Here is a 72,089-nt window from a genome sequence, read left to right on the forward strand (position 1 = left end):
AGGTTTACGTTCCAGACTAGTTAATTTCATTAGGTTATATGAAATGCATATATAAATCAGGACACTTTAGAACATTCGTGCGCTATGTCAATATGGTGTCTCTTAAGTAATGCTCCCAGTGTGTAGTTAGTTTTACCTTTAGTATTATATACTGTTATCTTGGTCTCTCATGATCTGAAAACTGTCAAATTCTAGAAATCAGAGGCTAATTGAGAGTGATTATTGTCATAAAACATACTTGCAATGAAAACTGAGCTTCGTGATTATCAACACAAGGACGCAAAAGTTAATTAAAGAGCCAGAACAACGAAGTTTCTCCGGGCAATAGGCCTTCGGCCTGGCCTCCCACCCGGCCTTGAACGTTGGATTCAATGACCACATCATCGTTCACTCCTAGATTTTTTCCACGAGTCGAATCTCTTCGTGTACTTTTAACATCATTTCTATTATGCGTGAGGCCAAACTTTCGAATTAAAAAAAAGAACAAAGTTTAGGCAAGTCGGTGTTATCATCATCATCACCACAATCATCATCATCATCATCATCATCATCATCCTATTTTATGTCCACTGCAGGACGAAGGCCTCTCCCCGAGATCTCCAATTAGCCCTGTCCTGCGCCAACCGATTCCAACTAACACCTGAAAGTTTCCTAATTTCGTCACACCACTTAGCCTTATGTCGTCCTCTACTGCGCTTCCCTCCTCTTCGTACCCATTCTGTCACCCTAATGGTCCAACGGTTACCTAACGTGCGCATTACATGACCTGCCCACCACTATTTTTTTTCAATGTCAATTAGAATGTCGTCTATACCCGTTTGCTCTCTGATCCAAACCGCTCTTTTTCTGTCTCTTAAAGTTATACCTAGCATTCTTCGTTCCATCGCTCTTTGCGCAGTCCTCAATTTGTTCTCAAGTTTCTTTGTCAGTCTCGAAGACTCTGCCCCATATGTCATCACCGATAAAATGCACTGATTGTATACCTTCGTTTTGAATGACGCCGGTAAGCTTCCAGTCGGAAGCTCACGATGTCTGCCGTCTGCGATCCGACCCATTTTTATTCTTCTGTGAATTTCCTTCTCATGGTCAGGGTTCTCTGTGATTAGTTGACCCAGGTAAACGTACCCTTCGCAGACCCTAGAGGCTGACTGGCCATCTTGAAATCGTGTTCCTTGCCCGGTAATTCTTCATTATCTATGTCTTCTACATATTAATCTTCAGCCCCACTCTTACACTCTCTCTATTCAGGTCCTCAATCATTTGTTGTAACTCGTGTGCAGTGTTGCTGAATAGAACAATGTCATCGGCAAAGCGAAGGTTGCTGAGGTACTCGCCGTCGGTCCTTACTCCTAAACCTTCCCAGTTTAATAGCTTGAATATTTCTTCCAAGCACGCAGTGAATAGCATTGGACAGATTGTGTCTCCTTGTGTGGCTCCTTTCTTTGTAGGCATCTTCCTACTTTTCTTGTGTAGAATTAAGTTGGCTGTGAAATCTCTGAAGATATTTTCCAAGGTATTTACGTAAGCGGTTTGTACTCCTTCATTACGTAATGTCTCTATTACTGCTGGAATGTCTACTGAATCAAATGCTTTTTCATAATCTATGAAAGCCATACAGATAGGCTCATTGTACTCTGCAGATTTCTCGATAACCTGATTGATGACATGGAAGTGATCCATTGTAGATGGTGCACTCCTGAAGCTAGCCTCTCCCCTTGGTTGACTAAAGTCCAGTGTTGCCCATATTCTATTGAAGATTACTTTGGTAAATATCTTATATAGTACTGGGAGTAAGCTAATGGGCCTATAATGTTTCAGTTCTTTAACGTCTCCCTTTTTGTAGATTTGTATAATGTTTGCATTTTTCAAGTTTTCTGGGACCCTTGCAGTCGATAGACACTTCGCATAGAAAGCCGCAAGTTTTTATAGCATTATGTCTCCTCCATCTTTGATTAAATCGACTGTTATTCAATCTTCTCCTGCCGCTTTTCCCCGTTGCATGTCTTGCAAGGCCCTTCTGACCTCATCTCTAGTTATAGCGGGAGTTTCTTTATCCTGTTCATTATAGTTTCGAATGGAGTTCTCCTTAGTCCTCTGGGTACTGTACAGGTTAGTATAGAATTCTTCCGCTGCCTTTATTATACGTTCGAGATTGCTGATGATATTACCCTGCTTATCTTTCAGTGCATACATCATGGTTTGTCCTATGCCAAATTTCCTTCTCACTGATTTCAGGATACGCCCATTTTTTACGGCTTCTTTAGTCTTTCTCACGTTATAATTTTGAATATAACTTATTTTCACCTTGTTGATCAGTTTTTACAGTTCCGCGAATTCTATCTTATCTCTTGAGTTGGACACTTTCATTCTTTGTCGTTTCTTTATTAGATCCTTTGTTATTTGGGAGAGTTTGCCTACTGGTTGCCTTGGTGCCTTGCCTCCCACTGCGATTGCTGCATCTTAAGCCAGCCTCGTTACGGTTTCATTCATTACCTCTATGTCATCATCATCATCTCTCTGCTCTAAGGCGGCAAATTTGTTTGCAACTACCAGCCTAAATTTGTCTGCTTTTACCCTTGCTGCCTCTAAGTTTACCTGTTTCTTCTTGACCAATTTTACTATTTTTCTCTTCAAATCGAGGTGAATTCTAGCCCTCACTAACCTATGATCACTGCACTTTACCCTACTTAGCACTTCTACCTTCTGCACTATGCTAGGATCGACAGAAAGTATGAAATCAATTTCAGGTCCACTTTCTGTTGCTACGCTTCCTGAAAAAGGTGTTGATTATTCGAAGCTTATTTCTTTCTGCGATATATACCAGTACCTCTCCTCTAGCGTTTCTAGAATTGAAGCCGTAGTTGCCAATCGCCTGTTCACCCGCCTGATTTTTCTCCACTTTTACATTGAAGTCACCCATTACTACTGTATACCGAGTTTAAACTTTTATCATTGCTAATTCTACATCTTGATAAAACTGATCTGCTTCCTCATCGTCGTGACTGGATGTTGGAGCGTAGGCTTGCACTACCTTTAATTTAAACCTCTTATTAAGTTTGATTACGACTACTGCTAGCCTCTCATTAATGCTGTAGAATTCGTCAATGTTGCTCGCTATGTCCTTATGGATTATGAATCCTACTCCGTATTGTTTCTTATCAGGGATACCTCTATAGCAGAAGACATGGCTGTTATTCAGCAACGTATAAGCCTCACCAGTTCTTCTAATCTTCCTAGGGCCGATGATATCCTAACCGATGTCTGATAGTTCATCAAACAGCATGCTAAGCTAGCCTCACTCGACAGAATTCGGCAATTAAATGTTGACAGGGTCAGTTTCCATTGGCGGGCTGTCCGGAACCAGTGATTCTTAGCACCCTCTGTTGCGTTACAGGTCTGACCGCCGCCTTGGACATGTGCTCCGCAGCTGCTGGGGATTGAGGGCCGTGAGTTAATTGTAGATATCATTGGGGAGGTTGTGGCCAAATACTGCACCAGGGAGGTCAATTCCTGTTCTTATGAGGGAGTGTCTTCGTTCAAGCTTAGTGGGCCTACCTAATTTGGTTGTACCTGGATAAGTATAGCCCAAACCGTTCTCGGCATCTTTCGCCGGTGTCAGGCCCCACTCCAAGCCTGAAGGTTTACTTAATCCTAAACTTAAGACACCATGGATTCATGAGGTACTCACAGTACCCCGATTGCTTTTCTCGTTCGATACTCTCTTTGGTGCACCAGTTATCTAACAACTATATTTAGAAAATCTCTATCAACCGCCTCCTTCCTCCCTCATGGAAACTTGCTTCAATGCTCCCCTTACTTAATGCAGGTAACGTTCAATTGTTATCTAACTGTAGGCCCATCTTCTTAACAGCACATTCATGTAAATTACACGAACATATTATCTTTAAACATATTATGGGGTTTCTTGAAACTAACAACATTTTATGCACTTTCCAGCATGGTTTTAGTCGTGGCCTCAGCACTATAACACAACTGACAGAATTTGTTCACGACATGAGCCGCTCTTTAGACATGGGTGACCAGATTGATGCTATTATTGTAGACTTTGCACAGGCGCTCGACACTGTCTCACACCCTAAACTTATGCACAATCTGTTCACTATACTAAAAAATGCATCCTTGGTTAGCTGGATATTGGACTTTCTATCCCAGCGCTCACAATATGTACATTTCAACTCTACTAACTCTCCCTTGATGCCTGTTTCATCAGGGGTTCCCCTATGCTCAGTACTAGGCCCGCTTTTATTCCTGCTTTACATTAATGATCTCCCCCGACACACCTCATTTAAAATACTCCTTTTTACAGACTATTTCCTTTTATATCATACCTTCACGGCAGTAGTGACGGTGAAGAAGGCAGAAAAACTGGGATTGATGAAACTAGCGTTTTACTGGGCGAACTTGTGCCCTGAGAAGTAGGCTACGCTCAAAGAACAACGATAGCGGCGAACACATTCACCGATCGTCCAAAATCTGATTTGCCGCTCAAGCGCGTCGGCTTTTATGCAAGAGCAATCGAACGTTCCAGAAAAACTGCTGGTGCCCGCGTGTCCTCCAGAAAGTTCTACATCATTCACATCGCACATACATGCCATAAGATTATGTAAGGTTCGGTGACAACAGAGAGCGGATAGAACCATCCATAACATTCCAGAAACTTCCAATACATGCAGGCGATCCCCGCGCTGAGCGATAACATTTGTTAGACGGTGAAAAGTGCTCACCCGAAAAAGATAAACAAGTCCACGTCTCAAGGCCCCCTCTCAAAAAGCATCGTCCCGATGCTACAAACATAACAGGAGAGGGGAGCAAAAAAGGTTACTTATCAAAGAAACAAAAGTGCAAGGTAACACAGACCAAAAAAGAAAGTCCAAAGGTCAGCTACGCAAAGTCCCAAAGTTCATTAGCGCTGGTAGAGCGGCTGAAGTCGCACAACGTGGAGTAGTTCAAATCGTGAGCGGTGCTGTTGTGATAGCGAAATGCCGCCTGGTACGACCTCATAATCGAGTGCGCCACTGCGTTGGATTATCTTGTACAGTCCGAAATAGCGGCATAAAAGCTTCTCGCTCAGACCTCATCGGCGTATTGGGGTCAAAACCCCAACACGGTCGCCGGGCTGGTAGTCAACATAGCGTCGTCGAAGCTTGTAGTGTCGGCTGTCGGTCCTCTGCTGGTTCTTGACCCGCAGGCAAGCGAGCTGTCGGGCTTCTCCGGTGCGCTGGGGATAGGTGGCGATGTCAAGATTCTCTTCCTCGGAGATGTTCAGCAGCATGGCGTCGAGAGTCGTTGTCGGGTTCCTGCCGTAAACCAGCTTGAACGGCATGATCTGTGTTGTTTCTTGCACCGCCGTGTTGAAAGCGAACGTTACGTAAGGCAGGACGGCATCCCAGGGGCGCGATCGGAGATATTTTGTTCGATACGCGTTCTGTTCAGTTGCTGCAACGTCACAAAGTTGCAGTATGCAAAATTTGTGACAGCGGGGCGGAGAGAGCAGCCAATCAGGAAGCGGTGACCTCCCCGGAAGTTTACTTCGTCGTTTGTCGTCTGCTTGCAAACAGTATGCTACAAAGCCAAATGTTTCTCGTCTTCCAATTGAATGAAATCTTTATCTAAAAAATGTATTTTTTCTTCTCAAGCCCAAACACGTTTTGAAATAGTAGTACGTGTGACTACTGCAATTTATAACTATTAGGTTCTTTGCGTCGTCCCTAGGTGGTGTCGCGCACAGTGAGAAGGAAAAAGAAAAAAAAAACTACGGGAAGAGCGGCGCACTTTTCAAGAGGCAGCGACAACATCCCAGAGGCTCGCTGACACCGACGATGTTGTCGATTTCTCTGTACAACCAACGAATTATTTGTTTCGAGAAACAAAAACGACGCTGGAATTCACTTTCTGCCATTGCTTCAAACGCGTTTCGCACCGCCACCCGCTCTCCTCCTTCCTCTAGAAACGCCAGCGCAACAATCTGTTTCCAACGGAAGCGCCATTTTCTAGAATTAAACTATGCATTGGATTCAAACGTGCCATTCCGCAGCCGAAAAGGCCGCCTGTTGGATCCAATCCAATCCACCAGACGCGCCATGCGAAGCCGTGTGATCGCTCCAAACTTCTCAACTCCCGTCGCGTTCGGACGAAATGCTCGGTGGGCGGATGATTGACAGGAGCGTGTCGTCATTTTGACGTCACCAAAAACGGGGCGGCGCCCCGCGGCTGGCGACGTCGGCGCGGAGTAGGCCAATCGCGCGCGCCGGTAACCGAACGAACGCGCCGAACAACCATCTCCGATCGCACCCCAGGTCTTGTGTTCGACGTCGACATACATTGCTAGCATATCGGCGAGGGTCTTATTCAGGGGCTCCGTAAGGCCATTCGTCTATGGGTGGTAGGCAGTTGTCCTCCTGTGGATTGTCTGATTGTATTGCAGAATGGCGTGGGTGAGATCTGCTGTAAAGGCCATTTCTCTGTCGGTGATGATGACTTCTGGGCGCCATCTTGCAGCAGGATGTTCTCGACAAAGAATTTCGCAACTTCGGTTGCAAGTCGGTCTATTGAGCTCTTTTTCCACAGGCTGGTTGATCAGCTCAACACGGTAGTGCATGCAGACACTAGCGCCTGATTTCTCTCTTGTGTTCTGAGAGTGAAACCTTGAATAATAGCAAATTCCAATGGCAGATTCGGAGGTCTTCTGCAGCAACCTTTCCGGCTCTTTGTGGAACAAGACTGTTCTATCGGTGGATCGGGAGCACCAGTTGAGTGGTTCGATGGCAGATTGAGATCCCTCGCGGAGGCGAGATCATTTCGCGGAGCAATCAAAACTACTCTGCCTACTCTGCCTAAAGGTGGAGTGGACCGGAAGTCTACACCGAAGTGTTTCCTGTTTTTTCCAAGCATACATGTCTCTAGGCCTCTGTTCACGCCAACATAAACAGTATACAATGGCTGCCCCTATATAGCGCCGTGCTCTTTTGCTTGCACTGCTTGAGAGCAACAGCTGCTCTCAGTGTGACTGTTCAAGTTCGAACAGTATAGGAATGAATCTGACCGCGACGCTGATGCCACCGCTTAAGAGGAAGCCTTCGCAATCATGTGTTGCCTTCCTGCCAAGAGACCAAAGGTAATCAGCTACGTCGAGAACGTCGTTCGCAGCTACTCGCTGGGTAGCTGCGTTGTAAGGGTTTGTAAGGTGTTACGATGTGTTTCGGGGAGCAGGTTTAAAGTTATGTGAGTCAGAGATTCCTCTGAGGGCAGCAAGGAACGAACGGCAACAATCACCGCACAAAAAAGTATATTAAGACATCCAAACGACAAGTACACAGGCACAGGGCATGGGGCCAAGCAAGATCAGCGTCCCTACACAGCGTTCATAGCGACTACCTCCGCGCACTCACACTTCGGCGTTGCGTCTCTCGGTGAACGGTAAGACTGGAGGTGGCAGACGGGCTCTGGAAGACAGACTGGTTAGCTGGTTGACAGGAGCGAAAGACATGCCGATGAGAGGTCCTCTCGTGCGCTAACGCTCGACCGGGTCCCTCCGACAGCGTTTGGCCTCCCGAACGTTGAAGTCCGACAGAAGCCAACGCATCTTCCTGGCTTCTCTTCTCAGCTCCGTCTCCGTGCCGACGGGGTCTCCTCGCGTCTCTAGGCTGCCTGAGCCACGCGTTTCTTGTCGATTCGCTGAGCGCTATGTACTTGTACTTGGCGATTCATCAGCGTTTCCCTTCTTTATTTTTCTTCATTGCACGTGTGACACAGGCCCTTTAGCGCTTCCACGCTCGAGCGTGTGCACAACCACGCGCCAGCTTCACTCCCGCGGGTACACTGTGACACTGGGTCCAGTTTATGGTGCCGACTCGGCAGGCGCGCTATCTATTTCCTCACATAAGGATAGGGTGGTTTGAGGAGAGTGGAATGTAAGTACTAGCACGGCATGTGATGCAAGTTACCCGCCATGATGTCAGGATAGCACCACCATACGAGAACCAAACATTACTCACCACGGTTGGCGTGACTGGCCCCGCTCACCATTGGCGATATCAGAAGAGTAACTGCTGGTGTCAGTTGTGTAATATTCGTCTCTAAAAGGGTCGTAGAAACGAAGATTGTTGCGATGCAGTCTAGTAGGCCATAACTATTCCAACCATAGCCTGATTGCAACAGCTGAAGCGTAACCTTGGGGACAAGCGACCAGGAAAAATAGCTCCTACTATGGAGTATGCCGTCTCTGCGCAATTCTATATTGAAATTCCATGTCTGCACCGTGCCAGCCGTACTTTCTGCTAGAGAGAGGTTGGTTTTGCTTCGTACCGACGTTCTACTTCGACAGCGCCCTGTAGCTTTCTAGAGTCCCGGCACTCGACAGTGTGCACAACGGTACCGTTCCCATATGTGTCCCATCAGCTTCGTCTCCCGTTCACCTCTGGGCATATGCGCTTGCCCCGTCCCCTTATGCGTTTCACTGGGGTTTTAGTACGTCGTAGCTTCAATTGTCGCTCTACATGTTATCTTTGAGCGTGCCCCTTTTCTTCACAGACACCGACAGCCAAGCCGCAGTGTGCCAAGCCTCAACAGTCAGCAATTTTGTAAAATCATTATTATTATTTTCTGTATGTTTTTTGTTTGTAGGCTTGCTTGTACCCTGCCTTTTAGGAAGTAAATCTTCCATTGCTGGTTGGAGCTAGTGTTCTCGCCAGTGTCAAAGTACGTGCAGTGTCGTGCGCGCTATACACGGCATCACGGAGAAGCCGCCGCTGGCGGGCGAAGATGCAGAGGAATCGGCACGCAAGGGACGCTGGGTAGCTGTAAATCTGGTTCCGTTGTACGCGTGAGCGCCTCCTTGCTCTGGCGGTAGGGATCGTGTTCCAATTGCGCATTTGAAGGCGTCGCTCTACACAGTACTGACATTGCTCCTTCGCGGAGTCAGTCGCCCACTCCCACCCTGCCATTGGAATTCGACATTCAGACATGGGTGTATCCAGGGGAGATGTCCGGATGTCCTGACCTCCCCCCATTCCCCACCCTTAAGATTTTGTGTGCACTGTGCGAGCGTACGGCATGTGACAAACTCATGAAATTCTTCATATGCCTTTTTCGGCACCTCAACCCAGAGTATCGCCTTCTGGATGCCGCCGTAACGACACCTACGTTAAGCGCGTGGGGCAGTGCCCCTTGAAAGACCATGCCGCTGCCTTTCAGTCACCCCACACATTGCACCGCAGACTCCTCGTCGCCACCTTAACTATTTCAAAATTACTCGACCTATTGCTTGACCGGCCGTTCTAATGCCTCAAAAACATGCCGCCAACGACTCCCCCTGAATACCTCCTACCCTTTCGCATCCCCAACACGCTCCCAAGCCCCCGTATTTCTTAAAGATTTCATTTTTCTCTTTCTTTTTCTTTCACCCCCCCCCCTTTGTTGTGTCTTGGTACGGCCCTGGCTCCCCCCTCCTTTTTTCCTTTTTTCCCTTTTTTCCCTTTTTTCTGCTTCTATTTCTTTTCTTTCCTCCCCGCGTGCCCACTCTCACGCTCTTGTCCCCTCGTCTTGAGAATGAGGCTCACAGACGTCGGACGACAGCGCCTGTTCCCTCTTGTAATCTCTCTCTTTAAAACCAGCCGCCAGCGACAACACCCGCACGTGACGTCACTGCACTAACCCTTTAAAACTAACACGCCGAGGATGACGAGGTCGCCTTTGACGAAGATAGGTCCACCTATCGAAACGTTGGCCAGCCTGTCTGAGGTACTTCATCCCTGTTTAAAAAATTTTATACCACAGTCTTCCCCAGCAGTTACTGTTAGTTTGCTCTGAAGAGACAAGAAATGTTCAATATTATTGAAAAGAAACCACCAGCACGTAAAAAAAAGCATCATCATCATCATTATCATCAGCAATCACCATCTCAAAGTCAGACGCCCCTTTGACAAAAACTGGATCCGCGCCTGACTTAGAGGCACAATTGCGCTAGCAGAGCTCTGAGGGGCTATATGCTATAATGTTTGGGTCTAAAATGTTGTGACTGAAATATGAGTGACCAGCTTAATGTTGGCATGGATTTACAGATTTACTTAAGTGCTTGCACGGAGTATTAAGATCAACCTGACTTTGCAGTGTTACTTTCTGCTATTAACGGTAGGTGGTGCTGAAAACTTTCTGGGGCTAGGAATGCAAACTGTAATAGGATTCTTAGTGTTCTTTTTTTGTACCGTGTTTCCTGTCACAGCGTAGGCAGTAGACCCTGACAGAGAACATTTCTTTCTACATTAACAGGAAGCATTCCTTTTTGCTCACCGTTGATTAAGCCTCGTCGGAAACGGGACATTATTAGATCAATAGACATGGTACTTGTGTGATGTGAACATCAGCGGGGCTAAATCGCTATGGTATTCTGCTACTGAGCACGAGGTCACGCGTTTGATTTTCGGCCTCGGCGGTAGCGTTTCGACGGGCGTGGTATGCAAAAAAGTTCGTGTAATTGCGGTTAGGTGCACTTTAAAGAACCTAGCTTGCAGAATCAAAGCGGAGCCCTGCACTATACGGCTCTCTCATAGCCCGTGTAGTCTTTTGCACCACCCGCCGTGGTTGTTCAGTGGTTATGGTGTTGGGCTGCTGAGCACGAGGTCGCGGGATCGAATCCCGGCCACGGCGGCCGCATATCGATGGGGGCGAAATGCGAAAATACCCGTGTACTTATATTTAGGTACGCGTTAAAGAACCCCAGGTGGTCGAAATTTCCGGAGCCCTCCACTACGGCGTGCCTCATAATCAGAAAGTGGTTTTGGCACGTAAAACCCCATAATTTTTTCCTTTGCGCCGTCAAACCTTGTAATTGTGTCACGGTGCTTTATTGCATTTACGAAGACACCCAATCTCAAACGCAACGCGACGACTCCCCCCCCCCCCCCCCTTCCCCCGATGCAAGTGCTAGTGGAAGACCGTCCCGTCTTCATTACTAGTCGGCACACACCGCAGGGAAGGTACTTTTGTGCTTCTTGAGGACGACTTGCCACCGCGAACTTCTGTGTTTTGGCTGCGTGACGCCGTCCGCACACATGCGCGCATTCACCTCGTTTTTCTGTCCTCTCTCTCTCTAAGCTTCCTTTCCTTGTTGCCCACCCACAGCGCAGGATAGCGAACCAGACGCTTTTCTGGTTAACAACTGATGCCCTTCGCCCTTTCTTTTCTCTCTCTAGATCTCGTACAATGATTTAATTTGACAGTTGCACGACTTGCAATGTATTTTGGTGTTATATATATATATATATATATATATATATATATATATATATATATATATATATATATATATATATATATATATATATATATATATATAAGCATGGAATGCGCGTTTTGAATCATGACCGATGACACGCGTTTAGTTACATATTTGTTTCGGAGGACGAGTCAAGGAGACGGCAGATGAAGGAATGCTCTCCGTTTGTCGAAGAAGGCAAAACTTTCGCGCTGCGTATTCGCAAACCTTCCACTGTAAAGCCTAAAGCAGAAAATGGACAGGAAGAAGACACCCCCTGCGCGGTCTTCCAACATCGCTGACCTCTTACATATAAACTAAAGATCCGTATATCTGGACTCGAACTACGCGTCGCCACGCGAAGAGGTTGCATACACGGCTGCACACCAGCGAGGCGTAGTCCTGGGGCAGATGAAACGCGAGTTATCACGTTTTCTGTATCTGTCTCGCGGCAAGCGAACAGCAGTTTGCGGGATGCGCGATGTATAAGCCGCATCTGAGGGGGTTAAGGGAGGGTGATTTCCACGAGGGTAGGGAGGCTGGCACAGGAAAGCCCGCAAAGGAGGAGGAGGAGGACGTCAAGAGCGGCGGCGACGATGGTCCGCGCGTGCAAGCGTTTCGACAGCGGCGTCGCTTCTCCCCCAGCTGTGTGCTGTGGTGCGTTCCGCGGCAGCCACTAGATAGGAGGCGGCGAGGGGAGGGGGAAGGGGACGACGCCCAGGGCGGGCTGAGAGCGCTCGGTCGGCGGGCGTTCCCGGAGGAGCAGGCCCGCGCGCGCGACCGCGTGGCCAGCGGCAGTGTAGCCGTGATTAGGCAGCGGCTAGGATGCCCCGGTCCTTTCTGGTGCGCCGCTGCGGCAGCTACGCGCGCTGGCGGGCTGCCGTCCGGGCGCTTGCGTCCTCCGACGAGACGCTCAGCCAGCTGCGCCCGCCCAGCCAGCACGGTGAGTCGGCGGGTCCTGCGTCAGCACGCTTCTCCGCGACGGTGGCACGAGCACTAGCGCGTTGCATGCACGCGCCTGACGGTTGTTTCCGCCTCTTCTTTTACCAGATGCGTGGAGCCTCGGCAGGAGGCTGCGGCGAGTTTCTCCTCGACGGCGGTGTCTAGACGCTCGTCGCCGAGAAATCTCAGTCGCCGAACTGTGTCAGTCATTCACTGAGATGGAGTTTAATATTAAACAGGTTGGCACGTGCCAGTGAGTATCCCCCGAACTGTGCAGGATGGCTCTAATGGCACTCTAGACGACGAGAGTTTTGCCTGACTGCCCGTAGAGCCATTTACTTCCCTAGAATCTATTCCCTAGAATGTGAGTATTGTGATACAGGGCTGGTGTATTGCGAAGACCGCTTGTTAACCTATCACAGGAATTATTATCCATGACATTGATCTGCAGCCACGGTCAGTACCTCACGTGCAGTGACGTAAGTGAATCGCGGTTGCGATTATTATCACAACATTGCTGTGAGGTATAGCATTATTCTGATAATATTTCCGGTGCAATGTATACAGGAAATTTGCTGCTATATGGGAAGCTAGTACTCCCATCGTTAAAGGTTGAGACTTTTTAAATTTTTGCTTCCCGTTTTTATTTCTTTCCACACCATAGTACGATTTTCTTGTAATTCTAGTAAATTACTATAACATGACTCCTTTCGAGTATTGCTCGCCGCGCTTTTTTAACGAAAGAGAGAACTGGAACATAAGGATATGTTTAAGCTTTGGCCTTACTGTATATGCAGCAGTGGTTATAAATTATTGCCTCAAACCTGCGACAATCACGTGGTGAGAGAGTAACAAAGGTTAGTATTAATGACGTGAATTCGATGCTACTAACTGCGGACAGCTCTAAGACAATATATTCCTTATTCTTGGATGTTAATAATACGTTTTCGATAATTACGCGTGAATTTTCTTTGACTTCAGTGTCATCGAAGAGAGGAAGACCTGCCCTAAAATTGAGGATGGTGGGAGGCGCTGCTGTGGCAGCATTCAACAATGGTGAGGTTCTTTTTATGGTCAACCAGTGCGATGACAAAATTTGAACACACCCATGATTATCCAAGCTCGGCCTCCACTGGAAGTCACAAGCAGGCAAGAGCAGTCTTTCGATGCAATTGACGTCATTCTCGTGGCGACTGAATATGATAGGCTACTGTAAAAGTTATATTAGTAATAATTTTAAAAAAGTATGTGGAAACGGCTGTTTTGTCAACACCTACTAGCACCTTAATCTGACGATGATGGTGGGCTGCCTGTGGACACGCTGCTCTAAGTAGTTTTTGCGAGCAGTTAGTAGCTTGATCTATTGTGACCATCAACAACCGCGGTCACGCAGCGGGTATACCACCCTCCAAAATGTTTATCCAAAGACGCTTGCTGATTTATATGCAACAGTGTGCTTTGAGCACACCGCTCTCTATATTTGCCTGTCAACGAGAACTGTCGCTTTTTTCCGTGTCGTTTACTAGAGGGCGAATCAGAAAGTCTTTGTCATTTTTTTAGCTAAATTACGGCTGTAAATGAGAAGTCAATATATCCATTCCCAGCGGTGGGCCTTTCTTGGACCGACCTGACCTTATCTGCCAGTAGCTCCGTAGCACGGCGCTGATATGAGATGTTGAAGATGGCGATTGTGATTCACTTATCTACGGCGTACGAGCAACGAATTGTGATTCGTTTTCAGTAGAGCAATGGGGGGACGAACGCCCACCGAAATCGCAGGGAAATGAAGCTCACGTATGGGGAAAGGTGTCTCGCCTTGAGAAGTGTTAGGCGGTGGTGTTGTGAGTTCGCAAAAGGCAGTATTGCGACGGTGGTTCCAGAGTCAGCCGGATGAATTCTGCCACAGGGGCATCTCAAATTTAGTGATGCGAGGGGACAAATGGCTGAACCAGCGAGGGGGACTATGTGGTAAAAAAGTGTAAGGTAGGCAGAATAGTACGTATATTTGTAATAACCACTATGTGCCTTATTTTGGCTAATGAAAAATAGGGGCGAAGACTTTCTGATTGGCGCTCGTATACGCTGCAGCTTACAAACTGTATATAAACATAGCTTAAGTTTCGTTGCATATAGCACCTGCAACGCACTTCAGCTTACGCGCTTGAGTATTGATTCAAACTGTGTGAAAATGCATTGCAAATATTTGTTTTATTTCTATTTGCCTTTAGTTGTGCAATTTCTTGCATATAGCTAAGAGAGAAGAAATATCAGGCATTACACACGTCGTCAATATTTGTTACACGCAGATTAAATTTTGAAATACAGTTTAACAACATAACCAAGGAGCAGGCAGTATTCTTGGGCTGGAAATTACCGCAGCCCATGCGGAGTTCGATTTGACATTGAAGACGATATGGATACACGAACAGGTTGTCGAAACATCGTTCAGCTTGTATCGAACACTCCTTCTGAGACCATTTTTCGTGGGGAGGATTGAATCTGACTCTGCTCTCGCACAGAGCTTTGACTTCATCCCACCGAATGGCTACAAAAAATTTCAGAAGAAACTCTGACAACCGGACCGCATTTTTGCACTTTCTGCCGGTGACCAAAGGCTTCTGCCTCATGTCCGCGATTCAGAACTTCGTCAGAACGAATGATGTTATCCAATGCACCAAGCTTAATACATCAGCATAAGATGCAGAGCTAGCAACGGAGTGCTCTTCGCACTGTACACAAAATGGGTTTACACTCTTAAGAATCGTAAATAGTCTAAGGCGTAACTTTCTCCCGTGACAATGATCGTCATTAATCTCGTTCGCTTTCCTTATGTCAGTGCGCGCTGCCTGCCCCCTGCCAGGAGCCATGTGCGTTCAAGCAAATCATCTTGGCGGAAAACTAGCCCGCGGACAGAGTTCAGGAGACGAGACATAATGAGTCCCTAAGAAGTGTGCAGGTTTTAAAACTATGCTCGCGCATGCGCTAGATTCGGGAGCGTTCAAGGCGAGGTGAGAGCGCTAGAGTTCTCGCCCTGCAAGGCGTTATTCGGGCACAGACCATTTCACGCCGACGCTATTCAGCCGCCACCGCGAAAGTGACAATGTGGGAGAAAATGCGCGGAAGCCATGTGATCAGAAAGGACGTTCGCGCTTTGATTCGCTATCCGTTCCCGTGTGAACATCGCTCACTGTGCTATAAATACCGCCAAAAATATCACTATAAGACATGCAGTATTTGACATGACGGTGGCGAACATGTTCCATGAAGAGCGACTGCCGTCGCTGACGGCCAACGGCGGTGGTAGCGCAAGAACGAATAAATTTGGAACGATGTGTGTTGAGCCTTAGAGTGACATGGTAAGGTAAAAGCGCGTTTATCATGGGTTTCTAGGATGCAGCACAGATTCTAGACAGCAGAGATAAATTCCGTAACAGCTTGGATTGGTAACTAAAGTATTTCGTTAAATCTTTGAATTGGTATACCGTTCTTTAGATGTACAAATATAATAAAACGAGAACATGTCATTCTCAATGAGAAGTAATCGCTACGTCTGCTTGTCTGATATTTAATAATATTGCAACATAATCCCTCGCCGGCGCTAGGTCATGCCGCTTACGTTTATTAACGTTAGGTTTCTTGCACATTTAGATTTTATTGAACGCATGTACGCATAGAAACTAGTGCCAAAATAATATGCTCAGAGCGCTGCCGGCCTGTAGCGGCGACAAATTTTGAGCTAGCGCCTTTAGATGGAGCTGCATGGAAATAATACCGAATTTTGCGTATCGTGCGCCGGCGGAGCTTGTACAAAATGCTTATTGCGCGCGCGACGGCATTCGTCGAGCGATGGTAAGTACAGGAGGAACACATTGCTAAAGACGTGAACCCTCGCGCCCTTAGCACAACTAACAAACAAAACGGCATGTGGCTCAGACTGCATGGGTAAATACGCAAATTGCGGCACTATCGTTTCTGTTTTCGCCAATAGTAGTCATCGGGCAGGTTCAAAAAGTAGAGAGCCACTGGTATTTTTATTATTGACGTGATAGGAGATGTTGGCGAGCAAATATGGCATGTATATCTTCTGCACAATCAACTCCCTATACAGACGCTGTTCAGCTATCATGCACAACGCTATAGAAAAGAATACGGATCATTCCCTGAGCAAATAATACCATGTACAGTCTGTTCGCAGTCCTAATAAAAAAAAAGTGTAAAATTTGAGCCCCTGACATTCACTTAGTCTTTAAAAGTAATTAACAAGCTTCATATCTGTTCTCATTATTATCAACATGTCAATTTGGGAGTTGTAGAGCATGGCAAGGGGGTAGAATGATATGTATTCAGCGACGTACACACGTCGCGTGTTTATCTTTCCAGCAAAGAGACCAAGCCCGCGATATATAAAAAATCCCATGCATGGGATATACACCCACGAGCCAGGGAGCACTATCAAATATTCTCAGTGGGGAAGCAAGTTGATCATCGCTAAGTGGGTCGAAGTTGGAAGATAAGTGTAGGCGCGTTCTTTACGCGATGCGCCAATAGCTCCTGAGATTTATTGCATATCAGCATCAAGAAAACGCGCTGACCTGAGTGGCGAGGTGCTATTAGGCACCCCCACCAGGATATCAAAATACAGGCCTTAACTGTTTCAATTAAACGAAAATGCGAAGCAAGCACTGATGAAACCGTAGTGGTAAATCATCGACAAGTAAGAACCAAAACTGTAGTGAATCGTCGCAGTAAGGATTGGAACTCACGGTCCTATATCTTTATTTTATGCGTGGCTTTCACATTGTTGAGATAAACCTTGTTTGGCATTGTGTAGCCGAGAGAACCACTGATTCCATACTGCAGTGGACGTGCGCAGCCGCAAAACAGGCTCTCGAATGAAATCATTTTCTGCGCGCGCTCTCCTGAAGTGGTGGAAGTAGTGCTAAAATCACTTTCTGATTTGTCTATCGATAACTTTATTTGCTGTATATCTTCCAAGCGACCAGAACCGCCGGCCAGCGCGTTACCCGCCTGCACTAAGGCTCGCACCATCCGTGTGCAGAGAACTATATCGTTTGCGAGCCGCCATAACATGCCGATGCTCTGAACATCACTTGCTTTACGAGGAGCAACCGCGTACATTCTGCGATCGAAGTAACGCTTCGAGGCATATATTCCAAGTAGACTGCCTGTAAGCAAGCAACTGTGAAAGAGACCACCGAGCGGGAAATTTATTGTAACAGAAACGGGCGACCACAGCACCAAGCTCTTGCTCTAGAACTTTCTGGGGAACAAATGTTCTTCATAATTGCATGCTTTTTTTTAATAGAATGTTCTTTTCGGTCTTGCGCTCAGTATACGCCGAATAAATACAGGGAGGCGGATAAACGAGGAGGTTTGCACTGAAATAATCCTAAAAAAGATAAATATAGCATAAGCAGGGGCTCTGTAATAAAGGAATTAAAAGCATTCCCTCTCATCGTTGAGTGCGATGAAACCCGCACTATTTCGCGTGCATTAGTGACAAAGGGTACGACGAAACACAGCCCACCAGCCACTGTATATACTTTCGTCATTTGACTTGCGACTTGTGTGCTGCATATATAGTAGGGCTCCCGTACGGATTAGGAAAAAAAATAAACGTCTGCAGTGAATTTTCCGTATCAATTCAACCGGATGTGCTGCGTGCAGCTGAAGTATTGCTGTCTCCGCCACTGCCTCAAGAAAATTATGCGCTGATATGCCCAAAATTAAAACGAAATGCGGGGCATATGTATGATAAAGACAAGAACAAAATTATTCTAGCGCTGGCTCTTTTGCGATGAGACGTGAAATGTTCGGTTCAGGCTATTCTTTTGGAAGAGAGAAAGTTAGTCTACCTTTTAACGCTCATTCGAAAAATTAGTGTGGCACGCTCTTAAATGTATTTATCTGCTTCGCAACTCAGCTGCACAGCGGCGCAGTAAAGGTTGCACTGCGTCCAGTGAAGAGAACGGCGTATGCACGTTTATGACTGCGACTTCCAAAACTACACATGCACGCAATGATGCTAAAACAGTAAAACACAGATGGGAAGACAGCCGTACTCATCTATTTATGTGTCCTTTTTTCGTTCATTTGCTTCATGTTTCTCGTTTTCCTGACACGTAACGCATGCGCGTGTGGCGCCCCGGGTCTGGGAATCTCTGTTCGCGGGAGCTCAACGTTTGCGCAAATCAGCGCTTGGAAGAGAACGAGAAGCACTCGGCTCGCTTGAAATGGAGAGCCAAGTGGTGTGACCCCAACCATGCCTGTCGGGCACGCTGCACTTTCTGCTACAGCGCATGTTGCAAGAACAGCGCCCGAGACCACCTGTTCCGTGTCGGCAGATGTCATTACATACGCTGGTGCCGAGTTACAGCTGGAAAGAGGCACCGTAAGAACGAGCTCTCCGATGCGCTACGCATGAGTTTGCACAGAGTGCCTGTGCACGCAAACTTCTTTTCAAGCTTCATCACTGCAGCACCTTGCCAGTAAAATGGCTGAGACGCGTGAAGCGACGCAGAGACGTGGAACCGTGCGAGGCATAGCGTGAGGTCCATCTGTACATTAGAAAGAGAGAGAGATAAAGGAGGAGGAAAGACAGGGAGATTAGCCATTGTAAGTACCGGCTGGCTACCTTGTGTTGGGGAAAGGGGTAAAGGGAATAAAAGGAGAAAGAAGAAGAAAAAAATTCACACATTAACGCGATGCTACGCGCTACAACATTCGAAGACGGTCGCACAATTCAGAAGCCCTTAAAAATTTCAGCAAAGCGCTTAAGGCCTTGAGTGCCGAAACCCATCTGGACCACTATCCTAGAACTTTTTTTTTCTGTGAAGGGGCGATTCTCCAGTTTTTCGAGTGCGATTACGAGCCCTTTTTTGATACATTGTAACGAGAACAGTCACAGAAGAGGTGCTCGATCGTCTCCTCGCAGCCGCAGGTGTCGCAAGCAGGGCTGTCGGCCATTCCAATGCGGAAAGAATAGGAGTTCGTGAAGACAGAGTTGCAGACGTGGATGCAATCTATGGAGATGTGCGTTCGTGAATTCATTGGTGTTCCACAGAGCTTGCGTAAGTTGCTTGCGAAGGAGGGAAGACTTGTGGCTGCATCGAATCTTGACTGTGGTATTGGTATATTATGGGCACCATCGTAGGCCGATCGGGCAGCGTCATCCGCACTGTCATTTTCTGAAATTCCGCAGTGACACGGTGTCCACTAGTAGATTATGTTGTGCCCCTTGTCGATTGCGTGATGGTGGAGTAGTCGGATGTCTGCGACTAATTGCACGTTAAGTCCGTGATTGTACATTGTACATTGTACATTAGACTTCATGCTTGAGAAGGAGCAATCCTGCTGCTTAGTTGGCACAGTCTTTCACGAGCCCGACTGTCAGGGCAGGCTGTGATAATGTGAAACACGATAAGGAAAATAGGAAAAAGAAAAAAAAAGAACTGTGTATGCTATCAGCATAACTTAAACCGCGAGCAAACCGTACACGACTATGGATTGTTCTGTTGCGTTACCAGGTTCGACCACGTTTGCAATCGTGGCTTAATCAGTACTCTAAAGCGTATGTCTCGGAATACCCCATACATGCTTAGAAACCGCCTATACGTAGTGATTACACGATTAGACACGCAAAAATGGCAAGCAGTTCTCCTACGTGCGCGCAAGAGCACAAACATGTATCAAAAGCCTGACAGAGGCCGCGATGTGATGATTAAATCGCTGCCAGTTTTTCGCGATACTTCACAAGAAAATGCTAAAACTGGAAGTTAGAGGGAGAACGAATGCTGCGTTGGCCGAAGATGCGCGCTCAGGAAAGAAGAACGCGACAGAAAAAGAAAGTATGCCGATAAAAAAGCACCTGCTGGAGTCTATGTGAAGCGAAGCTTTAGTCAAGCGGTGTGTGCAAAATCCTGCACAACTAATGGCGATGGGTGCAATCGTGTTTACTTTCAACCGACACAGCGCGCAACCTCCCGCAATATTTAAGTTTATGCAATGCAGTGCTGCGAAGTTATTACGGAATGAAGACACCAAATGAGGCAGATGAACAGCGTGGGACATCTATACAACGATGTCACGAGGACGAATGCAATGTATGATACTTGTCAAGGGAAGACTGGGGATGACATGCGTGCACAAGGAAGTGCAAAATATATCTTGCTACATTAATGTATTTGGTACTTCTTGTGTGGCGGCGGCACAAATCCATTCTGAAGAATCCGCCAAATATAAGCGCACACCTAGTGGCTCATGCATACCGAATGGCTAAATAAAAGTAAAACGAGTATATCAATATATCCGTTGAATATAATGCGCTATTCCTGGAAGGTGTCGGTATGTTTCAGAGATACCGATGAGCCGACATTATATGTTCTTGTATAATGCAGTACCATATTTACTCGATTGTAACGCGAGTTTTTTTTTTTTTATTTCAAGATTTTCGTTGCTCGAACTCGACCCTTGCGTTACATTCGAATAACGGCAAAATTTATAATTTTAAAGCAAATATTCTAAATATCGTGGTTTTTGTGGTTATGTTGGCGTCCTGTATGTTCCAGTCCAATGTCTAAACAAATAGATTGAATTAAAAACTAGTTTTTTGTTGAAATTGACGCCATTTTTGCGGTGCTTGTGACTGGTGTTACGATTACAGGGCTGCAGCACCCTTGGCCTTTCGCGCTTCGACTCCATTTATTCGTGACGTTATGGCACGTAGCTCATTTGGTATGACGCCCGCTTCGAGAGGAGAGAAATTCTGACGGCCGAGAGAGCGGGAAGCTCCGCGGTGACTCGACGGCTCGACGTCATCGATTCAACGATTGGCGGATGGCAAGACCAACGGAAGGCCCTCTTTAAATCCGGGGCCGGCTGGACGGGCTCTGTGGACCTCGTTGTGACCTGGTAGTCTCCCTAATTGAAATAGTTTTGCGGCCTCTTATAGAGTACTTAATCTCAAACAAGCTCGGAGATGATGTGATTGTCGGGCGATCACTTTCTGAGATAGTTTCGCTTTCGCAAGACTTTGCTCGTCCCGGCACCGATCCCCTCAAAGTATACGGCTGACAGAACTCTTGGCACTGGTAGCGAGCTTGCACAGCGCCAAGAACACTTGTCGGGGATGCTTTCGGCGACGAGTCACGTGAAATTTCGCGAAAGGGAACCTATCTTAGAAAAGGACCGCCCAAGAGAACTTGTTTGCTAATTGTGATTTCTTGAATAAAGGTCCCATTTCTTCTTTCTTTCATCTCGCGTTACATTCGCGGTTTTACTTTTTTTTATTTCGCTTGACTGGAAAGTAGACCCTCCCGTTACAATCGTGGTCGCGTTACATTCGAGTAAATACGGTAATTTATTTTTATTACGTAAGATACGGGATTGCTTACTCGCACCATTTTGTCAGGCAGCCGGCACTTGCTTTCGACGCCCATATAACCTTCACAGATATAGTTACACATATTTCCGCCGAGATGCCGACCGACCAAGCAGCAGACAGCCGCAGCAACAGTAGCCACACCAAACCCAGGAAAGCAGGCAAAGAAAACGTGTCTTTAAAGGAGGCTCTCATACTCATAGATTTAGAGCTACAGTCAAGGACGAATTCTGGGGACGTGACCAGTGTGGTTCACTGTTAAAGGGTGCAACAGTGAGGAAAACGCCGCAATGGAAAATAATTGGAATATATTTGTTACATCACACTGGCCAAGTGTACTGCTGCGTGAGCGTAGTACCCTTTATTTTAGTTTTTTTTCCTTCTTTTTTTATCTGCTCTGAGAACTCTGCAAGTGCCAGGCTTTTCAAGAAGACACTTACTGACAACGCTGGCCCCTTCATCCGCATCTGTGCAGTGTAATGAAATATCTTTAGTGGGCACTTCCCGCTGCAAGGCTGACAAAGTGGAAAACGCACACTGGCGTGTTCTCTTTAACAGTGGACTTCACTGTAAGTGCTTGGTGCCTGGTTATACGCCCTGCTTACCTTGTCGGTACACTACCTAGCGGTATCTTACAATAGACACATCGAAATATGCTTAGACTACAATACTAGTGCAGCGTAGTCTTGAATGTTAAGAAAATGAAAGTACTGAGCATTGAATCAATAATAGCGGTCAGGTGTACATGACCCTTCCTGCTAAACCTCTGGCTGAGATCCGACGCCACTAAGAACATGTCGATTCCACTGCAAAGGAACGATGGCGCCATTTCTTTCGGCTGCAATAAACACCGTGTTTTCACCGTATAGTCACAGATGCCGCTACCGTTATGTTGTTGCAAAATCAAAAATATTCTATTGGCTACCATATCCAGGTATTTTAGACATTGCTCCTGCGGTCATCCGTCGAACTGCATCGCAATGCAGCGGCGTCAGTCAGTGGGCAGCATTTTTAAAAATGGTATTTCAAAAGACCAGCTCAATCTCAACAACTTTCAGTTAGCAACGTCAAGAGGGTACACCCTTGTAATAAAAGGCATACTTACGACACATAATCTTAACTTTCCCAGTGAGTTATAGCAGTGTTTTGTTGCTGACCGAAACACTACTACAACACAGCAAGGGCATTGCGACTAAGTGTCATAAAGACGCATGTTAAGAAAAGGATGACCCTCTCGACCAGGGGCGTAGCCGAGGGGGGGGGGGGGTGGCTTATGGGTCTTCAGTCTCCCTCCTCCTCCGAATTTTTTTCGTGCTGTCATGTGCCGCCGACCAAAATAACCCCCGGTGCTGGAAATCATGCTGGATTTTGTCTAGAATGTCCATTTCATGCTAGAAGAGACATTTCAGCGCGAACATTGCGACGTAGGGTTGGATTTCGCGACAAAGACCATCCACCGGGAGTCACATGTGGTAACGCAAGGAGCCCCATGCGAGCACAGTTTCAAGGGCGTTTTGATGGCGAGCGGGCTCGTCGCGGCCTCTCGCGGGGGCCGCAGAATCTACTGAGCGCATGGATTTCAATTATGAAATTTTCTGGGTGTAACGTTCTCATAAACTTTTATGCGAAAGGTGCATTGATATTTCCAAGGTCGTGCTTTAGATTTTCAGTTCCGGAACATTGTAGGTTTAATGTTGTTGTAAACATTTGACGCCAAAGATGCATTGACTTTTCTAAAGTCGCACATCGGACCACACAACGAGACAAGCCGAATCAACGCACTATCAGACAAGTTGACAAAGCACGCTGCGAGGTCCGACGAGACGAAGCGTTGTGGTGGTTCATTTGTGCCGTCATGTCAAAGAAAAGAATATCACCATTTTCTTTCACCTGCGCCAAAGCATCCATGTCAAGACACTAAAGCCAGCAAAGGTAACTACGTTCTTATTTATTTTTCTACTTTGACTTTTGTTAGCTGCGATGCATAGAAGCTCTTCAATTTTTTTTCTTGTTGTTCTAGCTACCCGCGGGCTTCCAGAGCCAGCCAGAGCAAATGCGTTTTTCTCGTATTGCCCTGACCACCGCACGGCGCACTTCGATGCGCGCTTGTTTTTCTCTGGCCGAGTGGATCTTGGCCTGGCAGAATTTTGGAAGTTTTCAGGCTAGCAGACGAGAAAAAGAAACAATGGTTTCTCGCCGCCATCACTGCGGGGACTCGACGGTTTGCAACGTGTTGGCTTGAGTGCAACCTTCCCGGAAAATTTTGTCTCACCGGTGCAGGATATCGAGCAGTATGCGTATGGTCCTCTGTAGACCAATCGTCTCACGTTTTCTTCGACATTCCTTCAGTAGCCACATTAGGGGCCCAAATTAGGCATTCCATTGTGGCCAACATGCTTTCCTTGCGTGCTTTTCATTTTCGTGCCCCCACTCCATAAAAGAAAAAAAAAGAGGACATTGTTGCGGCGCAGCAAATTGTCGCATGGCGAACATTCGATTTTGTTACTTCTTGTTTTGCGGTAATTAATGGGCCACGGGACGCTTCACTTGCCGGATACTCTGAATATATTATTGCGATAGCAATATACGGACACCTCAGACGCATTCCTGCCGTCGCCGTCGCCCTCACCCTCATGTTCCATATAAAGTCCAAAGGCGATAACATCGTGACAGTGCACCGTCTCCTGTCGCGCACGATACATCAAGGGGAGTGGAGGGAGAGGGGGGCTGTGATCTGTGAATATGTGGTTGTGTAACATGTCCATTTGCTTTGTTTGGCGCATTATATACCATGATTTTTTCTTAGATACGTAGATTTATTGGAGATTTATGCGTATAAAATATCTTGTTGCGCGGTTTTCTGTATACCTGCAGTGAGCCTTGTTTTCAATGACACTCTCTTGCCCTTTATCAAACTGTATCTTCGCATTTGTATATTTCATCGTATCTTCGCATTTCTAACGTACGAGAGCGACTCAAATGAAAGTGAGCCAACCGATCCCGCGCAATAATGGTTCGGTTCATTATCTGCGAGGTATGCGCGTAGCACGCAGACATCACTGATTTACAAAAGTGACACACATGTGTGAGGATAAATGTTCTTTAAGGCTCTCATACACTGCGTTGAACATGGCTCTGTGACATAATGGACGCTCCAAAAGTTGAGCAGCATGGTGTCGTGAGGTTTTTGACAGTAGAATGTGTTTCCCAAAAAGAAATTAGTCGCTGTACGGCTGCCGTGTACGTTGAACATTATATTTCATTAGTCACTGTGAAGCATTGGAGCAAACGGTTCAAAGAAGGACGTGAAAGTTGCAAATACGATCCAAGATCCGGCCAAAGCGCCCCTGCAATCACGCCTAACATAAATGCTAAGGTTGATGAACTGATTAGACAAGAACGGAGGATAAGCATCGATGAATCGACAGGGCGTGTGAACATCAGTCACAGTTCGGGCCACACCATAATTCATGAACATTTCGGTTATCGGCACTTGTGTGCGCAATGGATGCCGAAGATTTTGAACCACCGCCAGCAGGCGGAGGGGTTCGGCGCTGCCTTGACTCATCTGATCCGGTATCACAATGAGGGTGACGACGTTTTGTCTACAATTGTGACCGGGAATGAATCATGGTGCCGCTACGACGAGCCTGAAACACGACGGCAAAGCTTACAGTGGAAACATGTGAATTCACCACCCCAAGGAAAGCAAAGACCATTCTTGGCAAAGACCAGACGGCACTGCTGTCGACGCTGCAAACTGAAAGTTGTTGAAATTCGGGTGCCCGTCTGCAGTATAATCTTCCTAATGATGCTCCATTTGTGTTATGTTGGTGCACTGCAATGAAGTTCGACGTAGCCGAAGGGGCAATGTTCAAAATTCCTCGACATCGGCCGCTGACGACACGCCCTTTGGGTTTAAGGTAAACGAAACTGGTCAGTAATGCTCGGAAACACCGTATTGAAGAAAATTGGCGTTGTCAGACATTCCAATACGGAAGGCTACTCCTAGCCGTAGCCGACAAAGCGAGCCATGTAGCCTTGCATTGGCGGAGCGAGGAGTCTGAAGGGTGCATGCAGTTGGTTGTTGTGAAAACTTCGTTTGTTGCGCTCGGAGAGGGTGATGTCTCGTGCCCGTACGCGGAGTATTCTAAAAAAAAAATATGGGGTTTTACGTGCCGAAACCACTTTCTGATTATGAGGCACGCCGTAGTGTGGGACTGCAGAAATTTTGACTACCTCGGGTTCTTCAACGTGCACCTAATTCTAAGTACACGGGTGTTTTCGCATTTCGCCCCCATCGATACGCGGTCGCCGTGGCCGGGATTCGATCCCGCGACCTCGTGCTTAGCAGCCCAACACCGTAGTCACTAAGCAACCACGGCGGGTGTAAAATATTCTAGCTGCATCTGACCGTAACAGCGGTATCGATTTCTGTGGGCTGTCTTCAAAAGCTACCGAACGCTTCAAAAGCTAACGATCGTGCTCGTTAGCGTGCTCGGTACGCGTGATGGCGCAGTGTCTTCGAAAGCGCTGAAATGTAATGTGGTGTCCTTTCTCACTAAAATTGTCAATTAGGTCACGTGATTTCAAACGCAGTTGTTCATGTGATCCGCGCAGCAGGGCTGACAGTAAAGACTCTATCGGTGCCTTCAAATCGCTGAATACGGATTATCTTCAAAGTTGCTCTTGGCTGACGAGACCAACTGTAGCGGCTAGTGAATGAGCCTACTAGTACAGCAGGTAATCTACTTGGCCATTTTTTTGTGGGGAGGAAACGTGAGTAACATTTGTCTATTAAATAGGTCCACGGCGAGACGAAGATATATTTACACTTACCAACGAATTCTATAAATTTGGACAGCTAAGGATTGCCAATCATTGCTCATTTGAGAACGGAATGAGACGAAATATTTTACGCTAACAGGCAGAAATATAGCGACTTATATGTTATGACGTGCGAGAGACAATACGCTCGCACAGCATGAGCATCTGTACATGTGACGAGAATCGCTTGGGAACGTCGCCAGCAATGTATGTGTGAGACCTCTTTGCGCGATACTCACAAAGTATTATGCTCTCCCGGCTCTATACCTAGAGGCAAATCGCATGTCGAGAAGCGCCTATACGCAATATGCCAACTGTGCACTCTTGCGCTCTTCACTGCTCTGTTCGTCATGGTCTCGATCGCGTTTTCTTTTTTTTCTCCTTCTAATCTCGCTACACAGCGAGATTATCACACACTGTGCCTCACTAACACTGCAAAGATAGTCGTCTATAGAAAATCGGCGCGTTCCCGACTCGCACTCACTTGCTCGAACAATTCAATTTTCCAGCACAACTTTTTGTTGGGCTAGTTGGTGCATGTTACTGAAGTACTAAAGCGCCAAACAGACGACACAAGAAGCGCTCGTCCGTGTCTCTTCTTGTGTCGTCTGTTTGGCGCTTTAGTACTTCAGTAATTCAGTTGTCATCAAACAAAACATTAAGTTCATCATCAGCGTGACCGTGAAACAAACTATATGCTACTGTCAGAGGCAAGTTAAATCAGAATAATTTTACATTTATTACTTCTTTTTTTCGCTTCTCTCTCTTTTCGCAGGGATTACGCCAGGACACAGGTTCCCGGACTTCAAGTGGTCCGCTCCTCAGAGTGAGGAAGGTCAGTGCCTCAAAGTAACAGCATGTGTAGTGACAATGCTCTGTGAGATGACTCTTTATAGTTACGGCTACAAATCAATGACGTTATCAAAATTTCGCTAAAACTTTAGGCAAATGAACTGGCAACAGTGAGACTTTTGACATGAACAGTGCAAATACATGCCGCAATACATCCGTGGATACGGTATTCTTCGTAGAAAAAAATTTTCGATTCTTGGCGAGGGTGCATATGGTATCTTTCTAGGAAGGAAAGGCAAAAATAAACTAAGCAAAAGTCAAGTCTGTGCTTAGCTTTTGTTGTAACTTAAGATATCCCAAAGTAGTTGCAATTACTCCGGAACTCTCAATCCTTTGTATTGCATCCCTCATACGCCATGTAAGCCCTTTTTCTGTTTCTTTTGGGCCGTTCTCACCTTTTGGATTAATATAATCTAAAACCAATTTTTTGCAAACTAGGAATGGTGTAATACATTCAGTGTAATTTAGGTCTAACTAAAATCTTCAAACATCCACATAGTCTTACTTTAAGGGTAACACGCGGGGCGCGTCCTCAAACATAGAACGTGTGTTTCTGAGTCCCGAGTAACCAACACGGACGTGGACAAATTATGTTTGATGGCGGATTGTCAGTGGTGTCAAGAATGCACCTGGCAGCAACTACCAAAGAGACTGCTTTAACATAATGGGAGCGAGTAGTCAATCGTTAAAAGCATATCGACGCTGGTGAGAACGCCCGCATACCGATTAATTCATTGTCGCTATTACAGGGCACGTCTTGCATGCATATTTGGAGCAAAATAGTGACACAATCACGATCCTGAAGCAAGAATTAAACACAGACAAAGGCCCATTGAAGTCAGTAATTCTAACAGAAGGTCTTGTCAGGGAACCAAAGGAACTAGCAGAAGTCGTCGTAGCCAAAGGGGTAGTCGTGCATTCGTGTATGCGTGTGAAGACCAAAGGACTGCATGTATAGGCAGAGGGTATCAGGCAGAGGGCAGTCAGTAAGCTCCAATAGGAATTAGCGGTGCTCTATGGAACTTTTTTCTGTATCGTTCTTGCTAGAATTAGTAGCGGGCAGAAGTGCAGGGTCAACGTCGCATGGTTGAGGACACGTTAGTCGTTATTAGGCGCTGCCATGTATTTCAAACGAGCCCAGAAAGAGCGGAGGCAACATGGTCAGACAAGAGAAGAAAATGAATTTCTTAACGGTATTTTAAATGCATGTTGAAACACTATACTTCAAGCGCACTGGCAACTTAACGGCAGTCATGCTTTGACGTTTTAGACATTGGAAGAGGAAAGCCATAGCAGTCTCTAAAATGATTGGCTTAGCTGGTTTAGGTTAGCATGATAATTTGTATGATTATACCTACGCCAATTACGGATAATTGCATTGAGAGAAAAATAATTCTGCAGAACCCATCTCACGATGACGGTCGAAGCTAATGCATTAGCCTTATGAAGCAATGTAGCAGCGCAGCGTATTGCCACCGCCGAAACGCGTCCTGTACGAGCCTCGTACTGCAGCCGGGCTCCTCTCTCCAGCTTACCTCTGGAGACGCTGCGTCATCTAGCGATGCGCGCGAGAAGTGCGCGCCAAATTTATCTCCTTTTGCGTGCCTCGGTAGCGCGCCGGTACATGTGAGCCGTGTATTGCAGCTGGGATCCTCTCTTGCGCATCTGTCTGTACACGCTGCGCCATTTAACAGCGCGACCGCAAAGCCGCGCGTAGTTCCTTTCCTTTTGTGTGGCTTCCAAGATGCGCGGGGCATCGGTATGTGATGACACTTAGAATTGTTTCATCGCTGCTCGCGGGCATCCGTGGCGCAGCGTTAAAGCATGGAGCTGTGGTGCTTGAGGAACCCACGTGATGCGGGTTTGATTCTGCCCAGGACCTGATGAGCTTTAAAGGGCTCTCTTCATTTCAGAAGGGTGTAAAAAGGCTGGATAGACCCAGCGTGATTGAAGTAGGCTAAGAATGCTATTCGCATTAAAATGTAACTGGAAATCAGCACATATTAGGATAAAGCTAGCTCTGCGGTCTCGCTCATTGCGAGAATCTAAATGCGGTTGTCCCACGTCAACTCCTTATAACACATTTAGCATACCACCTTGACTGTACGGGAAAGCCAACGAAAAAAAAAACAACAGCAACATGATTTAAGCGCCTGAAATATCAGTAGTTAACAGCGAATAAATATTTTTGATGTTCTATGACCGAATGCCGCGAATCTCTTTGAGGGACGCGTACTGGGAGGTCTCCGGATTCATTTTCAATATCTTAGATTAATTATCGTCCCCTTAAACCAAAATAAAGATTTTTTTTATTCAGTGTAATTTGAAGTAGCGCGAAGACGAGGATAGGAAACGAAAGCAAACACTACTGGATGTGCGCTGCTTTATTTATTCTCCTTTCATTAAAGTATGGCCACTGCTGTAGCAAATTCTAGGCGCGAGTTTGTGCCCATCCGAAATAGCAAAAGCTAGCTATATGAAATTTGCAGTCCTGCACAATAGGCAGCAAATCGCAATGCATATTAGAAAGTTTTAACTTGTCCTTAAACGTCTCACTTTTTACCATCGACGGCCGTAGCGAAGCAGGATGCGACATGTTGTTACGTTTTGTTTAACTATACAAAGCATTTGAATCAGCTTTATTTGCCTGAGTGTTATTGTCAAAGGCAAATCATAACAGTACTACAAGTTAACTTTTTTGTCGCTAGAACGATTTACGACATCAGTTAAACAGAATATGAGTAATTGCTTTCTGTGCCCTCTGATAAAGCTATGCATCACAGGATGGGGCTACGAGCGTCGTAACTATCGTACACCTCTGCGGTGACGCGGTATTCCGCAAACGGTAATACGTTCACGCATAAGCTATAACGCTCCATTATTGACAGATCTATTGATTGATCTCAAGTGGGAAGTAAAGCTGCCTGGCGTTGTGCTTGCGTCCATATCACTGAGCACAAGCACCTCAGAGAGGCAGGCCGCCGCGATAATGTAGCCGTTGTGCCAATTAATGCACAGCGGAGAGTTCGTTTGAACATTTGGCTACGCGGGATGCACATAAATATCGGCCTCGTTAGTGTATTTGTGCGGTAACTAGCTTTTCTGTGTTCTGCCAAAACGGAATATGTGGCGTCATGCGCCCTGACGGGTCGTCAACAACAATTTCTCATTCACAGAAGTTTCGAGAAGTCCCAGCATTACTCCACCTTGCAATGAATCCAGTGGAAGCATGCCTAACGTGCTCACGGACTACTCCATTCAGACTCTGCTTGGTTTGAAGACGGAAACGACAAGGTACGGAAACATAAGACTTTGAACATCGCTTTTTCTTTCTTGCTTTTTTTTTTAGCCGCGGTTATTAACAGAAGACGACAATTCCTTATGAGAGCCGCCTCGATGTCACGTGAAGCACTTGGTTCCGCATACATAGCGCGTAGCAGCCCGCGGTTGCACAGAGACATCGTATTCAGTACCGTATAAGTAGGAAGAAATAAAAATTTGCCACACAGGTTGATGGGTGGGTGGCGAAGGGGACCATTTCGCTAGTATTCACCTAACCTAAAATGGCATCAGAGGAAAGGAAAACCTACAACAGCCTAGATTTGGTAAATTTATCATTGAAAATGTTTTTTCATTAAATTTGTTGCGAAGCGTTCTTTGAAATGGTCAAGCCACCGTTACTGAATTCAGCACCCTACAAGTGGCACTACTGACGTAAGCGGGACATCAAGAATTTCAACGTATTGTCGGGTATTTCGGCATATTTTTTTCACCAAAGGCTGCTAGCTTGAATGCTTGCATAGTTTCAAATGCAATAGAGAGTTTTAGATTACCCACGAGCTATATCACCGCTCGCGGAAGAAGAGGGATGCGGAGCACAGGTGGCGCCATGTTGAGTGGGACAAGTGAATTAATGGACGCGAAACTAAAATTTATATGACCAAACTCTACTTAGTTTCTGCTTTTAAAACATCACCAGCAACAGTTGATGGCGTATTATGAATTTTTCGAATCATTTCGGCAAGGACGCCCATGCAACACAAAACTCATCATCATCATCAGCAGCAGCAGGCTGGATACGCCCCTTGGAATCCAATCCGTAACCCTTAATGACCATCGGTTATCTTCCCTCCTCATTACATGTCCTGCCCATGCCCATCTCTTTTTCTGGATTTCAACTAAGATGTCATTACCTCGCGTTTGTTTCCTCAACCAATCTGCTCTTTTCTTATCCCTTAATGTTACACCCATCATTCTTCTTGCCATAGCTCGTTGCGTCATCCTCAATTTAAGTAGAACCCTTTTCGTAAGCCTCCAGGTTTCTGCCCCGTAGGTGAGTATTGGTATGACACAGCTATTATACACTTTTCTCTTGAGGGATTATGGCAACCTGCTGTTCATGATCTGAGAATGCCTGCCAAACGCACCCCAGCGCATTCTTATTCTTCTGATTATTTCCGTCTCATGACCCGGATCCGCCGTCACTACCTGCCCTAAGTAGATGTATTCCCTTACCACTTCCAGTGCCTCGCTACCTATTGTAAATTGCCGTTCTCTTCCGAGACTGTTAAACATTACTTTAGTTTTCTGCAGATTAATTCTTAGACCCACCCTTCTGCTTTGCCTCTCCAGGTCAGTGAGCATGCATTGCAATTGGTCCCCTGAGTTACTAAGCAAGGCAATATCATCAGCGAATCGCAAGTTACTAAGGTATTCTCCATTAACTTTTATCCCCAATTCTTCCTACTCCAGGTCTCTGAATACCTCCTGTAAACATGCTGTGAATAGCATAGGAGAGATCGTATCTCCCTACCTAACGCCTTTCTTTATTGGGATTGAAATGGCCATAACTAATTCTGGTTGAGGAAAGCTTAGCGAAATTTCGCTACCTCTCCATCTGGGTTTCCGGCATTCCATAAAAGGGAATGGTATACGAGCAGGCTAAAACCATTTGTTTTCACTCTTCTTTAATCATAAGCACTTACATAGCACCATGTACTCGCTGTCGAAATCACTCATGTAGACCTGCAGTGAGGTGACCTAACATCACTTTCGCATTTCGTTTACGCGTAATTTCTGAGTTACCAAGCCTCCACTCACAGTATCTTTGTTCTTTTTAGCATTGTAGAAGTGCGATATGCTAATTTAGCTTTACCTAATATTTATCTTTAGTATACATTTAAGGGGAACATGTGCTTAATCATGGGGATGGATTGAGTATAAGAGTAAGTGTCACGCAAGCCCTACACAAGTGATTCCTGGACGTTAAGTGCGCGCGCCGCATGTTTATGATGCTAGCTTTAGCGACAGAAGGTGGTCTTGCTGTACTATAAGTACAGAACGTTATTAACCTTGCAAAGAAAAGGAGAAAATACTACTGGCGGGAGTCTGAAGACAAGCAGTTCGCGGTGACGTAGGTTAAAAACGAAGAACTTCTGAATCATGCAATTTTTTGCAACTCGTTAACTTAAAGCAAGCACATGTGTCCCAGAAGAGTGACCACGCGCATCTTCATTTGCTATGAACATTATTCACCTGCTGCAGTCTATATTACTCTCGTATGCAAAAGTTTCCAGCCTGTCCTGGTGTTCGGCAGTGGGCGCATGAATTAAGAAATCAATAAAGTAATAATCAATCAGATAACTATTTAATTAGCTAATGAATGAATGAATTATTTAATTCTTATTGAACGAGCATGGCACTTTCGCCTAATTATTGGTAAAGAGGAGAGTAGAAAAAGGGTAGCTTTGTCAGTGGTACTGACTTTTCTTCAGATCTAGACGCTGTAGATCACCCCAGCCTCCCTCGGTAAAACCTATGGAGCGCTTCTTTAATGGTCCAGCACATACGTACATCACAATATGTGTTCTGTACAAAATTACCTGCTGCGGCAACGTGTTTTCTGAAAAGACGTTGGCGTGTAACAGACTTGCACGCAACAAATTACATGTAATTAATTACTTTGAATCAATTACATTTTATTGTAGGGGATCCAATGTTTTGCGCGGTAATCTGTTGGGTTCTTTATTTGATAAGTTATTTTATTGATAAGCTATAACGAGCTACGCAATCTCGAGTATTTGACCATAAGTATAACGCGTGTGGTTGTGCCATGCAGCAGCCTCGCGGTTGCGCATGTTCAGGCAGGCAAGTCCTGGAGCTCACAATTTGTTTCCCCATCTTGATGACACGTGACGCGGCCTGCGTTGCCACATTTATATTTCGTGTTTTACTTCTTTAAGTGCTTCACTTGCGACGCTTCTCAGCGTTATCACTCCACAGAAGACACAGACGCGAGCATTGCGTAGTCGCGATCTGGAGCGCATGATGTGCGCACGTTACATCAGCGCCGTTCCCTTTAAGATGTACACGGAGATAGTTTTCAAAGTGGCTGCGGATGTTTCCAAACTGAAAGAAAAAAAAAACGCGAATGAGGATAGCCGACAACATGTTTCAAGAACTGTTGGAGACTATTAATAATGGGTGCAGGGCTACATAAAATGCACTACAGGTGGCCAGGCCAACTCGCTCTATTTCGGGTACTTGTGTGATATTAATAAAGGCTCTGGGTAGAGAGAAAGAGGGGGATATAAGGAAGGCAGGGATGTTAACCAGTCAAGAGTCCGGTTGGCTACCCAGCGCTGGAGGAAGGGAGAAGTTTGGGGAAGAGAAAGAAAGAAGAGAGAGAGAGGGGGGGGGGCTTAGAGACGTGAACGGACAGCACTACAGAATCAAAGGTGCTCGAACAAATCAGACGTCTTCAAAAAGCTCAAAAGTGCCTTCACTGCTTTTTGAGCCGATGATCGACGGGGGCGGTGTCCTAGTAATTTCTGTTCACGCAGAGCACGATCATCAAGTTTCCTGAATACTTGGACATAGATTGTCTTTGTGCTTCAAATCTTCTGGGTAAAGTAACGTAAATATGTTGGATTCTATACATTCCATTAATTGCTCCGTTACTTTTATGGAACATTAATTGGTCATATATGAGCCAAACGGGATGTTGGACTTATTATTAGCAATGGCGGCTGGTCAATGGCAAATAGCGCTTACGAACCAACAGGATTGTGAATTTAGCCCCAGATCCGTGTAGATTATCAGAGGTACGGTATTCTGGGGCCCTATAACGTAAGACTATTTCAATATGTTTTTATTTCAATCCCCTGACGTCAAATTTAGGTAACCACCAACGCAAGCATCGGGCGGTAACCCGCAGCGTTGGTTGAAAAGCCCAATCAAACGTGGCTCTCGTTTATAGGATGTCACTTTCTTTTGCTTTCAAAGCGAATAGCATTGCCTACATTGAACAGTGTTTCATAAATAATTGGCTGAGATGAGGCGAAGAGCACGCTCAAATGGAGAAAGGTTAGATGGGGCCGAGCCAGCAGAGTGAAAGTAGATAACTGAACAACGAGGGTGTTGCCGGCGTCTGCGATTGTTCCGCTTCCCCTTAGCTTGCGGTGACTGGTCGAAAACCACTGCGGCGTGCAACGAAAGGTTGGAAATGCCAGTAATAAGGATCTTCAGCAAAGTATAATTGGCAGAGCAATGTCGTGTACGTGCCGAAAGGTCTCGATAACGTTATACTGCCACCCAAAATCTCTTATTATGCGCAAATAAATTCATGCTCCTTGACAGCTGCGAGCAGCCAGTGCCACAGCGATCGACGGGCAGCCATCTTCTATTTCTTTCGGCACGGGGCAGTCTCCGACTATTCAGAAAAAAATTCAGTTTTGTTCGGCATAGTAATGCGTCTTTAACGCGTACATGTCACTTTGACGTGGTGTGTTTTCGTGGTTTTGTGACGTCGCGTGACAGACAGGTGAAGTGGGAGCAGCCCGAAAAAGTTTGACCAATAGCAATTGGTCAAACGGCGCCTTTTTCGCCAATGGCGAAAAATACGTTGAATCAGAAATTATTTTCTTTCATTCCATCTAATCACGCGTAATCAGTATGCACATGTCCTATCAGATGGGGTATTTTCGCGGTTTTCGTGACGTCGCGTGACAGACAGAGGCAGTGGGTAGTGGCCCGCAATTTTTTTCACCAATCGTGGATGGCTAATTGCATAACTGGAATAGAAAAGTTTGGAATAGCTTTGCGGTGTAGCGCCCCTAATCTAACAGCGTGTATGATTTCTTTTATGCTGGAAATCTTGTTGTAGTCGAACTTACTCTAACTCAATACTGTATAATTACTCTAAATGTATACCAAATGAATTTTCGCCTCTCGTTTGTTTGCACGTTTCCAGCTCCTCGCGAAGCGTGGCCACCTGCACCGAAAGGTTCCACTCACCTGAGTCGCTTCCGCCAGTTCGGAGCGCGCTGCTGTTGTCAGCTGGCTATGATCCTGTATCGAGGCGACTTTGCACGGCGGCGTCTGCACCGGCTGCTGCGTGCGAGCCTCGGGGGAAGGTGCACCGCACGGGACCCAGCCGCATCTTCGAGTGCAAGCAGTGCGGCAAGACGTTCAAGCGCTCCTCGACGCTGTCCACGCACCTGCTCATCCACTCGGACACGCGGCCCTACCCGTGCGAGTACTGCGGCAAGCGCTTCCACCAGAAGTCGGACATGAAGAAGCACACGTACATACACACCGGTGAGTGGCACTGATGTGTCGTGGGTATGACACGCTCTGCCGTCGCTGAAGCTGCATGTACCGGCTCACGAGCGGCCGCGTAACACAGCTTCGCGCCATTGATGCATCTGAGAATCTTGGGTCTGATTTTCCAAGAATCTTGTTCATAATACATGTTTCTCATTAGCAGGCCCACCTTTGCTTGTACTATCCTCGCCGTAACGCTTCGCTGACGCCTCCTCGCCGCAACAAACTGCATGCTTGTTCATCGAATCTTGATAGAACATAAATAACAAAAAAAAACAGAAAAAAGGTTGAGAAAGGAGGAGCGATGACTTAGATGCAAACGAGGAGGGACCATCCGGTTTGCTACTTCTATTTTATTTTACTTGCATATCCGTCTGGCTTAGTACTTGCAAAAAGCATTGTTGCAGGGGGGGGGGGGGCTGGTAAGGGGCAATACCAGCTACAGAAAAAGAGAACACTGCGATATAACGATAAATATGAGTGGAGGGAAAGAAAACGTCGCTAGGCTATTTTAGCGCATAGCCACTGCACCTTCATCAGGTGCAGTGGCTATGCGCCTGATGGCTATGAAGCTGATGGCTTCGCACCTTCATCAGGTTCTGCATAAGGTGTCTGCTGAATATTTCTGAACAGATAACGAAGTAATGCGCTGCAGCGGCGTCGCCTAATATAGCGCAGCACTTGAAGTAGTTTTGTATGAATTAAAAACGATAGCTTTATCAATATACATGTACACGGCATGGTCAAACTCCAAAATCCGGCATAGTCAAACTCCGGCATAGTCAAACTCTGCACGAATCACTGGAAGTTAGCTACGAAGTACAGCAAGCCCTGTGGCTGTGTTGTCTGTTGGCATGTCTTAAACTGTTTGGTGGCGAACTTCGCAGAAAAATATCACTTATCCTGCAGACCCGTACTCGGGGGTTGAACCATCAGTGCGCAGATCGGTGTAGTCGGTGTACGTCTCGTACAACAAGAGCAGAGATAGAGATCCTTCGTCCGCAAGTGGAACTTAGGGGGAACACTCCGTGGATCTCGCAGCCCATAGTCTCGCCATTAATGGCGCTTCTCGTCGCTTCCAGCAGATGGCGCAACCACTGCGTCTCATGCTTGGCGAGCGTTCGAAAGTCCCACGTGCTATACTAGCCACTTACTCAACTATTGACCTCACCGTTTACAGCTGTAAGTTTGCTAGAAAGGCAAACTTAGAGCTGAAGTTCGATTCTCTGTCGAAAAAGTTCTCTTGAAGTGGTACATCATGATTTATTTTCGAGAAACTACACTGAGTCATGCAGTTCGAATCGTGGGATTTCTTGGGGCACCGTTAACAAATGAAGTTGGCGCCATTTGAGCGACCGCTGAGCGTTTCGCGCCACCTGCCGGACAAAAGCGGAAGCTGTGGCTTCATTTCTCGCAGAAATTTTGCCGAGTCCCGACAGGCGGCGTCCTTCGAACATCAGGGGGGCGAGAAAAAAAGTTTATTTCAACAAGGGACTGAGGCACGGGTGACCTTTATCCCCACGGCTGTTTACGATGTACATGGTGAGGATGGAGTGGGTGCTGGAAGGAAGTACAAGCGGGTTTAATCTCTCATGCAGACAGGCGGGTACAGTAGTAGAGCAGCAGCTTCCAGGTTTATTTTATGCGGACGACATTGTGTTGCTAGCTAACAAGCAAATTGATTTGCAACGTCTGGCTAATATCTTTCGACAGGAAGGCAACAATTTAGGTATTAAATTTTATGTTAAGAAATCAGGTGTTAGGGTATTCAATGGAAACAGTAAACCGACAGCGGCAATACAGGGTCAGGAAATACCTCGGGTAAGAGAATATAAATACCTTGGTATATGGATAAACGAAGCCAATAGATATATGGAAACCCAGGAAAAAGCAATAACAGTAAACGGGAAGAGATATGCAGCCATAATGAAGCACAGAGCGCTATGGGGATACAATAGGTACGAGGTCCTCCGAGGTATGTGGAAAGTTGTAATGGTTCCAGGACCTACTTTTGGAAATGCGGTTTTTTGCTTTAAATCAGGGGTACAATCAGGACTCGACGGGAACCAAAGGTCAGTGGGTCGCCTCGCATTTGGCGCTCACAGGAAGACTATAAATGAAGCTGTGCAGGGTGATATGGGCTGGACTAGTTTTGAAGTGAGGGAAGCTCGCAGTAAAATTCAGTATGAAAAACGACTGAGGAATATCATCATCATCATCATCATCAGAATGGTTGCGCCCACTGCAGGGCAAAGGCCTCTCCCATGCTTCTCCAACAACCCCGGTCATGTACTAATTGTGGCCATGCCGTGCCTGCAAACTTCTTAATCTCATCCGCCCACCTAACTTTCTGCCGCCCCCTGCTACGCTTCCCTTCCCTTGGGATCCAGTCCGTAACCCTTAATGACCATCGGTTATCTTCCCTCCTCATTACATGTCCTGCCCATGCCCATTTCTTTTTCTTGATTTCAACTAAGATGTCATTAACTCGCGTTTGTTCCCTCACCCAATCTGCTCTTTTCTATCCCTTAACGTTACACCTATCATTCTTCTTTCCATAGCTCGTTGTGTCGTCCTCAATTTGAGTAGAACCGTTTTCGTAAGCCTCCAGGTTTCTGCCCCGTAGGTGAGTACTGGTAAGACACAGCTATTATATACTTTTCTCTTGAGGGATAATGGCAACCTGCTGTTCATGATTTCGGAATGCCTGCCAAACGCACCCCAGCCCATTCTTATTCTTCTGATTATTTCCGTCTCATGATCCGGATCCGCCGTCACTACCTGCCCTAAGTAGATGTATTCCCTTACGACTTCCAGTGCCTCGCTGCCTATTGTAAATCGCTGTTCTCTCCCGAGACTGTTAAGCATTACTTTAGTTTTCTGCAGATTAATTTTAGACCCACTCTTCTGCTTTGCCTCTCCAGGTCAGTGAGCATGCATATGGAATATGGAGTATGGAAGAAAATAAATGGGCTGGGAGAGTGTTCAGGTACCTGTACAGGAAAAACATTGATTCACAGTGGAGGAAAAGAACTAGGAAGGTTACAAGCATGTATGTAGCCTGTAGGGTGGGCAACACAGCAACAAAAAACGTCAAACGGAAAGTCAGAGAGGCTGAAATAATCCCATGGGTAGCGGCAATGGAAAAGAAACCTGCCATGAATAACTACTCAAAAAACGAAATCCGCAAAGAAACAATTGATAATAACTCAAAGGGAAGCTCATTACTTTTCGGAACGAGATCGGGATGCCTTAGAACACGCATATATAAAGCGAGATATAAGAAGGAACAAGAAACATGTGCTTGCTGTGGTAAAGATAGGGAAATGGAGCATGTTTTATTAGAATGTGAAGAAGTCTGCTCAGCAGTCGATTTAGGCACCACTGGCATCTTTGAAGCCCTTGGGTTCAGCGAGAGCCGTGGAAAAGTAAACATGTCCGCAATAGAGATTAGTAGGAGCCGATTGGAAGATTGGTGGAAGAAAAGTAGGGAAATGACAAAAAATGGAGACGTACAAAAGCAAACTTCGCAGTAGGCCGGGGATCAGAAACTTTGGTTGTGGGAGTTCATCGTGTTTTTTTTCTTTTTCTGTTTTGTTTTAAATCTAGGTAGGACAATAGGCAGTATAATAGCAAGAGCTTGGTGGCGCAACCCACCACCCCGTTCCAAAGGGGACGCTCATAGCATACATCCATCCTGGCCGGGGGAGGAGGTGCGAATTGGGGAACCCTGAAACGGTGAATGCCTCGATGAGCCCCCGTTGCCTCGGCGGGGCGCATCATGGGCGCATTGTTGAAACCCCATGCAGGAAATGATCCTGAACTAAGAAAAGGTGCAAGGCTGACAACTTAGCATGTTTTCATGCCGGTAGGTTCAGTGCTAACAGTGACGGACAGTCGAACAGAAGAGGAAAGATACCAGAAGCGGCTGCTGATGAGAGTAGCCACCTTTGTGATACGGTAACTCACCACTTAGGTTATAGTGCGAGAAATATTTATGCATCGATTCGAAGCTGCACTCCGCAAAATATTAGCTGACGATATTGCTCCAATTACAAGGCGATATTAGAAAAAACACAAAGATATGAGCAACGTTACAGCAACATAAATTTAGCTGCTTTATATACTATACATACCTTCATTAATTGTAAAAAAATGCACAAACGGCAGTAGAGGACGTATTACGCACAATAGCGTCAGAAAGAACGCGACAAGGAAAAGGATATGGCGCAGGTACGCGCAACCTGTATCTTTCTGGCGCTATTTGGCATACTGCATCCCGTAAGTGCACTCCGCCTAGAGAAATTGGTCCCGTAGCTGCCTTTAGATGTGATAAAAAATTAACATCGAAACCAGCAAAGCTGTTACTAGGTGCTGAATATGACCTTGGCGGATGTTACTGCTCTTTGTAGTCTTCTATGCTACATTCTCGGCTACCAAGGCTTTTATGTTGATTTGAGGGAATGTGCGCGTGTAGGTATTCATGACGCCCTGCCTATATATATATATATATATATATATATATATATATATATATATATGTGTGTGTGTGTGTGTGTGTGTGTGTGTGTGTGTGTGTGTGTGTGTGTGTGTGTGTGTGTGTGTGTGTGTGTGTGTGTGCTTCATATGCCTCACCCTTGCAGTGACTATGTACAAATTGAGCTTTGGGTGCTTGCAATCGCACGATTGATGAGGTCAAAACGTCCAAATCAAATGTTTGTTATTTCTTTTATCCGTGCGCATACTCTTATATATATATACAAGGTGTCCCAGCTAACTTGGACCGACATTTTGAAAAAAACAAACAAAAACCAATGCGTTCTTCAGAACAGAAATCACGTGGATGTGGTTAGCGTTTATCAAAACTTAGAGTACCATTTTCTTGCCGGTCTTTCTTGTAGTAATTAGCCGAGATAAATTAATTAACTATTTAAATATAGCTTGAAATGTTCAGGCGCCAATAGGAAGGTTGTGGAGCTTCACAAATATTTCCCAACCCATGCACTTCCAACGAGATAGACTCAGCGTGGCCGTTTTTATTCGAGAAAAGCGAAAGCCTGCGGACCTTAAAATATACCTCGTGACAGCGCGCTCTGGGCGTCCGAAAGCCCCAGAGAAAGAAATAGAGAGGAGTTAAATCTGGTGACCATGGCGGCCAAGCAATGGACCTATGCCGTCCAATCCACTGCTGCGGCAATACTTCAAGCAGCCATTTGGAAGCTTTGCTGCTGCCGTGCACGGGAGCGCCAGCATGCTTATGCCAACTATTCTTCATGCTAGCCAATGGAACTTCGCAAAGAAAATGCTCAAGCACACTACGAAGGATGTCGTTGACGTACCTTTCACCTGTAAGTGTGTTGTCAAAAAAGACGGGGCCAACGATAGTGCAACCGCAAATTACACTCATTACACACCACACATTCATCATCATCATCATCATCCTAGTTACGTGCACTGCAGGGCAAAGGCCTCTCCCATATTTCTCCAACTACCCCGGTCATGTACTAATTGTGGCCATGTTGTCCCTGCAAACGTCTTAATGTCATCCGCCCACCTAACTTTCTGCCGCCCCCTGCTACGCTTCCCTTCCCTTGGAATCCAGTCCGTAACCCTTAATGACCATCGGTTATCTTCCCTCCTCATTGCATGTCCGGCCCATGCCCATTTCTTTTTCTTGATTTCAACTAAGATGTCATTTACCCGCGTTTGTTGCCTCACCCAATCTGCTCTTTTCTTATCCCTTAACGTTACACCCATCATTCTTCTTTCCATATAGCTCGTTGCGTCGTCCTCAATTTCAGCAGAACCCTTTTCGTAAGCCTCCAGGTTTCTGCCCCATATGTGAGTACTGGTAACACACAGCTGTTATACACTTTCCTTTTGAGGGATTATGGCAACCTGCTGTTCATGATCTGAGAATGCCTGCCAAACGCACCCCAGCCCATTCTTATTCTTCTGATTATTTCCGTCTCATGACACGGATCCGCCGTCACTACCTGCCCTAAGTAAATGTATTCCCTTACCACTTCCAGTGTCTCGCTACCTATCGTAAACTGCTTTTCTCTTCCGAGACTGTTAAACGTTACTTTAGTTTTCTGCAGATTAATTTTCAGACCCACCCTTCTGCTTTGCCTCTCCAGGTCAGTGATCATGTATTGCAATTGGTCTCCTGAGTTACTAAGCAAGGCAATATCATCAGCGAATCGCAAGTTGCTAAGGTATTCTCCATCAACTTTTACCCCCAATTCTTTCCACTCCAGGTCTCTGAATACCTCCTGTAAACATGCTTTTAATAGCATTGGAGAGATCGTATCTCCCTGTCGGACGCCTTTCTTTATTGGGATTTTGTTGCTTTCTTTGTGGAGGACTACGGTGGCTGTTGAGCCGCTATAGATATCTTCCAGTATTTTAACATATGGCTCATCTACACCCTGATTCCGTAATGCCTCCATGACTGCTGAAGTTTCGACTGAATCAAACGCCTTCTCGTAATCGATGAAAGCTATATATAAGGGTTGGTTATATTCCGCACATTTCTCTATCACCTGATTGATAGTGTGAATATGATCTCTTGTTGAGTAGCCTTTACGGAATCCTGCCTGGTCCTTTGGTTGACAGAAGTCTAAGGTGTTCTTGATTCTATTTGTGATTACCTCAGTAAATACTTTGTAGGCAACGAACAATGAGCTGATCGGTCTATAATTTTTGAAGTGTTTGGCGTCCCCTTTCTTATGGATTAGCATTATGTTAGCGTTCTTCCAAGATTCCGGTATGCTCGAGGTTATGAGGCATTGCGTATACAGGGTGGCCAGTTTCTCTAGAACAATCTGACCACCATCCTTCAACAAATCTGCTGTTACCTGATCCTCCCCAGCGTCCTTCCCCTTTTGCAGAGCTCCCAAGGCGTTCTTTACCTCTTCCGGCGTTACTTGTAGGATTTCAAGTTCCTCTAGGCTATTCTCTCTCACCTTATCCTCGTGGGTGTTACTGGTACTGCATAAATCTCTATAGAACTCCTCAGCCACTTGAACAATCTCATCCATATTAGTAATGATATTGCCGGCTTTGTCTCTTAACGCACACATCTGATTCTTGCCTATTCCTTGTTTCTGCTTCACTGTTTTTAGGCTTCCTCCGTTCCTGAGAGCCTGTTCAATTCTATCCATATTATAGTGCCTGATGTCCGCTGTCTTACGCTTGTTGATTAACTTAGAAAGTAATGCCAGTTCTATTCTAGCTGTAGGGTTAGAGGCTTTCATACATTGGCGTTTCTTGATCAGCTCTTTCGTCTCCTACGATAGCTTACTGGTTTTCTGTCTAACGGCGTTACCACCGACTTCTATTGCGCACTCCTTAATGATGCCCACAAGATTGTCGTTCATTGCTTCAACACTAAGGTCCTCTTCCTGAGTTAAAGCCGAATACCTGTTCTGTAGCTTGATGCGGAATTCCTCTAGTTTCCCTCTTACCGCTAACTCATTGATTGGCTTCTTGTGTACCAGTTTCTTCCGTTCCCTCCTCAAGTCTAGGCTAAATCGAGTTCTTACCATCCTATGGTCACTGTAGCGTACCTTGCCGAGCACGTCTACGACTTGTATGATGCCAGGGTTCGCGCAGAGTATGAAGTCGATTTCATTTCTAGTCTCACCATTCGGGCTCCTCCACGTCCATTTCGGCTAACCCGCTTGTGGAAAAAGGTATTCATTATCCGCATATTATTCTGTTCTGCAAACTCTACTAATAACTCTCCTCTGCTATTCCTAGAGCCTATGCCATATCCCCCCACTGACTTGTCTCCAGCCTGCTTCTTGCCTACCCTGGCATTGAAGTCGCCCATCAGTATAGTGTACTTTGTTTTGACTTTACCCATCGCCGATTCCACGTCTTCATAAAAGCTTTCGACTTCCTGGTCATCATGACTGGGCATAGACTTGTACCACCTTCAATTTGTACCTCTTATTAAGTTTCACAACAAGACCTGCCACCCTCTCGTTAATGCTATAGAATTCCTTTATGTTACCAGCTATTTTCTTATTAATCAGGAATCCGACTCCTAGTTCTCGTCTCTCCGCTAAGCCACGGTAGCACAGTACGTGCCCGCTTTTTAGCACTGTATATGCTTCCTTTGTCCTCCTAACCTCACTGAGCCCTATTATATCCCATTTACTACCCTCTAATTCCTCCAATAACATTGCTAGACTCGCCTCACTAGATAACATTCTAACGTTAAACGTTGCCGGGTTCAGATTCCAATGGCGGCCACACATTAACACCACACATTAACCGACCACATGTATTGGTGATGTGTCTTCAAAACCCAGTGGGGGTTTTCGTCGCTCTAATAGTGAGCGTTGTGGATTTTCACTTGGGCATTACGTGAGAAGGTAGCTTCATTGGTCCATAGTATATTGTTTAGAAAGCCTGGGCCTTGTTCCGTCTTAATTATAATGCAGTTGGCAAAGTCATTTCGATTTTGGAAATCACGGGGCTCCAACATCTGGTGCAGCTGCACCAGGTACGGATGAAGTTGCGTCTGCTTAAGTACTCTCCCTATTGAAGACTGACACTCCAACTTCAGCACCCGCACTACAAACACTTGTATGTGGGTCGGAAGAAAACTTTGACAGAATATCCGTCTCCACGTCCTCGCCCAGGATTGAAGATTTATGTCGTTCCTTCGTAAAAGTCCCAGTCTGTCTCAGCGTTTCATATGCACGCACAATTGTCATTGAGCTCGGACGCATGCCCGGATGCCAGCGTTGAAACAGCTCTACTGCGCACCATCTATGTCCAGTTGACGCACCTATATAGAGAGCCAAATCCACATCCGCTCTTTCTTCATTGAAGTATATATACGCTATATCTGCTGCTCAACATTGGTCACAGCCAAATAGCGTTGCTGTGGAGAACACGCAGGGATACGGGCGCCTGAGGAGCACTGGGGCCGAATCTATAACTGTTCGGTTGGGGAACCCTTCGCTTGGCCTCAGCTGATCGGCCAAAATTTTGGTTACGTCACCGGTCGTCAGAGGCAGCGTCATGCATTTGTCAATCATCTTCAAAGCGAACCGGTCGTAGGGAACCGGCGAAGGGGTAGTCCGCTTTGGGTTCCGTTGCTGTCGTTGGCCTGTTCGCTTGCGACGTTGGCCGCACGCGCCGGTCGCGCGACCCCGGAGACACGCGGGCGTCGCGCGCGCGTTGGTTGCTTAGGAGGATATTACTTGCCTTCGTCGTCTGCTGGGCTTCGCTCTTTCGGTGTCGACCACGGCTGGAAGTGCGATCCGCGTTCGAAGAAGTGACTGATAATGAGTTGCACCGCCCGTGCCAGTTTTCCAAGTAGACCTTTTGCAGGCTACACTATCATATGGAGAAGACTCGGGGGCAAGCGAACCAGTGGTCATTCCACTCAGAGGAAGGAATATTGCGCGCTGCGGTTCATCGCCACCGGCCTGCATTTCTCAAAGGTCGGTCAGACGCGAATTATTCATGGAATGGCCTAGATCTCTGCTGCCGACACTGTCCACAAAGTTGTTCTCGCAATTACTGTGTTGGCCGGTATAAAGGCTGGTTCAGCTTTGCCATGACTTCCGCTTCAAAGCCAATGCCAAGGAGATATTTGCATGGTGAGATCAAATTCCCAGTGCTATCGCCAGCGTAAATAGCTCGCAGATCGCCGTTCAGCGATCAGAACGGTTCAACCTAGGCTGGTTCAGCGCTTCCTTCGTTCGGCTGATAAAACTATACACTCAGGATGGGAAGATATTGGGGAGATCTCTTATTTGGCTGCCCTTACTTCTCTAGTTCGAGAGTGCCGCACTTTGTTCCACAATTTCACGGCACAGTGCGCACAGTCAGCACCACACTCTTGGATTTTACTTCGTGCAGGCAATGCAGGGCCCGTATACCGTAATGTTCGATTTCAAGTTCCATTGTTTCTATCACCCTACGCGCTGTGGGGCACATCGCAGGGATAGCAGCAGTGCGGCGGCGAGCGAGTCATGTCCGAGCCGATGACGAAGGGGGAAAAAAAGAAGGAAAATTGATGTAGTCTGTTAGTAAAGGTGTCCCTAAGAACCAGTTCACGGTTTTGTCGCGCTCGCTACTTAAGTGCTGGCAGTGCGTTCCTGGGGCGCGATCGGAGATTTTTGTTCGATGCGCGTTCTGTTCGGTTGATGCAACGTCACAGAGTGGCAGCATGCAAAATTTCTGAGAACGGGGCGGAGAGAGCAGCCAATCGGCAAGCGGTGAACTCCCCGGAAGTTTACTTCCCTCGTCTGCCGTCTGCTTGCAGACAGCATACTACAGAACGAAATGTTTCTCGTCTTCCAATCAATGAAGTCGTTATCTAAAAAATATTTTTTTTCTTCTCAAGCTTAAACACGTTTTGAAATATATTAGTACGTGTGACTATTACAACTTATAACTACTAGATTATCTGCGTCGTCCCTAGGTGGTGTCGCACACAGCGAGGAGAAAAAAGAAAAAGAAGCGACGGGAACAGTGGCGCATTTTTCAAGAGGCAGCAACAACATTCCAGTTATTTGATGGCACCGATGATGGGGTTGATTTCGCTGTACAGCCAACGCACTATTTGTTTCGAGAAACTAAAGCGGCGCCAGAATTCGCGTTCTGCCATTTCTTCAAACGCGTTTCGCGCCGCCACCCGCTCTCCTTCCTCCTCGAGCAACGCCAGCGCAACAACCTAAGTTCCCAACGCAAGCGCCATTTCTCTCGAATTAAACTATGGATTGGATCCGAACGTGCTATTCAGCTGCCGAAGCCGCCGTTTGGATCCAATCCAATCCACCAGACGCGCCACGCGAAGCGGTCTCGTAACGAGCGATGATCGCTCGAAACTTCCCAACTCCCGTCGCGTTCGGCGCCTAGCAGACGATTTGCGTGGTGGCAAGATGATTGACAGGAGCGTGTCGTCATTTTCACGTCACCAAAAACGTGGCCACGCCCCGCTGCTGGCGACGTCGGCGCGCAGTAGGCTGTTGGGACTTTTAGGTGCTCCCGCAGCGCTCGCCACCAGTTTCGTGACAGAGCGTTGCCAGCTCTCTAGTCGGTAGCGAAGATTCCTAGTCAGGCGTCGGTGAGAATAACAAAAGGGACTTTATACTCTATATACAGGTGATTATACAGGACAAGATCGGATCGGCACGGGGGCCGAGAGCTAACAGCAAACACGACTGTTCCCGCACGGCGACGTCCGGCGAGACTCCAACGCGTAACACATCTCATTCCACTCGAGAGCGGCACTCGGCTCACGGCGGCTCGGTGGATCCGGTTCTCCAGGCGGCGGCGTTGGGGCTTATAAAGCCCCGAGATACGATTGTCCATCAAAGGGCCCAATACAAAGCCAGCACTCGACGGTCGTCCGAGAGGTCCAACCAGCGACCGCGCTTCAAGTTTGCCGCGCGCCGTGACCTCCAGGGGAAAGGAAATACGGCGCCGGGCTGTCTAGCACTTTGTTGCACATTTGGACATCTCGCTCACCCATGCTCTTCCACGGGACGCCGCTGCCTGGCGGCGCAGCATGTAGACTTGTCAAGGGAGGGTTAGGGCGCTGTACCTTTCGGCGCAGCCCCGGTTTTGGCCAAAGGGCGTTCGCAGAATAAATTCTGCATCTTGTAGATTCGGAATCCGGGCTGGTCGTACGGGCTCAACGAGGCCGATCGCGCGCGCCAGTAACCGAACGAACGCGCCGAACAACGATCTCCGATCGCACCACTGTTGCGTGCATCGTGCGAGCTCCTGGTAGACGACGACATATAGCGCTGCGCTCTGCCAACTCATTTACGCTAGTGATACCGCCTGTCGGCTGAGAATGAAAAAAGAAATACATTAATAAATTACTTCTGCATTGCGTAAACGCCCGGCATCATACGTTTATACTTCAGAACTTGGCGTATGATATTTAACTTATATATTAAATTGATTTAGCCAGCAGAAACATTCTGCAATTCCTCGATTAGCTCGTCATATAATGACGTACACTTCAGAGGTGGCACCCTCTCATCTATTGGTCGCGTCCTCCCCTTCTTCCACCACCGGCTTGGGAGTGGCACATCTAGTGACGTAAGCGGCGAAGCGAACGGCTCGTATTCTGAACCGCGTTATAAGATTCGGCCCCAGGATATATCGCAGTTCACTGGGATTGGTTCAAGCGAGGTACATAAGGTATGACACACATCCGGGAAACTGGAACACCTGCGGGCGCGTTCTCCCAGGGACCGACGCGTGGGTCTCGGTGCAGAAGTGTGAAGCCAGACGCGGCCACCCGATACTGCGACCACGAAGTGATGCGCACTTGCGGGGTGCGAGATCAAAAAAGAGCGTCTGGTAGACAGTAAGTGTGGGAAGGAGAGCAGACGGGGCCAGCGCGAAAAGAGTCGTCGCCTGAAGAAGACATGCGTAATCTTCCTTGAATATAGCCAAAGTTTTTTTTACCATTAGTTCGTGTTGTACCCGTGTGATTTATTTGCTGTTATTCGAGCCCTAAAGTGTAAATATGTTGCATCATCGTTCAATTCGAAAACTACTATAAGGTCATTTGTGTACAAAGGAAAAATTGTAGCATCCGTCATGGCCTTCCATTGTTCCCACACGCTTCGCCCTTTCTTTCTTCCAAGTAGTATCAAAATGGTGCTTTCGTCTTTTCTTTTTCGTGGCCTTTGACGCTTTATCGCTTCGGCACCGCTCGGCCAGCAGCACGCATTTGCGCCTTTGCGCCGTCATGTGATAAGCGGCATGCCCTGATACCTACACCAGACAAAACGCCCTGTCGCGGGCCAGCCTCGCTGCAGCCGACCTTGTTCATCCGTCGCACCCTTGAGAGCGGCACAATAACAGTGCGCAAGCACCCCGTCACGCGGTATTTTTTTCATATTTGGCGGGCTTTCTTTGGAACGCGGAAGAAAGGACCACGTGAGATATATCGTGTTGGAAGCAATTATTGAGCGGTTTCTCGAGGTACTCTACCACTCTGCGTATCACACTTCAGGTCTGCAGCCAATATTTAAAAAGTTGATTAATTAAACATAGCTAATCCGTTAGTTAAGGGGAAAATAAAAAATAGCCTGAGCAACTCTAGGCCTGTGCTAACATTATGTATTCGGTTCAACTCGCCTCCGGAGCGCCTTTCATTCTTAACACTTTGGCTCAAGTTATGTGGGACAACCTGTATATATACGTATATATGTATGTATACTTCCGATGAGTGCGACGAAATGCATTAGCTTTCCGGTTATTTTAATCCTCAGAATTCGTTCCAAGGGGATGCGCCATGCAATCTCACCGGTTATAAGTCGTAAATTGCAATATGTGCCATAAGTAATTCGATGAGAACTTAATTAGGGAATTATTAAAGTGCGCATTTCAATTTCTCGTGCAAGTAAATTATATGATGGGGATTTACATGCCGAAACCACGATCTGGTAATGAGGCACGCCGTAGTGCGGAACTCCGCAAATTTGAACCACCTGGGGTTCTTTAGCGTGCACCAAAATCTAAGTACACGGGTGTTTTCGCATTTCACACCAATCGAAGTGCGGTCGCCGTGGCCGGGATTCGATTCCGCGACCTCGTGCTTAGCAGCCCAACCCCATAAACCCTAAGCAACCACGGCAGGTATTCTCGTGCAAGTAATGCCTGCCTCTTCCAGTTATCCAGCTCAATGACTAGAACGGTGCTATTTGCCAATGGTGATTTCTTAAATAAAATTTTGGTAGCCTTCGGACAAGTGTCCCGTATAGGTATTAATGTCAATCAGTGCATGAGAGGTGATGTGTTCTCGTGTACTTATAATTGATTCAAGAAAGAGAGAAAACAAGGGTAGGAAAGGCAGGGAGGTCAACCAGAACAGCATCCGGTTTGCTACCCTACAGTAGGGGTGGGGGGAAAGGGGGATAGAAAGAGGAAGTAAGGGAGAGAGTAAGTACTGAGTACGTGTGGGAGGGACACCATACAGAATGACACTATAAACGGTCTGTTAAGCCCGTGCACTTCAAGTACCGCACTAGTGCACGAATCGCTTTTCGAGCCAGTGACGGGTGTGGCCACGGTCCGAGTATCTTTGACTCGGTGAACGGTCTCGAGTCCAGTCTGCGTAAAGTTGCCCGCAGAGAGAAGCGTTGGACATCGTAGTGAGGGCAGGTACACAATAGGTGCTCGATGGTCTCCTCGCACCCACAGGAGTCGCAAATCGGGCTCTCGGCCATTCCCATACGGTAGGAGTATGCATTCGTGAACGCCACTCCCAGCCACAAGCGACACAACAAGGTTGCTTCGCCGCGGGAAAGGCTAGATGGCAGTTGTAGCCGTAGCGTGGGGTCCAGTTTACGTAGTCTGCAATTGAAGCCACTTGAAATCCAGAGATCTTGGGACTTCTTGCGCGCAAGTAGACGAAGTTGTCTGGCAGCGTCCGACCTCGCCAAAGGTGTTGGACACGTCTTGGTATCTTCGTGGGCGCACCGGGCAGCCTTGTCAGCTAGGTTGTTGCCGACGATGCCACAGTGAGCAGGAATCCACTGAAATATAATGTGGTGTCCTCTTTCCAGAACATGGTGGTGCAGTTCCCTGATTTCAGATGTCATTTGCTCGTAAGTTCTGTGACGTAATGCGGACTTGATGCTGTGAAGGGCTGCCTTAGAGTCACAAAATACGACCCATTTATCTGTTGGCTCTTCGGTGATGTACATCATAGCGGCATGGAGAGTTGCAAGTTCTGCCGATGTAGATGTAGTCGTGTGCGACAATTTGAATTTACCTGTAACGTTCTTGGCTGGAACGACGAATGCGGCAGTTGAGCTGGTAGGTGAGGTCGAACCATCGGTATATATATGTATGCGGTCATGATACCTCTGGTGCAGTAATAGGAGCGTAAGTTGCTTCAGAGCCGGCGATGGATGATTGGACTTTTTTGTACTTCTAGGAATAGCAAAATTCACTTGAGGCTCACGCAGGCACCACAGGGGAGAGGAAGGCTTCGCCGCAGGTGTAAAATATGCCGGTATGTACTCTTGATGAGCGCTAATCACTCGTGAAAGGTCGCCTGAGGTCTCTCGGCTGGTAGGGAGGCCAAATGATGGTCCGGGATCCTTGACAGATGGTGAATGTGCGCTCTGAGAGAGTCGACAGCTACGTGTGTCTGGATTGTATGGTCTCCTGCGATGGCGATTGTTGCTGCTGTTAAGGTGCACCGAGGCAGCCCTAAACACGTGCGTAGGGCTGGACCTTGTATGCTCTCCAAGGCGCGAAAGTTCGTCTTGCATGCATTTGACAACACTGGTAGGCTGTAACACAGGAGTCCGAGAAACAAAACCCTGTACAGCTGCAACATAGAATGGACTGGTGTACTCCAGTTTTTCCCGAATAGAAATTTGAAGACCTGAGCAATGGCGACTAGCTTCTTCTTAAGATAGACGCAGTGGGGGCTGTACGAGAGTTTGCGGTCAATGATGACGCCCAGAAAGCGATGCGTCTTAACATAGAATACAGCTTGACCATTGATGGTAACAGGATACGATGGCATTTGTTTCCGTGTAAAACGAAGTAATGCGCACTTTTCAGTAGACACACTGAGGCCTTGCTCTCGGAGATCAGAAGCCGTCATGGTTGCCGCCCGCTGAAGCCTGGCTCTTAGCTGAGGGCGAGTCACCGCAGAGGCCCAGATGCAAATGTCGTAGGCGTATATTGAGACATCTACTGTCTGCGGTAGGTAATCCGCTAGTCCTGCCAGGACGAGGTTGAACAAAATAGGGCTCAACACTTCACACTGCGGCACACCACGGCAGATGTAATGGTCTGAAGTTGGGCCGTCTTCGGTCTGTAAGAAAAAAACGCCTCTCAGTAGAATAGTCCCGAATCCATTGATACATCCGGCCCCAACTCCAACAGCCTCAACTGAGTTTAGTATGGCCTCATGGGCGACGTTGTCGTATGCTCCTTTTATATCCGGAAAAAGCGGCGCAGATAGGCGCTTGCGGCTTTTTTGATTTTGGACCCACGTGACGATGTCAATGACGTTGTCGATGGAGGTGCGACCTCGACGAAAGCCTGTCATCGCGTCCGGATAGATGATGAATCGTTCTAGGTACCATTCCAATCGAGCAAGAATCATTCTTTCCATCACTTTGCCGACGCAGCTCGAAAGCACAATCGGACGATATGATGAGATCTCAAGCGGAGACTTTCCAGGTTTCAGAATGGGGATCAAGCGGCGCGATTTCCATTGTTTAGGAACGGTGCCGTTCTGCGAAGCTCATCACGTGCGTCATGTCCAAGGTGGCATAGGGCAGCATAGGTGATGCCATCAGATCCTGGTGACGAAGAACGCCTGCAGGTCGCCAACGCAGCATCGAGCTCTTCGAGTGAAAATAGCAGGTTCATTTCTGGTACACGTGCCTCAGGAATGTCATTCAATGCTGCGTCAGTAATGATGGCCATGGACCCAGCAACCCGTGCACAGAACTCTTCAGCCACTTGAAGTTCCGAGCGGAGTTGGTAGAGGGCCAGAGCAGCGAAGGGCTTCCTTTGATGCGGAGATGAGCGAAGACTCCTAACCGTTTTCCATATGTGCGAGAGCGATTTTCGGGGATCAAGCGACTGACAGAATGTTTCCCATCGCTTATCTTCCAATTTAGCCATGCGACGCTGGACTTTCTTTTGTATGCGTCATGAAGCCCTCAGATCCAAGACGGACTTCGTGCGCCGATACCTCCTCTCCGCCTGTCGGCGTGCCGCACGCAACCTCTCCAGTTCCATGTCCAAGTCTGTTCGCCGTGTTGACCTTGTGAGCGAGCAGATGGATGTTTTCAATGCCTCTGCGATTGCTTCTTCGATAGTGTGTGAGAGGCCTTCCCGACATGTGTCATCCATATCCTTCTTAAATTTTGACCAATCAACTGTACGCAAGACAGTTGGGGAGCGTTGCTCAACTCCTCTAATCTTTATGTATGTTGGAGTATGGTCTCTTCCATATGTTTCTATGTCTGTAAACCATTGGACGCTCGAGGCAAAGCGCCGTGACACCAAAGTTAAGTCCAAGCAGCTGCAGTAGGTCGTGCCTCGCAGAAATGTAGGGCTGCCGTCATTCACACAGCACAAATCATGGTCGGCAGCAAAGGAGGCAAGGCTCCTGCCTTTGGAGTCAATTTTAGTGCTTCCCCATAGCTGATTATGCGCGTTGAAGTCACCTGTGATAACCCAGGAGCCATTGTTCATTAGTGATATTTTCTTAAGTCGTTCGCCGTCAAAGTGACCCGCTGGGGATATGTAGGCTCCAATTAGTGTAAATGACACATTCTTCTTTTGGACATTTAGGCAGACATATTGGTTGTCGTCATGAGGCTCTATCTCGTTAGCGACATATGTTAAGTCCGTGCGGATGTAGATGATCAGTTTCATGCTCGCAGTGCATATGGACGAGACGAAAGATTCATAACCGGACAGTCTGAGTGGAGTTGATGTGTTTGGTTCCGCAAATGACCAGTATTGGGAAGCGATTTGTGAAAATGAATTGGCGAAAGTCTGATATACGGGTCCTTAGGCCCCTGGCATTCCATTGAAAGATCGACGCACTTTTAAGTTCAGTGCGGAAGGGGACTATTGGTCGAGCCATGATGCTTAAACGATGCTAGCAAGCACTGGATGTAGTGCATTCAGTATTTGCAGAGCACTTCGAGCTGCTGGTGTTTGTAGCTTGTTCAGTATAATGCGCATTGTATTAATTAGCGATTGCAGCATATGAGCCACCTGCCTGTCTTGGTCGCACAAATCGCCGACAGTGGACGTCAGGGGTTGTCCAGCGAAAGTTTGCTGTTATTCTGTTGGTCAATGTTGTCGTTTCGGTAGAGCCGGCCAAAATTCAGCAGATGTGGTCTTCTCAGTGGACTTGCTCTTCGCGGTCCTTTCCACATTGTCTGGCCTAGGCGGTGGAGGAGGAGGTGCTGTTGTAGGAAGTGGCATGCGCCTTCCTCGAGGAGCGTTCCTTGATGAGCGCCGGCGACGTGAACGTCGCTTCCTGACTTTTTCGGCGGCTTCGCGATGAGATGAATGATCTCTCGCCATCTCTTTCAAGATGGCCATTTCCTTCTTAATATGTGGCCATTTCTTCGATGAAGCTTCATGTGATCCTCCGCAGTTTGAACACTTCACTACAGTCGCGCCACATTTATCTGCAGCGTGGGGCTCTCCGCAGCGGGGGCATGTTGCCTGATTTTCGCAGACGCTGCTCACGTGTCCCAGTTTCATGCATTTGAGACACTGAAGAGGTTTCGCAATGAAAGGCCGCACTGCATGTCTGAAGTGTCCCACCTTAACATGCGAGGGTATATATTTACCCTTGAATGCTATTTTCACGCAGCGTGAACTGCCTAGCCGCTTAACATCAACGATGACCTCATCATTGGCTGGCTTGATGAGAATCGGCAAGTCGTTATTAAATCAAATAATTAAATCAAATAGACAGTTAAACATATGATCAGCTTCATATCTGTTAATAAAGAGAAAGGGCTAAGAAGTGGAAGAAGCTACAACTTTACCGCCGGTGGGAGCCCGAACCCACCAGAACCTTTGCATGACGCTTACGATGCTCTAGCTGTCCATCTACTGCAACGGCTAACACCTCGGCACCTCGGCAAGGATTCCAGAGCAGGGACTCTTGTTATGCCTTGCGTAAAAAGGAATCAAGGAGAACGAGGGACTCTATATTTAGTTGACCAAGTATACGAAAGCCAAGGACAGCGTTGCTCACGGGTTCCCTCTCCCACCACGGCGACCAAGTCCTCGTTTCCTTCGTTTTCATTTGACTTTTTTCAGCGTTACAAGTATGTTGTTTTATCGACTAGTGTAGCCGTCGTCTAAATTACCTTATAGCTTACCTAGATTCATTGTTTATCTGGTTATTCTATATGGTTGTTTTATAAGAACAACATGCAGCCTTATTGTATATACGAGTTGTTTTCTTTTTATGCCATTCTAGTCCTATAGCTCGCAGGCTCAAAGCGGCTAGCCCAATAAATGCAAATGCGCAATTGGCTAATTAGCAAATTATCAGCAATTAAGTGCTTAACCAATCATAAAACTGCACCATATTAAAATTTACAAAATGTAGCGGCTCAATTTGCAAGGCACGTCCACTTGCATCGTTTTCTGAGGAAAACACCAGTTAAGAGACGTGAGTCGTGAACTTGCAGTATAATTAACTGTTGTTCACTTAACTTCAATACGACACTTCTTTTAAAGTACTGCAGGAGAAAAATAAATGCAACACCAATGGATTTAGTCGTACACATTTGGAACGAATATCTCGAAACAGATGTCACCTTGAAAAATTCGTTCCAGGCGAATGCGCCATGCAAACTTGCCCGCTGCAATTCGTGAATTACAGGATCAGTTGAGGTAGAGTAGTTACTTAAAAACGCAAGTATCGGAAATTTCTTAAATTAGGCTATTGTGTATTTCAATTTCTCGTGCAGATAAAAAAAGTTGACAGGCACATTAGCATACGCTAAAGAGGATGAAGGCGAAAGCCTGCGTGGCCACGAGACACTCATTAGATTACTTGACATTTTCATTTGAATGCGCACTTGCTCCCTATTACTTGTTTTCTCTCACTAAAGGTCGCGGGTTCGAGTGCCATTATTAACTGTGTCTTAATTCACTTCGCCCTAATTGACGCCAGAGGTCGCGGGTTCAACTTCCACCAAATGTCGTGGGTTCGGCTCCCACCAAATGTCGTGGGTCTTAATTACCTTCGCCTTAATTAACACCAAAGGTATTGGGTTCCACTCTCGACCTTCACAACGTGAATAGGAATACAACTTCGAGATATGCCCAGTTCGGCCATAACTCTAAGTGGGTTCGACTGTCACCAAAGGTAGAGGGTTCTTAACTCTATCTTAATTAAAAGTACCTTAATTAACTTTGCCTTAGCACCTCAGGTGGCGCTAACGCTTGTTTTCCTTCGCCTCGGCTTCACACTTTCTTATAACGAAATTGATGGCCTAATTCGCCCTCATTACCACCAAAGGTCGTGGGTCTTAATTAACTTCGTCCTAATTAACACCACAGGTCGGGGGTTCAATTCCCACGAAAAGTCGAGGGTTCAACTCCTTATGAATTTTGGTGCCATGAATTTTGGTGCCAGAACGACGTACATCAGGTTCTTCCAGCCATGAGCGACCTAAGATTTTTGACTAAATAATCACCGCCTCTTTGTTAAATCCAGCCCAAGGAGTAGAATTATGCTATCTGCCACGAGACATAACAAAGATTCTGTTCAGTCTAAACAAACACAAACCCACACTTGGGCGCGGGCGCGTGCACGTAAAGTAAGGTAGCCGTGATGAGAGTTCATACCTACACATTTCAAAAACCGTACAGCTGTGCCAGCGTGGCCCAATGAAGTCTTCAGGGTGCCTGGAATTGTGACAGAGCGATTTGTTCGCCCAAAGCCTTTGTGAGCGCACAGCAGACATGAGCTGGCAACGACAGGCTGGCGTCGGCGGGTCATAATTGCGGCTCGTAGTAATTGAGTTTGGGGAACCAATGGGAGCAGAGTCTGGCTATGTGGCGCACTTCCTTCTTTATAAACTGTAAAAAGGTACGCCGCTGGGCTTTTAGTTATTCATTTTAAAAGGCAGCGCGAAACCTTGGACGGAGACAAGAAAGACACCGTGTACGCAAGTGCTGGACGATCGTGCGGTGAATTTCTTGTATCCGTCCTTGGTATATTTTTTCGCTCTTCCCACGTTTTCTTTTATAAGTGTATGGATAACTTCTGTTTCCTCCTGCAAGGAAAGCGAACAATGATAGCGTTTACTTTCCTTTGCGGAACACAACGTATCCTGGCAGAACAGAACTGGCGCGTTGGTTTACAAATTGTGCATAAATGAGGGTAATTGGGAGAGAAAGTGCTGTAGGTAATTCTTCGAATATTGCACTTCGAAATGTAGTGGCTTTAAATACCGTTGTGTGAGTTAAGCTGCGCAACATGAGAAAAGAAGGGACGAAGATCATCAGTCTACAGTTTTGCATGAAGTTGCGGTAGTTATACACTGGCTATCGATGGCAAAAATAAAGCAGACCCGATGTGTAAAATATCGGCCCGTACATCTTCAAGTGTGTTGATCAGACAGCAATTTGCAGCCTTATCGTGCACTAATATAAATTGTCTGGTAAAGCCGTTGTACGGCATGAGCGCCACGGGTCAGCCGAGCGGGCAGACACCTCCGAGTTCTGTGCACGTGAGCACCGTACACATATTTGAGCGCACGAGCACTGGAACCATTTTCGTTGCCCCCCAAAAGCTAAGAGCAGCCCGATGCATTGTAATTCTTATAAGCCTTCTGCTAACGGTATACGTGCGTCGACGCTCGCCTAGTGAGTGTCGTTTCTTTTCGTGTTATGTCAGCGATCCATCACCGACCGAGCGGGTATGCCGCTCACGTTTGTTTCCATGCTGTCGTCATCATTATTTGCCTGTTTAGGGTTAGTGAAACCGGTATCTAAGCACGCAGTCTCGTCGTGTTGACATGGACAAAGTGCTGTGGTAAACATTTCAAACAATATTCTGCCTACGCTTAAAGGGACATTATAAGAAAATATTAAGTCAAGCTAAGGCGTTAGATTAGTGCTGGAGAATCTGTAAGGCGTCAATATTATCTCGAGCAGAGCCTTAATTGTTGAGAAAATTAGGTAAATGCAGGACACGATTAAAGACTCCCCCGGGAAATTCAAGTACTTGCCCGGTGACGAAAGCACTCCTCGGTTAAATTCTGTCACTAGTACTCTACAACTCCTTGTACAAAACATCATTGTATTGTATTATAAGACGAAATAAAATGCTACCTGTGCAGTTCTATTTCATTTTTAGACAGAAGAACTCATTGAAATTACCCTTGACAACGACGCGGACGGTCGAACGGTTTCGTTTTCTCTCGACTCCTCGCCGCCCGCGCTTTGGCGTTTCATTAGTTATCGCGTAGTGCTGCGATGGGTTTGCTGGCTCGCGAAACACGCACAAACTGCAAGTAGTACAAAATTCAACTTCCACATCATGTCGCGGGATGCGCGAACGGTCTATGCCACTTGGCCAAAAAGCAGCTGCAGCGGCGAATCCGTCGCTCTGACTTTATCTGTCTTGGCTCAGCACCGCCGTCTGTCGGGCACCGCAGCAAGGGGTGGTGATTGCGCATGCAACGTCACGACTCCCGCGGTTGGGTGGCGGGGGATTTGAATTTCGAGAAAGGTATTCGGACCCTTCAGATGCGATTTTCTCGTATACTAAGTTTTTTCTGGGCATGAAACAAGCGTTGCGAGGTTTCTGGAATGGCATTTAAACAGTCCATGTCGACTTAGTATTTGACTTTAGTGTCCCTTTAAGGGTGAAAACAATCCTACGAGGTGACAACGTTGATGCGTACCACATTTGGACAGTAGGACAGTGCTCAGCGACGCCTCTTGTAAGATGGCGAGATTAATAGTCGAAGCAGTAAAGATAGATGAACTGGATGACGCATTAGTTTGCATGGCATCCCTAGACGATGGCTAAAAAAAGAGAAAAAATTTCTTAGTGCGTGTGTTTAGAGAAATAAGCAGTTCTGATTAAGCGGCCAACATGGGCACGGAATTGTTGTACTTGTTCCCTTAATTTAGTTTATTAATTGTATGCTATATGTTTCGTACACTTACGAAAATAAAGGTAGTTGTAAGTCAGCGTAAGTCAGTTGTAAGTTCTGTGGCTCTTTGCCACAGAACTGCTATTCAAGTAAATAATTGCAGTCCCTTCTTCTTTTGAGTCACGCTGGTCTCACACTGTGATTGTTGGTAGTTTTAGAAGAAAAAGAGAGTTTGATTCCTGCGCATGCGTGCCGTAGCTGACCGTACTATACTTCGGTACTCATTATTTTTTAAATCTATCTAATAACTCACGCAGCTGCGTCAGCAAACGAAGACGACACGGCATCCACGCCGACAGGCATTAAATTCTACATACAGACCTGGCATTGTGCAGCTCATTGTCACAAACTTTGTACTAACCCGCACATTGTTGCATTTGCTCACAATATTGCTCGTCCACTTCTTGCAGGCGAAAAACCCCACAAGTGCAAGGTGTGCGGCAAGGCATTCAGCCAGTCGTCGAACCTGATCACCCACAGTCGCAAACACACGGGCTTCAAGCCGTTCGCCTGTGAAGTCTGCGGCCGGGCCTTCCAGAGGAAAGTGGACTTGCGCAGGCACAATGAAACGCAGCACACCAGAACTTGATTGCCGATCGCTGGCCGCGTAAAGGGCCTCATTGTGGATGGACCACGAGGCGATCTCGATTGTCGCTTACTCTAGTCTTCTGAAAGTGAATCGGTTACCAGCTTTCTTTTTTTTTTTCGCATCTTATATAGCTCGATATCTCCTTTACTCCATGGCTTGTACCTTTTATCAGGCTTACTTCGAAGGAGTTGGTAAGCACATGTTTGAGCTCAGTCAATGTGCAGAGCACGCCATTAAACGTTGAATGAAATAAAACAGTTTTCTTTCAGCGGGAATTCGAGTGCGGGTATTCGTTCTTTCCCCCAGGTTATGGTCGCGAAATCTGCTAGCTTCGAGTTTTCTTGTGTTAGTAAGTTACAACGATGCCTGTCCGTCGGGAGTAGCTGTGCGAAAAAGGTTTATCTACGCTTTCAGTGCGCATATCCTGACGCTTCTTGTGAGGCTAATTTCTCTTTGGTTGCGTGTGAAACAACGTACACAATGAATAGCGTATCTCGTATGAAACAGAGCTATGCACGATTGATGTACAGTACGTAACGAACAGGTGCTAAACCATATATGAATAAACAATAGCGCTTATCACAACAACAGGACACCATGAAATAAGAATGGAATCTAAACCGTCGAGATAACCAATACACACCCGCGCTTGAACGCGTCTATTCCGTTTCCTTTACCACGCTATACCACAAATTACGAGTACAAGCACGAGGCCTCCACCTAGAGTAACCGAAAAATACACACCACACCGCTGCGTTATATCTCAATTTTCATATCTGCGCGCTACGAAACCACACTTCCAGCAAAGAGCATTCGCGGGGTACTTATTAAAGCGAAATTTTCATCGCGGACCCTCCAGAACACTACTGTCCATGGCTCTTGCCGCTGATCCTACCGCCTTGCCGAATAACTTGCCCCAGGAAAGCCCTTATATAACTAATCGGCGTATGTGCAGCCCGCTCCGTTCTCTGTGCAGTTACACAAAGAAACCATAAAAGGTACATAGATATCCTCTCGTCAGCAAATATAGGCGTCTTCAAGCGCATAATTCCTTTATTATAGAAATGCTTCATATGCTTTCTTTCTCGGGGTTTGGGGCATCTGCTCAGTCAGTTTTTCGCATACTGAAGTGGGCAAACCCTGGACAATGGCATAACAGTGTGGGCTGATCCCGGAGACAATGTAATGCGTGGTCACGTTGTGAGAGTCACCGTGCATAGCCACCTTGCCCGGCAAGCACGTAATCACTATGTTGCAAAAGGCTGTGGACAATATGAACAGGGGCGCTGTAACGTAAAACTATTCCAAACTTTTCTATTCCAATTCTCCAACTTGCCCGGCAAGCACGTAATCACTATGCTGCAAAAGGCTGTGGACAATATGAACAGGGGCGCTATAACGCAAAACTATTCCAAACTTTTCTATTCCAATTCTCCAACTTGCCTGGCAAGCACGTAATCACTATGCTGCAAAAGGCTGTGGACAATATGAACAGGGGTGCTATATCGTAAAACTATTCCAAACTTTTCTATTCTAATTCTCCAACTTGCCGGCAAGCACGTAATCACTATGCTGCAAAATGCTGTGGGCAATATGAACAGGAGCGCTATAACGTAAAACTGTTCCAAACTTTTCTATTCCAATTCTCCACCTTGCCCGGCAAGCACGTAATCACTGTGGTGCAAAAGGCTGTAGACAATATGAACAGGGGCGCTATAACGTAAAACTATTCCAAACTTTTCTATTCCAATTCTCCACCTTGCCCGGCAAGCACATAATCACTATGCTGCAAAAGGCTGTGGACAATATGAACAGGGGCACTATAACGTAAAAACTATTCCAAACTTTTATATTCCAATTCTCCACCTTGCCCGGCAAGCACGTAATCACTATGGTGCAAAAGGCTGTGGACAATATGAACAGGGGCACTATAACATAAAACTATTTCAAACTTTTCTATTCCAAGGGCGCTATAACGTAAAACTATTCCAAAATTTTCTATTCCAATTCTGCAATCAGCCCACCACGATTGGTCAAAAACGTTTTTGGACCACCTCCACTTCACCTCTCTCTCACGCGGCGTCAGGAAAACCGGGATAGCTCCTCATCTGATATGACGTGTATCCGCTGATTATGCATAAGTTGACCGAACTAAACAAACATAGTTATTTCTGATTTGACGCCTTTTTGCCATTAGCCCTCAGTTATTGGTCACAAGTTTTCCGGCTGCACCCACTTTACCTGCCTTCCACGCAACGTCACAAAACCGCAAGAAGTTACCACGTCAAAGTGACGCGTATGCGTTAAAGATGCATTATATGCCTAACACAGCTGACTTTTCTTCTGAATAGCCGCAGGCTGTCCCGTTCCGAAAGGAATAAACGATGGCTGCCACCGATCGCTCCGGCGCTGGCTACTCGCCCCTTCCGGAGTGCATGGGTTTATTTGCGTGTAATAAAGCTTCTTGCATGGCCGTGTAACGTTTTTGAGAACTTTCGGCATGTTTGCGACCTCGCTTTGCCAACTATTATTTGCTGAGGATTCGTTTTAGCGTCATTCTTAAGCTTCCGTTGCATGCCGCCGCGATTGTCGACGAACCACCGCAAGCTAAGTAAGAGAAAGCGGACCAATCGCAGACGCCGGCACCACCCTCTTCATCCCGTCATCGAAATTAAATGCAGTGGCTCGGCCCCATCGAATCGCTCTCCACTTGAGCTTGCTCCTCGCCTTTTGTGAGCCAATTAGATAAGACAAGCCGCTCAGCGCAGGCAATGTTATTCGTTTTTCAAGCAAACAAAAGTGACCTCCTATGAACGAGGGGAGCATTTGACTGGTCTGTTCAGACAACCCTAAAGGTGACCGCCCGATGCTTGCGTCGGCGGTTACGCAAATTTGACGTCAGGAGATTGGAATAAAAACATGTTGGAATAGTTTTACGTTATACGGCCCCAATTTTCCAACTTGCCCGGCAAGCACGTAATCACTATGCTGCAAAAGGCTGTGGACAGGGGTGCTATAATGTAGAACTATTCCAAACTTTTACAATTCTGCAATCAGCCCTCCGCGATTGGACAAAAAGTTTTTTTAAGCACGCCCACTTCGCCTGTCTGTCACGCGAAGAAAACCGCGATAGCTCCCCATCTTATATGACGCCTACACACGGATTATGCATCAGTGACCCGAACAAAAAAAAAAAAAAAGTTATTTCTGATTCTAGGCCTTTTAGCCATAACCTTCGGCTATAATTTTCGGGCTGCACCTACTTCACTTCCCTGTCACGCAACGTCACAAGACTGAGAAAACTCACTGCATCAAAGTGACGTGAACGTGTTAAACATGCAATAATGTGCCGAAAAAAAAAGAATTTTTTTCTGAATAGCCGCAGCCTGCCCCATTCCGATCGCTCAGGCACTGGCTACTCGCACGTGCCGGAAAGCATGGGTTTATTTGCGTACAATAAACCTTTTTGCGTGGCTGTGTAACATTTTCGAGCACTTTCGGCACGTTTACGACTTCGCTCTGCCAGCTCTTCTTTGCTGAGGATCCGTTTTAGCGGCATTATGGTGGCTAGAGGGGGAGGTGTCAGCATCGGCTGGGCTGCGCCGCTTATGGCGGTGCGGCATTTTTTCATGACAGCGACAGGTGGCGCACTCGTCGTCTCCGAGATGCCTAGCGTGATGTGTTTGAGCAAACTCTCCGGCTACAAGCGCGCGTCGTGAAGTCTGTGGTGAAGTTAGCTTCGCCTTCCCCGCTTTTGTTTGCTTGTCATAAGAAGTTCTGAGTAACCTTCTTGACCCACGCCACTGGAAAAATTTGGTCGGTATGCAGAGTAAGCTGGATAATCTCCTGGATGTGGGCCACCTAAATGAAGTTCACGAGATGGTAAAGCATTGTGATGCGATGCCAGATCATCGTGAAATGGTGGGATCAAATAACGACTCTCGCATACCCTACTACGTTAGCGGGTATGTTACCAGGAAAATGCTAATAAGAACAAAGTGCGAATAGTGTTCTCTAGCTGTTGCTTCAAGCAAAAGGCTCGCGCTTGCTTCCGGAAGAGTCGTGTGTTACCAACCACATGGATAAAGGTGGCCTACTTTACCCATCTCAGGCACTAAAAGACTTGGTTGCTGCGATGGAAGATGCCTTCACGCATTGTTTCAGCTTTAACAAGTTGAAGGCTGACAGCATCATGTGCCTTATTTCCTGCCTGTCAATAAATAAGCTGGATATGGTTGGCTGTGCGCAGCATAACGTAGAAAGCACCAACCAAGTGATACGGCTTTTTGTCATCACGAGGTTGCACGTCCTTGTCGCAGGAGAGAACGCATCGAAGCAAGGGAAGCGAGAAAAAATTAAGTACCTCAAGTTGAGGCGCACAACATAACTGCATAACTGCAAAGTTTATATCAGCAAGAATAACATAAAGCGTTTGTATATGTAAAACAGGAATTGTTCACATCACATTGTATGCTCAGAAATATCTGCATATCTGAACAGAATTTCCCACCCGACAAATTATTCTTTGCACTGCACCTTGTTCTCCGTTTCTGGGTATATACCTCCATTATATATTGGATTTGCGCTCCATTTCGTGTCATATTGTTTGTTTCAGAGCTAACAACTATGTATATAGAGTCGTGTGTATTATTTTATTAACAATAAATATTCTTTTTAAGGAAGTTTTGGCATTATTTGAGCGGTACTGAGTAAGCGAACTTAGTTCTTTGCAGGTTTCTAATATTGGAAACCAAATTTCCCTTAACGCTCTCATATTATGCTGAGTTTTGACCATTGGTGCCTACAGTTCTACCTTTCATTGCAAAATTGAGTAAACTTGAAATAATCATGGTTCACTCGAGCGGCCCGTTTCAAGTGAGGCGCGCACCAACCAGTAGACGATTAGGACAAGCGCTTGTAGCTCAAGACACTAATAAAGTCACGCCAAACAAAACTTCATACGGCACCCCATAATAATCCCTTAAAATGTAAAAGCAGCACTGGCAAACTGTAAACAACCGCCTACTGCGGAAGCTTTCTCTGTTTGGTGTAATTATGAGTTTCACAAGTGTTGCACTGAGCGCGAAGCTAAAGCGCGGCGATAAAATTACCAAAATTTAGTAGATAGTACGTTAGGCCAGCTGCAGTGATAAAGTCGCCTAGCCTTTAAAATGATTTTCCGATGCGCGTATTGCGCCCCAAGAAGCCGCGGAGCGAGAAAGCACTTCACAGCGGGACCAAATAACCGCAGCGGACCTTAGCGAGCGTACGGGAGGCATCTCGGAGCCGACAGCAGCGCCGCCGCATCGTCCTGAAAAAATGCTGCCTCTCTGGCGCTCCGATGCGGACACCTCCCCCTCTAGCCACCATAGCGGCATCCTTAACTTTCCGTTGCATGCCGCGGTGATTTTCGACCAGCCAGCGCAAGCTAAGGGAAATCGGACCAATCGTAGACACCGGCGCCACCCTCTTCATCCGGTTATCGATTTTGAGTGCAATGGCTCGGCCCCATCATCTCACTCTCCACTTGAGCGTGCACCTCACCTCTTGTCAGCCAATTAGATAAGACAAGCCGCTCACTGTAGGCAATGCTCTCCATTTTTAAAGCAAACAACAGTGGCCTCCTATAAACGAGGAGAGCGTTTGATTGGTCTGTTCAGACAACCCTGCGGGTCACCGCCCGATGGTTGCGTTCGCGGGGGCGCAAATTTGACGTCTGGGCCGCTATTTTGTAGCGATGCCTTATGCCTTATTATATGCTATTCTTATCATCCACCACACACGGCCGCCTGATCGCGTTGATAATGTGGGCAGACCGTCGCTCTGACCAGTGGCCAAGCGCGAAAAGCCTGAAAAGGCATAGAATCGGAAAAGGCATCGCTACAAAATACCGGCCCTGGAGATTGGAATAAAAATATATTGGAATAGTTTTAGGTTATAGGGCCCCAGTTGTATAGCATATTGGGTGTTCTTTTCATTTTTGGCTGCACCAAACTTTAAAAAAGAAACATTCTGTGGCTAATAGCACGATTTTAATCCTAGATCTAAATTACTCGATGTGGCGGCAATAACTCTCACGAGAAATACAAGTCCTCGATTGAATAGTTTGCATAGATTACGCTAACTAGCTTTCTAAATAATTAGTTTAGGGCACATATTTGAATCTACGATTTGTATCTAGTGAGTCTGCAAGGTCTATCAACTTGGAATTATTTCTGAGGATGGCACTGGTTCAGGAATATGCGCCGTCAAAGTTGTAGTAAAAATGAACCCTTGTTCTTTTTATTTTTTGGGAAAAAATAAAGTAGCTGTTTCATACATTGAAGCACAAAAGCAACTGCGAAACCAATGCATTTCGTCGGACACTTTGAAAATTAATATTTCGAAACTGGTGGTGTCCTGAGAATTCGTCCCAAGGGGACAAGCCTTGCGAACTCATCAGCTACAATTCGCAGACTGAAGTATGTGGCGTCATAAAATGAATGATGAAGGGATTAGCGTAAATATGTTAATTACTCAATTAGGCATTTTATTCTCTCGTGGAAGTAATGGCCGCTTCATTGAGTACTTTAGATCAAGGGTTAGAATGATGCTAACTGTCACAGACAACTTTATAAAAATGTGGTTCAGCTAAAAATAAATCGCCCTGTATAATAAATCGGCTTCACAGAAGCTTCGCTCCCCATAAATTCCAATATGGGCGTTGTATCTGGCATCATTTCTTGCTTGGCTTACGTAGCCGACGGTCAGTACGGCACTGATCCATCAGTAATACTGGAACCACAGTGGTGTGGGAAGTAAGATAGGGGACCCCTGTTTACTATTCAGAACTTTTGAGAAGCTGTAAAGCGAAAGCAGCCACCAGGGACGTCGCTTCTGCGCCCGAATATTGCCGACACTCCCTCTCGCAATCTCTACTTGCAGAGCAATGACAGCTACGGGCCGTTACAGCCAAACAGAGTAGTCAACGTGCATAGAGCATAGCGTCGAGTGACGTATACCAATTCGCGTTTGTGCCATCTGTTTCTATGGAAATGCGCGCAGAATTTAAACTTATTGAAGCGAGTCTGGGCGTAATTAACTTCTGTCAATTGTTTTGAAAGGTAAGTATACTGTGCCAGGTTTCATGAGTCGTCCATCCTACAGCAGCCGAAGCTGCAAAGGAATCCTATACGGGTCTCAGGAAATAAAGCTTCGCAGTTGAAGAGAATTGTTCCTGCTCCCGGGATTGAGCCCGGAACCAACGCCTTTCCGCGGCTGTCACTCTACCGCACCAGATAATCAGAAGGTTAGCGGTTTGCAATATGCTGTGCTCATTTAAGAGAGAAACGAAGAGGGAAAGGTATGGAGGTTAACCAAGGACGTTCCCGGTGGGCTACTCCAAATTTGGGGAGGGGGAAAAGGGAATAACAGATAAGGAGAGAAAAGAAAAATAATAGTCATTCGCAGTCAGTCGCAGAGGAATCTCCACTGTCACAAGTGTCCATACAATCCGGTGTCCTTCAAGAAACGCAAAAGGGGTTTCTGGCCTTTTGCATGCAAGAACGCATAGGCCATGGTAAAATGATCTTTTCTTCTGAGAGCGCTCTATGGTTCAGTAGGTTTAGCTCGCTTTTAAAGTATGTCGTTAAGTGTTAAATGATGGGCAGTGACACAAAAGGTGTTTTAGAGTCTCATCTCATCCGCACAAATTGCACGCGGCACTGTTGGCTATTCCTATCAGGAATGAATAGGAGTTCGTAAATGCAACGCCGCACCACATGCGACACAGTAAAGTTGTTTCGTGACGGGAGAGTCAAGGTGGCAGGCGAAGTCGCAAGTTAGGGTCGAGAGAGTGGAAGCGTGAACTGGTGAAACCCGGTGAATTCTATTGTAGAAGTGTGATGTGGCGAGCAAGTGACTGAAGTTGTCACGCAGCATCAGTTCTTGAAAGTGGTATAGTAACCTGCTGATGATTTTGGTGAGCCGAACGCGCAGCTTCATCCGCGCTGTCGTTGCCGACAATTCCGCAATGGCTTGGCAACCATTGAAATACAATGTCGTAGCCTTCTTTCTCGAGCACATGATTATGAGCAGGCCTCATTTCGTACACTAGCTTCTCGTGTAATCCATGACATAGGGCAAACGGCAGAGTTCGTAAGGCTACTTTGGAATCTCAGAAAATGGCCCAACGATTTGGTGGCTGCTGGAGCACGTACACCTTGAAGAACTGCGAAATCTGCTGCTGTCGACGTTATATTGTGCGAATATTAAGAAACACGGCGTAACCAACGGTCGCCGTTACACGCTCTCCGTCAGCCGTTTTACAATCACGTGGTTTCAAGCAAATCAAGCAAACTACAAGTAACGCGGTGCAGTTTCGGGATGGCGTTGCCTTCGTCAGGTATTCACGCGACGCAATTGCGGATATATACTTGTCGATGCACTTGTGTCTTGTCATGGGAACCCAATTTGATCGAACGATTCGCACTACTTTGTGAAGCGAAATATTGGCACCTCAAGTCTTCATTTTCCAACTATATACATTGGGGGCCCCATGGACCACTTCAAAGGGCCGTAGTGCCCGAAGAAAGGGAGCTGCTTCATTAATTTACATTTTTCGAATGCTCTTAAATAACCTGCACGCTCCGTCAGCGCGAAGTGCAATGCAAGTGCTGAATGCTCTCAATTCAATACTTGCAACTCTTGAGTAAGCGTCATGGCTCATACGCATCATTACATTCGCACTGAAGTCGGAACGGCTGGAGTTTAGCTTAAAACTATACTGCCACGCACTGCAACGTAATGCTGACGCTCACCGGCTTCTTGGTCTTCACTGGTGACCTAACGTGCATCATCAGCTATGAAGCACCACGATTAGCTTCAGACAGCAGAATGGCGGCATCCTAACGTATCGACGGAGCACTTGCTTTGACTTGACTGATTTCCAGGCGCTTTGATGCGTGCTGCGTGTTCCCTCTATCCTGCTTTCCTCTTTCTGTTCCCCTTTCCCTTCCCCCAGTGTAGGGTAGCAAACCGGACGCTCGTTTGGTTGACCTCCCTGCCTTTCCTTTCTTTGTTATCTCTCTCTCTCACAGTTCACTCACACGGCTATGTACCACGACAGATGTTAAAGTGAGATAAAACTCGGCAACTGAGATTATCAGCTACGTTATAACTTTCAAAGGAAGACAAAGCAACATACTAATAACAACATAAAAAATGCCCTAAGACTAAGCTCTGACAGTATCACATAAGGGCTAGTATAGACGTGTGAAGGGCAATACAACGAACAAAAAACAAAACAACTACAAGGAGTACTTAACAGTTGACACGGATGAAGTGAAGCACGTAGAAAGCATTCATGAACATTGGACTATCTATCTATCTATCTATCTATCTATCTATCTATCTATCTATCTATCTATCTATCTATCTATCTATCTATCTATCTATCTATCTATCTATCTATCTATCTATCTATCTATCTATCTATCTATCTATCTATCTATCTATCTATCTATCTATCTATCTATCTATCTATCTATCCTTTTACGCCAAGACAGTGGCCCTGTTTGGGACGCTCGAGAGGCATGTCCTCCTTGCCGAGATGCCGTCGTGTTAGTCCCATTCTTGTCCTGCCACCCTCGTGATCTTTCTTTCGTCATGCCATCGTCGTCACGCCATCTACCCCGACCCAGTCGGCCAAGTTGTCTAATAAGTTGGGCGAATAGGTATAGGCTCCTGAACGCGATGCCATCGGGGTCGTTGCATCGCCGTCATTCTAGCTTTGCCATCCCACACTCGCCCTGCCGTCGTCGTCAGGCCATCTTCGTCATACAGTCGTCATGCATTCGCTGTCACACCACCGTAGTGTCGTCGCCATGTTTGTTCAATCGTCATTATTCCAGCTTGAGTTTCGTGGTCTGACTCTCGTCGTGTCGTCGTCATGCCTTCTGCTCCAGCACAGGAGTCCAAATAGCTTGGATAACTAGCCATGTGTTCGAGGCTGTGATGCCGTCGCGGTCATTGCATCATAGTCATTCTAACTTTTCTACACTTTGATCTTAGCCGATAGGCCGAGAAGCGATATCCAGCTTTTCATCTGAATCTCGTCATGCCGTCGTCATCAAGCCATCGTCGTCACACAGTCATCGTCATGTCATCGTCGCCACGCTGTCATTTTATTGTTGTCATCAATTGCGCAATGTCACCCCACGTCGCCATGCCATTATTGTCATTCCGCCTTCGTCGTTCGATCATTTCAATGTTTCTTTTTTGTTGTTGATATGATATAAGGAAATGTTGACGCACAATTTAAGTAGCCGGTTACTCCTTATCTCTTAAATGGGTCTAGCCCGGTAATAAACCTCAGTTGCTAGTTGCCGCTCGTCCTGTCCACTCCTTCGTCACGTCCCGTCTGAAGTCGCGGTTCTTTTTCTTCTTTAAACTTGTCAAGCAACGTTTTCACAGTAACACTCTAACGTAATAACTACATGATACATACAGTATGCAAGTGAAATGACTCCACAGTTATGTAGAAGAAAGTCTCAAATATACAAATGAAACTGTCGATTAATAATACAGTCTTTAGTCAGCGGGTGGTACATACCTCGTGTAAATGCATTATCACATATAGTCGCAACAGAACAGTCGACATAGCATGATCCACAAACACATACATGTATACAGCGGCATTGAAATGAAAGGAACAATAAAAGCGTTACGGCCAACAATACAGCTGTCTTCAAGAAAAGTCTTTAGTGCTTTTAACGCGCTCTTCTGCAAGGCCGTTGTTGGCCAAGGACAAAAATGTTTCTTGAAAATGAAAGGTCTGTGGTCTAATATAATGAGAATTGATTTAAGTCGGCGTCTTGGTGTGTTGTGATGTGGGCAATCTAGAAGGAGGTGATGTATATCTTCATCTACAAATCCACAATCACATTCGGGGGTTTCCGCACGGCGAATTCTATGTAAGAAATGTTTTGTGTAGGCAGCGCCTAGCCTTTATCGATGAATAAGGGTTTCCACATTTCTGTCCAATGACAATGAAAATGTGAATTCAATAAACGAATCAATGTGATACAAATCCGAGCTCTTAGAATTCTGGTCAAACCACGTACTTCTACACATCTTGAAAGACGTTGTCCTTATAACGCAGCGCAATTCATTCTTTGATATTGCGAGCGCGACCACATCATCTTTGAGGTGTGCTTGTCGTGCTGCTTTATCGGCTGCTGAGTTGCCGGGAATGTTACAATGAACTGGTATCCACTGAAATGCTATTTCATGCTTCGCTTGGCTTGCCTTTGTGAGGTCTTCTTTGTGTGAGACCTTCTTTGTGCATATGTTCACATTATCGTGCAAAAATTCAATAAATCTTTCCACCTTTGTATGTCGATTAATTTGATCCGTTATACGGTACCGAGAAGCTTTCCAGTTGGTTAGTTTGCTGTAATGTTTGGTATCATAGTCCATAAGGGCAGCGGATTGGGCGAGTTGGTGTTCCATTGTAACAATAAAATCCAAACAGCGCTAGACGACAGGACCAGAAAGAGGAGGAGACAAGCACAGCGCCGTGTTTGTCTCCTCCTCTTTCTGGTCCTGTCGTCTAGCGCTGTTTGAATTTTATTGTTATCATAGTCTATGCTAGGGTGAATTACAAGGATGGCAAAATGATCACTTCCGCGTCTTTCCATATCCGTTGTCCATCCGACACCGTTCACTAGATCTTGTGAACACCGGGTAACATCTACGAAGCTTGAATAATTATATACACGAAGAAATGTTGGTGATCCATCGTCTAAAACAGTCAAGTTGCCATTTATCTGTGGCGCACTCAATAACGTTACCATGTGCGTCGCAATGATCACTGCCCCAGATAATGTTGTGTGCATTGAAGTCTCCACATATATATTGACACAAGATGATTTCAAATTACACGCGGCAGCCGCTTCCTGCGTCCGTCCAGCTGTTTACTGCTACCGGCGAAAGATAGCGGCAGTGAAGCGGGCAACACGGGCTCGCAAGGCACGCGCAATCGGAGCAATGTGCAATGAGCACGCCACACGACGGAAGAAGTGAGGGACTGCGGCGAAAGAGACTGTGGACGTTTTAGCGAGGCTCTCGCTTAGCTGTTTGCCGGGCACAAGTTCACCCAACGTAAAGTTATTAAAGTAGCTTCACTCAACTGTGCGCTACATTTCTGGTGGAAGTGCGGAGTATGATTTCAAGCCCTTCTCGAGTCAGAGAAAGGAGCCCGGACTCACGGCTACTTGGACCTATCGAATTGACTCCTGTACACCAATGCAGCAGCCGTCGCCTACGTGGTGAGCCCCCCGAGTTTTCACCTTTGCCGGATTCTATCAGAGCATCAGCATCTGCTAACGAAAGCGCTACCGAGATGGGAACTCAAATCACGCCAACTCACATCGTGGTGAACTCGCCAATGACGCCAGACAGAGCCTTTCCATGGCGACACATTTGAAGACGCAGAGGACTGGCTGGAACGCTTTGAGCGCGTCGCTGAGTTCAGTCGATGGAATGGAGAGCGCAAGCTACGAAACGTTTACTTCGCGTTAGAGGACAGCGCACGAACGTGGTTCGAAAACCACGAAGCGACATTTGTCTCGTGGGATGCTTTCCGGCGGGAGTTGCTTGCAACTTACCCGAGTACCGACCGCAGGGAGAGGGCCGAAGCTGCCCTGCAGGGAAGAAACCAGCGGAACAATGAAAGCGTGGCCATGTATGTAGAAGACATGTCCCGCCTATTCCGCAGAGCTGATCCGAACATGAGCGAAGACAAGAAACTACGCCATTTAATGCGAGGCGTGAAACAGGAACTGTTCGCAGGGTTGGTTCGGAGCCCGCCGCGCACCGTCGCTGAGTTTCGTTCTGAGGCGACGACAATGGAAAGCACCTTGCAACAGCGATCAAGGA

General features: G+C 46.6%; 1 protein-coding gene across 2 annotated transcripts; it reads left to right on the top strand.

Moving 5' to 3' along the window:
• Nucleotides 1–12,044: 12,044 nt before the first annotated feature.
• LOC139052004 (zinc finger protein Gfi-1b-like) lies at nt 12,045–59,397 on the top strand. Of its 2 annotated transcripts, XM_070529074.1 has the most exons (6): nt 12,045–12,215; nt 13,196–13,270; nt 27,217–27,276; nt 30,470–30,587; nt 35,545–35,891; nt 58,993–59,397. In XM_070529074.1, exons 1-6 carry the CDS (start codon nt 12,098–12,100, stop codon nt 59,169–59,171), a joined length of 897 nt encoding a protein of 298 aa, XP_070385175.1. In that variant the 5' UTR covers nt 12,045–12,097; the 3' UTR covers nt 59,172–59,397. The 2 variants fall into 2 exon arrangements, with proteins under 2 accessions (XP_070385175.1, XP_070385176.1); XM_070529075.1 differs by lacking the exon at nt 13,196–13,270.
• Nucleotides 59,398–72,089: the final 12,692 nt, after the last annotated feature.

The sequence above is a fragment of the Dermacentor albipictus genome, unplaced genomic scaffold (assembly GCF_038994185.2).
Source record: "Dermacentor albipictus isolate Rhodes 1998 colony unplaced genomic scaffold, USDA_Dalb.pri_finalv2 scaffold_17, whole genome shotgun sequence".
NCBI lineage: Eukaryota > Metazoa > Arthropoda > Arachnida > Ixodida > Ixodidae > Dermacentor > Dermacentor albipictus.

Coding starts and splice junctions, on each gene's coding strand:
- LOC139052004 (XM_070529074.1), top strand. CDS start 12,098: ATGCCCCGGTCCTTTCTGGTGCGCCGCTGCGGCAGCTACGCGCGCTGG. Junction 12,216..13,195: donor GCGCCCGCCCAGCCAGCACG/GTGAGTCGGCGG, acceptor CTTTGACTTCAG/TGTCATCGAAGAGAGGAAGA. Junction 35,892..58,992: donor GCACACGTACATACACACCG/GTGAGTGGCACT, acceptor CACTTCTTGCAG/GCGAAAAACCCCACAAGTGC.